The sequence below is a fragment of the Hesperophylax consimilis genome, chromosome 31 (genome assembly GCF_061612785.1).
Source record: "Hesperophylax consimilis isolate HC1 chromosome 31, BYU_Hcon_1.0, whole genome shotgun sequence".
Lineage (NCBI taxonomy): Eukaryota > Metazoa > Arthropoda > Insecta > Trichoptera > Limnephilidae > Hesperophylax > Hesperophylax consimilis.
The window spans coordinates 6,977,366-7,049,454 of NC_142866.1; positions in this window are offsets into that span (position 1 = coordinate 6,977,366).

The window sequence follows — 72,089 nt, forward strand, 5'->3', positions numbered from 1 at the left end:
TAAGATTAGGATTTTCTTTTAACGTTTCTTAAATATTCTGTTTTGTCACTTCTGCGACGTCTATCTCACACTACTTCTTCATCTACATTTATAACAATATTGTATATAGAGACGTATCATTTCTGAAATGGAGGAATTCTCGATGCCTTTTGGCGGGAAATTTCGAGGAATTCTTGCGTCTCCCTCCTTTAAGTCAACAACGCATGGAATCCGAATCCGTTCCTACTTGAACAACAGAAGGCAGCTTGATGTATTTCCAACACGTTGTGTCGCGGAAAACCAACCAATAATATATCAAATTCACTTTGAAAGAAAAGTCCCTTTATTTTACAAACATGTTAACGCTAAAGGGGTGAGATGAGAGATTTGGAAAATTGGATTTGTTATTATTTTTCGCAATTTTCTTATAATTTGTAAAACTTCTAAGTCATTTTTAAGTATTTATAAATCTGTTCGACTGTAAATAATTGAAAAAAAAAATCTATGATAACTGAAGAATACTCTTTTATTATACACATAATAAACGTAAATACATAGAAAATAACCGTTATTTTTTATTAAAATAATTTATTTCGCATGATTGATACACAAAACAAAGTATTTGCAAAAAAGCTATAACTAATATAAAGAAAGTAATATAATATAAAAATAATAAATTATATTTCATTCAGTGTCCAAAGATAAGGCGTACAAAATCCCAAGGGTTGATTCTACGTAAGTACAGATGTTTTTAAAAAATGTTTAAATTAAACTGAATAAAAAAGAGATAACTTCGAAATTCCATTAATGTTTTTTTTGCAAATTTTTTTTCGAAGAAGAACATTTTTTGCATACCAAAAAGTTCAACTTTTCAACCCGAAAACTACCTTAAAACATTGGAATTTCTAAAAAGTTATTTTTTTAATTGTATTCTACTAATCGCACTTTACCCCCGGACACTTAGTATATTATCTTACAAGAAAAATCCCTATTTCGATGCAACACGTTCAACTTTATAAATATTAATTTCAGAAAAAAATTAATAATCACTTTCACCTCTGTTCAGTCTCGAATTTGATTAAAAGTAGTGAATTTCATTTCTGTAAAAAATCATAACTGTATAATCCCTTTAATATTTGATAAATATAATGTATTTGGTACATACTTACATAGATATTACCGCAATGAAATCACACGACGAAGAAATTAGAAAATACGTAAATTATTATTAATGTCTAGTTTCTTTTAAAAAATTGAGTACTTAAAATCTGCTATAAAATTTAATATTATAACAAAGCGCAAGCGGTGCTTTCTTTGCGATATTAAAGTCTAAGGCCATTACTAAACGCTTTATAATTTTTCCCTGTGTTTAATGTAATTTACGCCAACACTTTGACTGGTTTACGATCTTCATCGTAGACACAAGAATTAAAAACAATATTTTACCAAGATTTAAAAAAAAGTAAATTAACCTTTAGAATTCCACTTTAGGCTCGAAAATGTATTTTTGTTCGTGAAGAGAATATTTTTCCATCCGTTTTCATGTAAAACGTTACTCATTTTACGCAATTAAACGTTTTTTATTTTATCGAGAAAATAACCACTTTGTGGTTTTACAATTAAAATAACGAGAAGATGGTTTTTAACCATTATATTATAATTTATACAGCATGTCAACTAGTTTCTTATACATCCTAACCTTCTTTAGGGCAGTTTTATTATAAATAAAATAACAATGAACTTGTTGACGACCTACGAATATATATAGCAAAAACTACAAACCCAGATTGGCGAACAAAATAGTAAACTATTGCCATTAAACCATGGCGTCTCAGGGTAATATTGATGAAAATCTCAAAACATTCTTTAAAAGTCTAAGAGTTGTGGTAAATACAAGTCTATTACGCTTTGTCATTCTAGAATTAAATGTTAAATTATAGGACCGGGATATGCTGTACCTCTGTATGTCGAATGTACATAACCGGAATACATTTCAAAAAGGTAATATAGAGACCATACTGAAAGTACCCATAAGAACGCCTTTGATTCAAATTTTAATAGTTTTGATGCACCAAATGTTAAACAAATATATGTTATATAAAATATACTATTACAACTATTAAAAAATGAAAATTCCTCTAAAATACCGCGTATTTGCGCGTACACGCTAGATCAAATCACAATGACTACAAAATATTACAAGTCATAAAACCACGTTCGGACAAAGAAACTACAATTATTTTACGATAAAACTCCACAACATCCTCTCCTTAAATATATAGTGAATAGAAACGTTTAATGATTACAAACCAAAAATAAAAATCTGGCTGAAATAGAAAACGTTTAAAACGACATTTAAAAAAAGATTAACTTTAGTCCGCCTCAGCACAGGTCACCCGAGTGAAGAGGACTGAGAAATTCCACTTACTATACATACATTCACTGTCATATTATGTATGTGCAATGTTTAAATAGTAACTTTAGTAAAAATAAAAAAGTAACCTAAATACAGAGAGAAAGCACATTAAAGAAAGAGAGAGCAACAAAGTTGTCTATAGAGAGTTCAGGAGAGGGCAGGGGAGAAAGGAACAACTTTAAAATTTGACATTTAGCTAATTATTTTTTAATTTATTTCGTTATTTCTTTGTTCTTGTTGACAGTATTAATAATGAAGCTTTAAACGTTATTTCGTAATATCTGATATGTTCTTTTATTCTGATACTAGCCCGGCGTTACTAGGACTTTACGCAGAATTTTTAAATAAGATGTAGACATTGATTTCTTTTTATTTTGAACGTCAAGAGAATAAAATTTCACCAAGAAGAAAGAAGAGAAAATCTGCCTATTTGTGGAAAAAAGAGATGGCAGTTGGTTTTCGAAAACGCATGCAAACAGTTACCCTTCCTCTTTATTTAAAGGTCATGAGTGCAAAATTTTGGTTTAAAACTATTGCGGATTTGTATATAAAATAATGCCACACCGCGCTACCACACTCTTCTTTTTATATATAAAAAAATAAAGAGGGAGAGACAACACATTAAATGAGGAGAGTAACGTAAAAGCAACACGCGCTATGGTTTCTCTATCTGTACACACAGACTGAGCCTTGGAGACTGAGGTACAGCTAAAACTTACATAAAATAAACAACATACCCTTTCGACCATTAAAAAAGTTTGAATTATTCTTTTCGATACTGAAAACGCATAAATAAATATGAATCCATATCATGATACTGTATACTGAATCATCTGTTTTATCCACTGAGTTGCCAGAAGGAAAAAATGGTTTGGTTTTTGCGAAATTTCGCTTAAACAATATAGTCGTGCAAAATTAAACTAGGCTTAGCCATTTTTACTTTTAATTTTTTTTGTAATACTACTTTATAAACAAACGATGTTAACATTCTTGCAAAAGGTGATCCTCCAAGGTAAATTATTATTAAGAGTACCATTTTGCAATAATGTAATATAACGATGATTAAAAGATTAGCACATATAAGATGTTTTCCGTAGTCTTATTTGAGGTGTGGAAAATTAATACTATGGTCAAAAAACAGTAATGCTATCAATAAACATATTGGTAAATTATTATCATTATAATACTCTCAAGTATTTTTTATATATATGATGATATTTTACTACTAGGTATAAATATTATTAAAATGTTCCTGTTCAGCATTCCAAGAATGTACCTACAGTATAGCATTATACTTGTTCCGACGTGTTTCCGCATTTCCAATAATTGATTTGACGGTAAAACCTAAAAATAGACGTTAAGAGTGACGCGGTGTCACGTGCCTCGTACACCCGGTCCTGGGCCAGAATCCTAAGACTTAAAGTTCTGAGAGAACCGAGAGCTTCATCGACATTCAATGACTTCTCTTTCTGGTATAGGCTTCGTTTATGAGAAAGGTAGAATGGTTACAACGGAACTCTCAGGGGTAAGAATATAGTGCCGTTAGACTGCAGAACCTATTCGTAAAATATTCAACCCACCACGCGACATGTGCTCAGTTTTACGAAGAAATAAAAACTCGTGTTCCGTCTGTCTCATGCATGGATAATCCCACAAAAAGAAAATACGTGTATCTTTCGGGGTCAATAAACAAGAAAGAATATAAATAATGAATTATTAACTTTCATCCCCAAATTATGATGGATACCGGAGGATGAAGTAATAGGATAAAATATATTAACTAAAAATATCCATTTCAAGGATGTATATACGTCGTGTCGCGAGGAAAAAATTTAATTAATATGATAATTCTTACTCATTTATCAAGCGGACAATTATTCGCTTAATAAATTGTCACAATGCGTCCTCATATAACTAAATATAATGTTCACGTTCTTGTACATTTACGATGAAGTCATTTACATAAAGGCTAAAGAATGGAGTATGTAAGTACACACCGACCTTCATCTACAAGCAGTAGGAAGAGGCAATCGTTTGCTGTATTTACAAAGTATCCCACAAATGAGTGTGTGTATATATATATATATATATATAAGGTGTACTGAGTGTGATGAAAAAAAAAATAATATTAGTTTTTTTCAATCTCTAGGACAATATCGGACGTGATATCAAAACGTAAATGAAAAACAGGAATTAGTACTCACAGTTTATAAATTTGATATCGTTTCCCTAAAAGTTGTGGTTTTGGACTTGTAATCTTTATACCTTGCCCAATAGATATTTTAGTAAAGTTATACTAGCTTTAATTTATCAAGAGAACACTTTCACATTTCCGAAAAATGTAGATATTACTTCTTAGATGACTGCCCATTGCCTCCGCATCGATATTATGTCTGTGCAATAAACTTCTTGCACACCTTAGAGGAGTGAAATAATTGGCAAATAAAAGTACAGGAGGTTCATGACATGCATTATTTTTATGTTTTTGTTAATCCGTCTCGAAGGACCACACGAACGGATGGATAGATGATTGTAATTCCAGCAGCGCACTAGTCTGGGGGGCGGAGGGGACACACCAGGTGAACATAACACTAACCAGCCGTACTAATCTGGTCATGACCTGCTGCAACCCATGTATTTTGGTAAGGTCACTGTGCGACTCTGCGCTGTGCATTATTATTTGGGTCCATTCAAATAATAGCAAATGTCGAGTGCTTTGTCATAATAATAATCTAGAACATAATAATTTATAATAATCTACAACACATACAATGTTGGGTGTATGTCAATTGACTTTTCAAGTAATACAAGAAAATGAATTTCTAGCAATATTTCAAAATACACACTTCACACTAAAATAAAAGTCTCTCCCGCTACTTAGTAAACCAATATTTTCACAAGCTGTAGGTAGAAAATACGTTTAAAACGAAAACTATTTTATAAGAATAAATATTTTCTCATTTTGCAAAAATTATACGGAATATATTTCATATAAAAAAATGCCTACATCACTAATCAAAAAGAAACCATTGGTTTAGAAATTTTTTATTTATTAATTTTTTTTATTTAAACATTGAAAAAAAAAATTTTTTTACATAGATAAATATTTTATAAATAAATAAATATTTTTTTAAATGTAGATCCTTTTGGATTATATATTGATATTGATAAAGTTATTTATTTAATTTATATTAAAGTGACACCACAATGTTAAAATAAAAATAAAATAAATTAAATTAAAATACACCACAGTCAAAATCATAAAATGTAATCCATATTATATTATAAAAAAATACATAAAAATAAAATAAATAAATAAAAATGTGAATTTGCAATTATTGAAGAAGATATAATATTCTCGTATACCTAATAGTAATCGTTTAAATTAGAACATTGACAAATCAAAATACTTTTAATGGATTGGGCATAGAACTCTGTAAAATATATTATATCATGTGGCACGTTATTGAATGAGACGGTACTAAAAACAATCGTTTAGTATCATTTTAAAATATTTTTTCAGTTGATGAATCTAAATAAGTCTACTTATTCTAAGACGCCCATCAACCTGAATAAGAATACATTTTTATAAAACTGAAACATATAAGATTTAATTATAAAAAAATATCTACAACCATATTAAGAATATACGTAGTGTTTCCTACCATCCTGTAGGTTGGATCTTACAAGATAAATACAAGATATAACCCTCGGGACCCCTCCTACACAACCTGCTGCCTGTACTTGTACACTACACGAGTTAGCAGTTAATTAAATGGTCAATAAGGGGATTAATCTCGGAAAGGTGTCGAGCAAAACACCATCTAAATTGGATCTAAATTAAGATTTTAGTTCGCCTCAGCAGCACTGCCTTATGGTTAAGTAGGTACTAGGTAAACATGGAAACACGAATATTATTAATGCCATAAATAGAATGATCTGCCGAAATAATTACAATGATTGTGCATTATTTATTCGAAAACTTCATTGGACATCAAAGCTTGAAAAACTGATATAAATTAGCAATTCGATGGTGGAGAAATCATTTTGTAGTGTGATTTTAATAAAACAAAAAACAAACTTTGTTCACACCACCATTTTATAAATTATTGAGAACATGTTTTGTACTAATCTAATTTTAAATCTAGTTAAAATTTTAAAAATAAGAGGGAGGTCAAATGATATTTCTAAAAAAGTCCGGGCATCGCTGGCCGGGGAAAAACAGAGTATTGAGTCAATTTCCGATGTCATAGATGTCTAAAAGTCTAACTTCATTTTAATTTTTTTTATGATTATTATTTTGTATTTATTATATTAATTTTCCGTATTAGATGGAACTCGTGGGATTTGCACCACCATAGATGTCTAAAAGTCTAACTTCATTTTAATTTTTTTTATGATTATTATTTTGTATATATTATATTAATTTTCCGTATTACATGGAACTCGTGGGATTCGCAACACCCTCCCGAAGTGTGGAATAAACAAGTAAACAAAAAAATAATATAACCCATCAAGGTAGAGATAAAATGTAATTTATTATATTAAACGGGTATCACGTAAGCAATTATAATTGTGTGAATTCTGTAATCATAATTTTAAATTATACACTTAAAAAGTAACGTACTTTAATTGTAATTAAATGTCATAAAATTTTAATGTTAATGCGAGAGACAAATACACTTTGAGTTATTTTTTTTCTTAAATAAGTTACCACAGACTTTACCACTCTAAACAATAAACTATCTGCACCATATGTTCTAATATTGTATGAATGGGTTCCATGCTAACTCAACACAGTGACTATTAAACACACGTTTAAAAAGTGATATAAAGTCATTAAAAACGATGAAATTTTTTTTTAACCTAACCTAACCTAAACTACTTAACCCAGGTAATAAAGTTTTTGTTTCATCACTTTCCATGACTTTATATATTTTTTTATAGATGTGATGAATTATCATTTTGATGATTTATCTGGTCACCGTATGAATGTACCCATTCAACAGGTTAAAGGTCGAAAGTTTCCCATCCGTCGGGCAGCTGGTAAATCACCCCAAGAAGGAAGGTTGCCAACTAAATTATAGACATCTCAGCAACTTGAATTCTTTACCAAGGTCAGATGGTTGGCAATGTGTGTTAGATGTAACTTTTATATTATTGTGCATAATAAATCTTATGGTTATCAATATTGAATAATTTCAAAATTCTGCCAACAATTTTTTTTCCAGCAAACGAACCACGAATCGCACACCACAAAGTTCGATATTCTCAAAATCCCGAAATGCGAACCGTCATTTTATAAACAATATGATTTTTTTCATAGACTACATTGAAATTTCATCAGTAAGCAAGACAGACCAAATTATAGCATAATGTATCATAGTAGTTGAAAGTTCATATCGGAATCCCCGCTGTAATATGTACTGGCAGCACTATCAAAATTTATTTTTTCAGAGAGCGTTACAGTGTCTTTCATCAGATTAGATGTGTAATCAGTGGCGGCTCGTGATTTTTGGGTGTACTGGAGATCTAAAATAAAAAAATCCATTATTGATGTTCTTGCCGAAAAAATATTTTCTTAAAAACTTCGGTTTTTTGTACAAGATTTTTTAGAAAATCGATGCAGTGGACAATCTAACTGAAGTTTCCTGAAAATCTTCAAACACAATACCCAATTTTCTAAAAAAAAAAACTGGACTTTCAACATAGCACACAACTTAGCACACTGTCACACTCAAAAATCACGAGCCACTAATGTGTGTAATACACATAAATTACACTAATGGATACTATAACGTTGTCCGAACGATGGCTAAATGAGGAGATAGCAGAACACGTCATAATTTATTGAACTAATGGATACTATAACGTTGTCCGAACGATGGCTAAATGAGGAGATAGCGCAACACGTCATAATTTATTGAACTAATGGATACTATAACGTTGTCCGAACGATGGCTAAATGAGGAGATAGCGCAACACGTCATAATTTATTGAACTAATGGATACTATAACGTTGTCCGAACGATGGCTAAATGAGGAGATAGCAGAACACGTCATAATTTATTGAACTAATGGATACTATAACGTTGTCCGAACGATGGCTAAATGAGGAGATAGCGCAACACGTCATAATTTATTGAACTAATGGATACTATAACGTTGTCCGAACGATGGCTAAATGAGGAGATAGCGCAACACGTCATAATTTATTGAACTAATGGATACTATAACGTTGTCCGAACGATGGCTAAATGAGGAGATAGCAGAACACGTCATAATTTATTGAACTAATGGATACTATAACGTTGTCCGAACGATGGCTAAATGAGGAGATAGCGCAACACGTCATAATTTATTGAACTAATGGATACTATAACGTTGTCCGAACGATGGCTAAATGAGGAGATAGCGCAACACGTCATAATTTATTGAACTAATGGATACTATAACGTTGTCCGAACGATGGCTAAATGAGGAGATAGCAGAACACGTCATAATTTATTGAACTAATGGATACTATAACGTTGTCCGAACGATGGCTAAATGAGGAGATAGCGCAACACGTCATAATTTATTGAACTAATGGATACTATAACGTTGTCCGAACGATGGCTAAATGAGGAGATAGCGCAACACGTCATAATTTATTGAACTAATGGATACTATAACGTTGTCCGAACGATGGCTAAATGAGGAGATAGCAGAACACGTCATAATTTATTGAACTAATGGATACTATAACGTTGTCCGAACGATGGCTAAATGAGGAGATAGCGCAACACGTCATAATTTATTGAACTAATGGATACTATAACGTTGTCCGAACGATGGCTAAATGAGGAGATAGCGCAACACGTCATAATTTATTGAACTAATGGATACTATAACGTTGTCCGAACGATGGCTAAATGAGGAGATAGCAGAACACGTCATAATTTATTGAACTAATGGATACTATAACGTTGTCCGAACGATGGCTAAATGAGGAGATAGCGCAACACGTCATAATTTATTGAACTAATGGATACTATAACGTTGTCCGAACGATGGTTAAATGAGGAGATAGAGCAACACGTCATAATTTATTTATTTATTTTATTATACATTCTCGGCAGGACGCATACTGCCTACTAACACTGTATGCCTGGACATTGGGGTCTAGAGTTATTTTTATAAAATGTAGCTTCATTTATGAAGGAAGAAACCATCTGTTTCCTTAGAACGCCTTAGGAAAGTGGTGAGCAACCTCCAATATAATTTAAAAAATATATTACTACTGTTGGTTTTCCAAAATAAAATAATATAAATAAATAAACCTGTGCCAAAACCAGAAATCATGTAAAATAAGTCAAAAGCTGGGTTAAAAAAATTGGAACTGAGTAATCTTTTCCCATAATTTATAGTTCTGCTATCTTTATATCTATATATCTCTTCTCTATAAATATGATACTAAAATAAAGTTGCTATCCGCTGTCTGTCTGTGCACTTAGTTCATCTAAACTACGCACCGGATTATAATAGGGTTTTCACTGTCATTTAGAGATTTTTCCGAAGGGTTTATATATATAACATATGCGTATTGTATTTATAGAAAGTATAGAAAAGTTGGGCAACACCGGGTATAGGTCAGTTAGTTTAATATCATCTAAAATAATATGCTACAAAAACCTACATAATTAAAAAAATATATAATATAAATAAGCAGAACATAACTAAAATCATTAATTTATCAACAGGAACATTATTTTTCAATTAACGATTACTGTTTTTTTATACATATTCTATAAGACCCACTCATAGGTTTCGCATTTGTGGTATTTTTTTGTTACTGCCTTATATTTAATATTATTATGTATGTACATGTGTGTATAAAACTTTGCCAATAAAATCAACCAATATCTCACTTATACTAGTTAAACCGGCCATCGATGTTATCATGTTGTTAACATGGAAGATTGGGTACTGTACCATCCGCTCAGTTATGTTGGGATAACAACTTAAGCTAATAAACCACCCAATAACTAGTTGTGTAAGCAATGCAAACTAAGATCACTGTTGCTGAAGGGTCAAGTAGTTATGCAACAATTTGATAACCGTTCAAAGTATTTTGTAAGTACCCTCTAGTGAAATCACACTGCTTAATTTCATACTGAATTCATTCACCCTATTTTATATTTAGCCTCAAAGCCATATTTGGAACACCGTTCAAACATATATAACTATTCTTAGTTAATCCAATTTTGAAAATAACATCGTAATTGAAGAATATACGTCAGAGATTGTTGGACAGAGAGCGGAAATATTTATAATTGGAAGAAGGAGAGATAAAACATATAGATAATATGCAATACACCTCCAACCGTTCTCTCAAATTGCCGCTTTTATCATCGTACTGTCATTAGTACGATGATTTTAGTCCCCTTCAACGGAGCACATGTTTTTTGGCGGCTTTTATTGCCTTAAATCTTCAGTTAAACTCCAATTTAACATACTTTTGTTTTGTAAAAAGATATGGAAGAGAACAAAAGTATGTTATCATTATTGATAACATACTGTATATTATATACTTGTATGTTATCATTTTTGATAACATAATAATATATTATTGACATAATATTATGTTATAAAATCCTCTGCAAAGCGCTGTTGCCTGGAAACCAGAACCCCTTTCATCAGCTTATATTGCGAACAAAGCTTGTACCAAAATAAGAGGTAAGGAAAATGACAATTTAAAAGCAGATGTGCAAACGTTCTATCAAATCCACCTGCCAAGTTTAAGGATTTGTAGTTACAACATAGGTATAACTTTGTCACGTAGAAATGGTCGAACCTCACGAAAACATTCGCCATCTGTTGTCATAGTGCCAACCAAATAATCTATCCTAAACCACTTGGTTAGGGATGCCACAAAGAAATTCTGGTGGAATATCTCCACAAGCGCATTATTGACTATCGTGATACAGGGTGAATATGGCTGTTCAGCTATCAAAAATAGTCTTAGGTAATGGTTTCCCTTGAATAACAACACTATTGAAAAGAAATCTTGATAAAAAAAACTCATATTTCTTCAATAACATTTAAAATTCAAGCCTACACGGCAGTTGCGTTGATCTAAAAGAGTGTTTGTTGCCTCGCACAATAGAATTTCTGCTAGTTAAGGAAAGTTAAGTTATTAATGATAAAGCTAGTTTTTCAACTGAAAATATTCACATTTTTTAATAAATGACATTGTCTGGTTCGCCTTAGTGAACCGAGTCTATCGAAGTTTCAATTTACTCATTCCAATCATCATCAGGGTTCCGTTGTTGAAAGGATGTACATTCTAGGTTGATAACCTGTTATTGCACCGATTTTACCCAATTTTAATGTCGCACAAACATTGCTGGTTAAAGATATTAAAATATACTTGTAACAATCATTAAACTAAACATTAAAATTTTTCAAATGTCTACATCTTTACAATAACGTGTAAATCTATTCATCATTTTGGATTATTGCTTGGGATGTGGGGGATTATTGATTTCAATGTTTGAAGCAAAAAAAAATATCTAAGCATAATTAACATTTAAATGGTACCGGGGAAAACAGGCTTTATCACAAAAAACAAAATTCTTCAATTTTAATACATTAATTAATTTTAAAAACATGATGTAAATAAAATGTTGTTACACATAATTTTATGTAGACATTTGTTCAAATTAAACTTGAATAATACTTTTTTAAGTAATAATTATTGAACAAAATATGAAAAATTAAACAAAATAAAGGTTCCACATGTTCAAACCAAGGAAAGTTTACATAAAAATAAGAAATATTTAGACAAAAAAAACGTGTTAAAACAAGGAAGGGTTACATTCTTGGATTTTATAATTTTATGTAGAATTGAATGGATAGCTGAAAATTGTAGAAATGTATCATATATTTGTACCGCGCTCTTTGTGACATTGCATAAAAACGACGCCATACAAATTATTTAAATATTATTATTCTAGAATAATAATATTTAAATAATTTGTATAGCGCTAGCAATACTCTAGCAGCTGCCGCTATAGTACACACTAAAGGATATTATAAATTATGAAACAATATTCTAAAGCTTAAAAGCGAACATTAATTATATATACGGGACGTATAAAACAAAGAATAGGAAATGTTATTATTATAATAAATCTAAAATATACACGGTACCTATGGAAAAAGATATGTAAGCACCGTGTGATGTGAAAATGAGTTTTTAAGTTATATAATGTATATTTGAATAGTCGGCATCGGTTTTTGATAAGTAAGTTCACGACTAGCAATCAGGAGCTTGCAGGTTCAAATCCGTACTGGCTGCGCAAATAAATTTTATGACACCTTGACAATTGAAAGACAGACAGGGAACAATGTCACCACCTAGTTGGGCAGCGTTGTGAGGTGGGTTTTGGTAAGGGCTATGAGAAGGGATTTATCAATGCGGGTCGTGAAGAAGAAGAAAAAACAGATACCGGTAGTTCGCTCGACATACGAGCCGACTTAAATAAATGTGGAACGAGCTACCAGCGTCTGTTTTTCCTAAATTAATAAAAGTCTTTCTACAATACCATGGCTGGCGGATGGCGATATAGCTCTCCTGTCTTTACACCTTACAGACAGGGGTGCTCTTGTGAGGTGTCAAATACAAAATTAAAATGAAAGTGTTGGCGAAGTGAATTTGGAGGATCGAAGCGGTCCCGCTTAAGGATTGGGTGGACGATCGCATTTTCGTCTCTTCGTTATATATATATATATTTATTTTTTATTTTGAGGAAAATTTTACCTAGTAACTCAGCTAGTTTCCCTAGTTTCTCACGATTAGAGTTAACCAGCCAACTATCGGGCTTGGCCTGAGGTAGAAAAGTAGATCAGCAGAAATTTCTCCCAAATGAACAGACAGAAATAACGGCTACCAGTGGTCGAATAGATCCTCCACAGAACTTGTAGATCAACTTTGAAATTTGATGAATTGTTAAAATTTTGTGAAACAACCATGTGTTGTAAATACATTACCTTCACATAGGATTGCAACAAATCAGACTAAACCCCAGTGGACAAAGTAGTAGAAAAAGGTAGAGAGTTGAAAAGGGAATTCTCTTCGTCAATACGGAATAACATAAGTATCGGAATTTTATTTAGTTTAATTTGATTGATGATGACTTTGTTAGTAATTTTTTTTTGGCTTTTCATATCTCAACTGCCATTCTGTGTTTAAGAAATTAAAAATAAAACATTCATTAAATATACTCATTTTCAAAAAAATATTTATAGTATTATATTATTCAAGTTTAACTAGGACAGAGACAAACTTTTTTCCACACAACAAAATGGTTTACGGTAAAACAATAGATGGGTTACACTAAAACAACTACATAGGTTACGGTAGCACAACTGAACGAGTCACAGTAGAAGAACTAGAAGGATACTGTAGCATACGTGGATGGGTTACGGTAGCACAACTGGACGGGTTACGGTAGAACAATATAACAATATGTCAATCGCTACCTATGAACTTGTTCTCAATTGTCTTTTTTGTTTTGTTTTAATGTGATACTACACAAGAGACTCACGTATGCTGTGGAGCCAATTTATAAAATTCTAAGTAGCACTTATTTTTGTCTTAAGTAATTCCGAGCAGTACGCTGCATGCGGTCATTTAAAACAATTCCAATTGATTCACAAGCTATTAGTTACTAGCGCAGACCCGTGAAAAATCACGGAATATTACAATTATAAGATTTAACAAGCCGAAAGTATTTATAAAATATTTTCCTCAGGATCATTGCCCAACAATAAAAAATGACGATTACCTTTCGAACGAACATCGTTAGTAAACTTTAAAAATTACAGTAATTAAGTAATGCTTGTAGGAGTAAAGATTTACGTAGAGTTTTAGGAATACAGTATCTCGTGTCTAGGATGAACGAAGTATGTATGAACAATGAGTGATAAATATAAGTTTAAAGTCATGGTGTTTGAAAGACAGAGTGCAAAAACAGTGCGCAATATAGTTATGAATAATTTTTAAAGTTTTATTTCCAGATAAATGAAAATTACATTTTCACTTATAGAACTATAAATGAAGAATACTTGGAGCAGATTTGTGTATTTGGGAAGTAAGTTTACGAGAGATGGGAAGGCTGACAGAGATATTGAAATAAGGTATTAATTGACCGGTCAGTGGTTGAGTGGGCATAGCGCTTGGGTCTCACCCGAGCGTCGCGTGTTCGATTCCTCGGCTGGCTAAGTCCTCCATCACAACACAAGCAACATTTTCGGCTTTCTGTGGTGGTAGTAGGAGATTTTCAAACATTGTTGGGTTATTCGTAACCTGGGAATGTTTGTCTTTCTTTTAAAAAAAAAAAAAAAAGTAAAAAATTTAAAAAAGGGTAAGTGCAGGTATTCCTCCATTAATGGGGGACTAAACTCGGTTGGTGCTAGCAGTCCACAATGGACTGCTGGTACCTAACCTGAAGTATGGCAGTGAGGCATGAAACGGGCAGAAGAATGATGAAAGTAGACTGAAAGCTTTAAAAATGAGATCCCTGAGGCGTATATGTGGTAAAACCATGTATCATCGTAGAAGAAATGTGGAGATCCGCTAATAGTGCAAGGCTGATGTGAGCGTAATGAGTAAGATTAAGAAAGAGTCACATAGATGGTTGGGGCATGTAGAGCGAATTAAAGATGAAAAAAAGTAAGGAAAATATATGGCACACATGTGAATGATAGAAGAAATCGGGTTCGCCTGAGGAAGATGTGACACAATCAAGTGAATCTGATACTTGAGTCGGGCCATGTCAAGAGTCAGAATAATATAGGGGTATGTATGAGACGATGTATGAATGTTGAAGCTAGGAGTGTGTGCCAAGACCGAGTTGTTTGGCGGTCCGTCCTCTCTGCCTATCCTGCGGGAAACAGCGTGTTAGTTAGTTCAGTTAGGAATATAATTTGAATGTACATATTGTACATTGTGCGTACCTATACTGAAACCTGAAAATGGTCTTAAATTGAACCTCCCTACCATTAAATGAATTTACTAATGTAATTATGTGCTTGTCTCGTTTCAACGAGATAACCTCATACATAATATATTAATTAACAAGCCGTGTTTATTGGCGGTACAAATAATATAAATATGCTTTATTTATTAGAAGGGTTGGCAGTAAGAGTTCTATAAATTGGTTTAGGATTTATCAAATGAGGTTTCGTCGATTTATAGCATTTAGCCCAAGTTTTGAAGAAATATGGTATAGATACTATGTTTAAATGGAAATTATTTACAGTTCACTTGACATTTTTCGTTCTTCTTCAGGAGGAAAAGTAGACGAACTTGCAGAATTTTAGCCAGCTATTTTTTTCCTCTCGTTTTGTTTTGATATTACAGAATACATTAAATTTTAACGTTTCATTAAACATTGGATCCATAGTTCACTGTGCGTTTGTGTTTTTTTTAAACTAGTATTTGTGATGGAGGCTTATGATTTATGTAAGACATAGGGGTTGCGGGTTTGTTGCTTGAAAGTTTCCTTCTTTTAAAAAATGTGATTTTTTTAGTAGCCCCACACATAAAGCTCTGACGAAAATAATTTCCTCATAGCCTACGTCATCTACGAGGGTGTTTTTAACGAAATAAAGGAGAAGTTGTACTGGGAAGGAACATGTATGGTCGGGTTCGTAGGAATTTGGGGTCATTGTGTCATAGCTCAAATTCTTACTCCCACTGCGGTGCAAGGCATTGGGTCGATGGAGTCCTGCTGGAAAGGTCAAAGGGACTCCCTTTACTAGTGTTTCTCGTTCTGGCCTGCCACGCAGTAGGTACGCAAACGAACCCGCCGCCAATATTAAGACAAACCTCACCCCGTGAACCCGGGAAGCCCTGCTAAGTCACCAAACGTAGTGTCCCACTTGGGATGACCTATTAGTCTCCAAAATCGAAAATAATATTGAAATATTATTATAAATTTATTTAATTTAAAATTATAAAATAATATGCAATTTCATTTGGTAGCTCGAGTATCGATTACATAGTGGAGAGATGCGTTCTTCCACGAGAGAGTAAGAGAGTAAAGGTCAAGCTCGAGTATCGATTACATAGTGGATAGATGCGTTCTTCCACGAGAGAGTAAAGGTCAAGCTCGAGTATCGATTACATAGTGGATAGATGCGTTCCTCCACGAGAGATTAAAGGTCGAGCTCTAGTATCGATTACATAGTGGATAGATGCGTTCTTCAACGAGAGAGTAAAGGTCAAGCTCGAGTATCGATTACATAGTGGATAGATGCGTTCTTCCACGAGAGAGTAAGAGAGTAAAGGTCAAGCTCGAGTATCGATTACATAGTGGATAGATGCGTTCTTCCACGAGAGAGTAAAGGTCAAGCTCGAGTATCGATTACATAGTGGATAGATGCGTTCCTCCACGAGAGATTAAAGGTCGAGCTCTAGTATCGATTACATAGTGGATAGATACGTTCTTCAACGAGAGAGTAAAGGTCAAGCTCGAGTATCGATTACATAGTGGATAGATGCGTTCTTCCACGAGAGAGTAAGAGAGTAAAGGTCAAGCTCGAGTATCGATTACATAGTGGATAGATGCGTTCCTCCACGAGAGAGTAGAGGTCGAGCTCGAGTATCGATTACAATTTTTTTTAACGTCTTTTTTGAGTTAAAATTCCGCTAAAGTTATTTCCATATTATATTTTTGTTGGTGCTCTTTAAATTAGATAAGTCTAAGAAAATGATTTCATTCAAATTTCTTTTAATAACTTAAACGCAAGTCAATTGTAAGATATCTAAGAAAAAAATCTGCTATACTATTGGAAGTTTTTCAATTTCACAAAATTAGTTTGCACGATTTGATTACATTTATCATAACATCCTTGTTGGCAATGAATATTCATATTACCGGCCATTTTGGGACTAACGCCCAAAATATGCAGAGTGTTTACTCTCCAGAATAGGTTAACATTCAACCTATTCATGTAATTTAAGCACTAATTTATTACAAAGGTACATAATAAGTACAAGGTTATATTTAAAGGCCTTGCTGTGAACTTTTCGATAGAAAGGTTAAGGATCTCAATAATGTCTTTGTTATTAAAATTTACTTCTCACTGGAGGAACGATTATGTTTTATATTTATTCTGCTTTAACCCAAGTGACCATTTTAGCACATTTAAAGGGTTTTTTTTTAATTTTTACTAATTTATTTCGAGAAATACAGAAAATATGTAACAAGTACCACCGTATACCGTAAAATGAATCTCTCAATAGTGAAAAGTATTTCGTTTCTCATCGACAGTTGTATTTTTTTATAATCGAAAACCCAACAGTTTAATTTTCGTCTAACTAACATAACCAAACCTAACCCAACAGTTCAATTAGAATATGTTTAGTGTAAATATATTCTAGATAAACGAATGCACACATCATATATATATACGCATCTAATTATATTCATTTGTAAATTAACAATTTGATTTAAATAAATATATTAGCTGCAAGAAGATAACAAGATAAATATCGCATGTACCTGTGTTTACATTGGTACATAAATACTGTATTTACCAATACAAATACTTAATGTACCTGGAGACATTAACCCAGATATTTTTTTCAAAATTGTGTCTATATAAAATACATATTCCAATACTTGAAAATATCGATTTAAAAATTACGAAAATAAGGAATTCCAGTCAATTTTTTAAAACTTTTTTTATTATGAATGTTCATCTTCTAACTTAAATACCCGTGTTTATTTTTTTAAATGTCGATTTCGTGGTAACTTAACTAACAGTTTTTCTTTTTTTTAAATGTCGCTTTGTTTGCATTTTTCAAAGTCCGCCAAAACGATCGATAATCGGGATGGGATACGCGTGACGTCATGCGTACATAGGTTTTGTTAACAGTAAGGTTAATCCCATCCGGGTCTGTATGAAAAAAACTCAATTTTAATATTAAACAAGATTTCCGAAAAACATGAATAATTTAATTATATAATAATATGTATAATAATTTGTATAACGTAGTAGTGATGCAGTGAAACTTGACACAAAATTGCCAAATTTCTTAATTCACTAGGCCGGCCAACCCGTGAGGTACCGGTTTAAATGCTGTCTAAACCCGCCGACTAATCACAGGGCATTTGAGGGATGTTGTATAAATAACGATTTATTAATTATACGTGTATACAAAACACAACTTATATATTGAGAATATTTATCTATATGAACATATATTTTTTAAGCCACGTCCTCACTCCACCGTAAAGTCCTCACTCAAATTCTAAATTTAAAAAAACTACCGAATTTATGTGCGAAAAATATGAATTTTAAATAAATATATATTTATACTATCGCCGTGGGGTGGAGCTTCAGATCCGTTGGTTTATAAGAGGTTATCGTACAGCTCAGCATCGGATCAGCGTCTCCTCATCACCGTAGCGGCTAAGCACTTCAAGATGTCGACGCGACTACGGCTGAGCTACGTCTGGGTTACGACGCGGTTACGTCTAGGCAGCTGACAGTTATTAGGGCTTATACCGTTACATGCGTGTCGCCAACATCATCCTCGCGGTGACGGCAAAACATAATCGCGGTGACTGCGAGTTGACCTTGCACCGCATGCCTTTCACTAGCGAGGCGAGGCGATGCTGTTACGGAGGTGATTAGTGTGTGTTGCAGTGTGAAGTTTCACAAAAAGAATACTGAATGGTTTGAGGTGAGGTGTTGTTGAACTAGTGCGAGGGTGGTATGGGTGTCATAACCTTAATGCGCTTAAAACAACGATAAAAACAGTAATAAGAATTATGCTTTAAAAAACTATATCTACAACACAAATTTAAGCTATTGCCAGTTGAAACAGTTTTTAAAATAATTTGTTCACTGAGCAATGTTTGAATTTTGCTTTGAAAAAAGTTTTTGATTTGTAAGTATATTAATTTTCTGCGTATGATACATTAATTTTGGAAATGGAAAAATATAATTAAGTTGAGAACGGTTTTCAGTTCTTCAGTTTTGAAATTGGTAATCTAGTGATTTGAATTATTGAATAATGAATATTTCAAATTCTTCGAATGAGCGATCCGTTGGGTAGTCGAAAGGTTCTTTAATATGATTTTTATTGTTATTCTCCAAGCAACTCTCATTGGGAAAAGATTAATTTTTGTAATTTTTTTCCAATTTAGATTAATATTCCTGTTCTACATAATTCCATATTAAGTCTTACAGACTCGGTAACTTTATTGCATCAATGTGTTCATAATGAAATTTCCCTACACATCCATAAATTACGTTTCCAAAACAATTACTTTCTTAGGAACTTTTGAACTGGAAATAAACAAACTACAGCGAATTCTTTGACTTTTTGCAGATGTTTATCTCACCCTCTCTTTCATTAAATTATGAAGACATTTAGAGGAATACTTATAAGCCAGTCTACCGTTTCCGAGCCATTTAACATGGAAAATTGATTTTTTTTTTCATTTCGCCTCTGAGTTTTCAAATTAATATTTATTGGTATTATATGCGTAGGATTGAATAAATCTTCCTAGAAATCCTTCAATATTGTTTGGTGGAATTTGAGTTAAAATTGCTACAAAAAAGCCGAAATGAATTTTACGAAAAAACATGTTTGTGGTTCAGTACGGCAGATGTTTTCAAAAACTTTTTTTAAGACATCTTTTGTTTTTGTTCAATATTAAATTTTGTTTTCATTGAATACACGTTCTTCCATCATAAGATATATTTATGTTGTTGGTTTCTGATTAACAATTTGAAGAAATACGTGGCAGCATAAAATTAGTCATAAGATATAATGTAAAACCAGTCGGGTATAAGAGTGTACATGCTTGTACTCGGTAATTTAATTCCCCACTTGGAGGTTTTTATTGAATCTCAGAAGCTCTCCGCCAAAAGAAATTTCGTCCCTTTCAGCTTTGAAGTGTATTCTTTAGACTTTTTTCACGTTGATGATGCCATTCTCAAATATATCAATGTTTTTTTGCCTTAATTCACTGAAACTAAAAGTGGTCCGACCAGACACAAGTGAGTGCTCTGAAAAACATTTAACGCTGCAGTCCGAATCGTTAAAAAAATAGCTTTAAAGGTTGGTTTAGCAGAATCATACCCTGGACCACTAATTATACTGAATGAATGCAAATAAGTGGACACTAACCCACTTACTAAAAATCTGAGAAATTTAATGACAACAGCTAATAAACGAAGGTCAAGAGAGTCAAATTTCATCAATCGAAATTAGTAATTTTTCTATAATTTTGAAAGTAAATTTGTCAAAGAATTCGTTGAGTAGTGTCAAAATTCCGCTTTAGGGGGCGGGAAAAGGGGATGAAATTTTTCTTTTTGAAAATTTTGTGTTTAAAATTTCATCAGCCTCAGTATGAAACTGTTGATTTGTTTAAAAAAGGTAATCCACGTCTCAAACACAAAAACATTATTATTTATATTAAGTTATAAATAGATAGAAGAAAGATTCTAAAAATAAACACCGCGACGAAATTTAACAACGAAATCCCTAGTAATGTGAAAACTTTATGGAATATGCGTCATCAATTGAAACACTTAGCACGGGTTGTTTTAGAGAATTTGAACATTTCATCAAATTATGAAAAACTGTGAAAGTTCTATTCAAGTTCTATTATTATTTCAGTCCTGTGAAGCAACTGAAATAATAATAGAACTATGCCAACCTTGTTGATATAACAGAACTTTAATAGGACTTTCACAGAACTTTAAAATTAACTTAAGAAATTTGATTAATTGTTAAAATTTTCTGAAAACACCCGTCCTTATTGTAATTGCCTAAAATGTTTATAGTTGGCCTAGGATAATAAACAATTCATGAAAGTTTCTCTAAAATATGTTATATTAGTATTTACACTAAGTGCTGAATTAATCAGGTACCATTTGTCAGAGGCGGATTTTACTCTTTTGTGTTCTAGAGTACTAATATTACAAAAAGGTATTGTGTTGTTGTAGATGAAAACAATTTTTAATGTTTTTTAGAAAATTGTATTTTTTGTATGAAGATTTTCAGGAAAAACATGCGGTGCATAGACAAACTGAAATTTACCGAAAATATAAATAAAAAAATAGAATTATATTTAACAAAAAAAATGTGACTATGATGATTTTTAAGATTATAAAATATATGTATAATAATACGATTATTATAGTAAATAACAAGCATTTGTCAATTTATTAGGTCTAAATTGCAAAGACCCCTAACGACATTAATAACGTATTATCTTGGCGTATTCAGTCAAGAGGAAGTTCTTGAATAAACTTGGCTGAATGTATTTACTGAAGAAGATATCTCTACTTGTCTACCTATACTCACGTAACAAATTTTAAACCCAAGTATGAACGTTCTTGAAGTAACAAACGTCCTTTAACATTATCATCAATATATTAACACGTCTATTGATTTCAATGATAAATTGATTTATTTACGGATTAAGGCGAAGCTTAGTGCTAAATCACTATTTTGATTAATCCTTATAACGAATTGGTGTACATTATCAATATCGAAAAATATGCTTAAGATAAATTGAAAATTTTCCTATCATTTCGCTTGAGTAGAATACAAATAAAAAAATATTTTACTCAGTAAATAATATAAATGTTAACTCTTAAAAAAATATTAACGCAATACTAACGCGAATTAATCCGCTGCTATACGCAAGCGAGCATGAGAAGAGGAATCTTCATTCCTGTTTTAGCGTTCTATTCAACCGCCAGTACTACCACTCTTTCTGCCACTATCACCGCGTGACGTCAAATAAATATTATCAACTAGTAGTTCTGTGAACAGTACAATTTGCGTCCCAAAAGATATAATTTTTTTTTAACTTGATTAATAAATCTAATCCAAAACTACATTTAAAAATCACATATATAACTTTTTTCTGGCCAATAGGTATCTATCTTAATTTTCATTATCCCGATATGAAAGGCACTATGATCATGAACTATAGCAGGATAAAAACGTTGTATCCAATGAGGCCATCACCCAGATCCGGAACCGGAACGTAACATGCAAATTTACTAACAGATGAAATGCTAAATGGTCGAGTTAAAACAGAAATTTGCTACGCCCAGTCAATAAGGTTTTGATTGCGAGGAAGTTTCTTGTATTGTTGCAGTAGTAGGGACAGTATGAGGTTTCTTCAAGTACAACAAATGAGGTTTCAACAAATACCTCTCTTTCTCGAACATTTCGCAATGCAATCTGAAACTTCGTGAACAACGATTCAACTAGGAAAACTAATTAAGCATTTTGTAAAGCTAAATAGATGCTCCAAACTTAGCAAAAACCGTATTTTTCAGGCATTAGCGAGTTTATATTTTAAAAGATTATTTAAAATAATGTAAAAAAAAGTACCTAGTTCGTAAGCTAAAGTAAAAGTCATCACTTATTAAGAACAATTTACAGTTAGCGAATTCTATATTTAGAACATTTGATTTGTTAAATTAATGAAATTTTGACGAACTTGTAAATCTACTTACTATTAAACAATACTGTCATGAAATCACTATTTGTCTAGATACACAACAAATGATTAGATTATTTTCACTGGCATTTAATACTAAGTTTCGACAGGGTTTTAACATTAAAACATGGGTTATGAAACAATTGTACAAAGTACCTACACAATTTCAAGACTCCATAACTCAAATAATTAATTCGTAATAATGATTAGCTTCCGCTTGGAAAGGCAGCTTACTGTAAAAAACGATACGACACGAACCCATTATTGGCAGAGCTATCCGGCGTTTACCTATCGAAAAATTTACGATTCTGCGGGGCTTAGTCGCCCTACTAAAAGTTACTACAAATTCGAATGATTTCGCTTCAAAGTTCAAATGGGTGCGCACAAAGATCCCGGCCTTGGAACAGAGGCGACTCATTTGTTCGAAGCCATTTGGTTTCGTACATTGAAAATTTTATCTACACTTTATCGATATTCATAGAATTTTCAGATTTTTTACAAAACTTTATCTTTTCGTTTTAGATATTTTCGTGGCGTTTGAATTAACGACATACATAGCGGCGATGTTTCGCAAATTTAAAGTTTAAATTTAGCAAATATTAAGAAAATTTTTAATTGAAATGATTTTATTTTTAAACATTTCTGTTTTGAACCTTGTGATTACGCATACTTAAATACATAATTTATTATTTAGACAATCTTTATCATTTTCAACGTCTCTGTGTTCCTTCCTACCACAAAACAAATATCTTCAAAACTCAGGTTCAGTCCTTCACGTCCTCTCATAAAAAACCCGAGGCCAGTTCATACATGAAGAAAATGTAAAAAAACCTTTTTATCATTAGTTGGATGGTTAATTAATAAAATTACTACTTTCGAATGTAGCCCTAAGGTTATCATTATAAATAATTGAAACAATTCCTGTCGGCGGGATTCATTTTTACTCGCGAAAAAATATACACAATTTATATTGATATTTCAGGTGACTAATCATTGCTGATAATAATTTGTTATCCTTTTGTGCTATGCCTAAAATCTTGTCTTATAAACATTATAATATTGGAAAAGTCAAAATATTTCACCAACAAATGTAGATATAATATGTCTCGACGTCATCTAGTGGTAAATTTAGCACTAACAAAGCCTTTCCTACAAAAATAAAGTTGGTTGTTTACAGGTGAAAAAATATATAATAAGCAGTAATTGTTGATTGAAGTACACATTGAATTATTTTGGCGTGTTATTAGCCGACGTACCTCAATGGTCTAGAGCAAGGCTGCCCAACCCCAGGCCCGCGGGCCACAATGTGGCCCGCGAACGAATTATAAGTGGCCCGCGTGAACCATTTAAAAAAAACCCGCCAATTTGAAAAAGTGTCGCGGGCCCGCGGTAAAACAAACATTGCAGCTTGCGCGCGGTCACCAGTGTTGCCAACGAAGGCGATTTATCGCTATTTAGGCTACCCAGAACGAGAATCAGCGACGAAAAAATCCAACCTGTTGAACTTACTTTTTAAACAAAAATACACCGGTTTTTGACATATGATGTTTTTGGGTGCGCGGAATTTTTTTTCCTCAGCGAAGTTCCGTAACAACCCCCCCCCCCCATGGATTTCAAATATTTTGTGGGGAGCACTCATTTTGAATTTTTGTTGTGGGGAATTATGTTTTATAGAAATTCTCTAACAACCCCCCCCCCATGGAAATAGGAACCGTTAGGTACTCAGTGGCCCGCCAGTGATTCAAAGGCGTCAATTTGGCCCAACTGTTAAAAAGGTTGGGCAGCCTTGGTCTAGAGCAACTGACCGGACATCAGAAGGTGCGTTATTTCAGGCTACTGATCATTATTTATAACTAGGTTACTTTGTTCGAACCACCATATTTTTTTAATCAATGACGACCAGTTTTGGATAACCGTTTCTTTCTCAGGCAAATATATATACTAACATAACATTGCAAAATATTAGGCGAACATAAATTGTTAAGTGTTGAAATGGGTCTTGTCACGCCTCCACCCCCACTTCAACACTTATTAAAAAAAAATTCAATAATGTTTTCACTCACTTTATAAAAACAGTTTATTTCTGAAAATATTCTGCTGTGTATTTATTATTACACGTGTCAGTTGTTTCACCTTTTGAAGGCCTGTCAGCTGTCAAGCGGTCGGACGTAATAACAATTACACAGCAAAATTTGTGTATAAATCAACGGTTCTTATAAATAAAATAATAATGTTATTGAATATATTTAAAAAAAGGGTTATACTAAGTATTGAAGTGGGGGTGGAGGTGTGAAAAGGACCACGTCAATTCTTAATAATATATATTCACCCATTATTTAGTAATTTTATGTTATACATGTATGTTATGTATAATGTATATATACATTAATGTTATGTATACATTTTGATCTAAGAAATAAAAGATTTTGTCAAAACCGGTCAGCTTTAATATAAAAAATAAAGTGGCTTAAACAAAGTAATATCGTTAAGTTTATTTATAATAGAAGTAATTTTAACCAACTGTTCGGAATTACTTTGCCGTCAAGAAATTATCTCATAAAGTTACATTGATCTAAGGTTTGATGGTCTTAAGTTTTGCATGGTTAAAAAAAACGTCGTTGAATAGTACATTTCTCTCACCAAAAAATAAGTCATTGAAGTGAAACCAATTAAAAAAAATCTTTCTGGAGTCACACCCAAGGAATCGACCAGCCATGGTTCAAAAGATCGGTCGAATGCTTGTTTCCAGCAAAGCTATAGCAAAACTCGACAATGGACATGGATAGAATATTACATCTGGAGAAGAAGTTCTCATTATTCCCTTTTATTAATAGTTCCGTTTACGCTTCTTCAAATGAGTTTCCATTTCCTTGGTGGAGATGGTATTAAATTCACTCAACCGATTGCTGCGCTCAGAACTCCATCGCAGGAAAATGATTACCTTAAATAGGTAGATATTGTATCAGTCCATCTCATTTACGTTGCATAAATCATGTTCTATGGGTTCAAAACAGTTCTTCCAATGAAACGTTTTCATCGGGGAATGCGCGTCGGAAAAATGTTTTGTTTTCTTTAAAAGCGGCAAAGGATAAGACGAATTTTCAGTTTACTTTACGATTGATAACTTTTATGAATAAAACAAGATACAATCCTTTAATAACACATCCATAGTAATATAGCACGTAGGTATGAGTATTTAATAAATATATTTTTAACTTTGAATTTACCTATATTAGTTTCGAAAAGGTGAAAGATTAACATTCAGATATGAAACGTTGCTTGAAATGGCTATAACCGTTTTTGACGAACAGATCTGAATAGCAAAGTACTTCCCCAACCTTTCTATTTCCTATGATCTTCAGCCTCACAACGTACCCCAGTTGGGGGAAGCCATAGCCTTGCTGCTCTAGACTGTTTTGAGTAGTTGGAACACTTGTGCGGTATTCACATTTAAAAAAATTACATTTCCTAATACCGCATAAAATAACGCTAGTTTCCACATCAACAAAACAGTATCAACTCACCTGCTTATAAAACCAAATGTTCCATTTCTTAGATAAAATGAGCACTCTCTTTTTGCAGACGTGATGAAATGAGACGTGAATTTAAATTCCATTCTTCAAATATCATTTGTTCTTTTCCTCACGGTGCTAGGATCATCTCATTGAAATTGCTGAACCACACACTGATGAAAAATGAGGTACCTTTACAAATGCCACCTTCAAATAAAAACCAAAAGTAAAAAGACACTGTCTAATCTTACCAGCTAAACACCCAGTTTATTATTAATTTATTTAGCCACCCTATTTTCCCAACTATTCAGGTATTCTCCAGACGAGATACATACGTTTTATTTAATTATTTTAAATACACTTCTATAGTAGTCCCAGTGAGAGAGCTATACTTTTGTGTTTTTCGTTTTCATACAAGACTTGTGAGAAGGAAGAGAACGATTGTCGAAGACGTACGTACGAGCTCTGGCTGAGACTGGTTTACGTTTATTTCCAATGAAATTTTTATTTATGTGGAAAATAATACAAGGCAAAGCCTAGTAAATAAGATATGTTTATCAGTATGAATTATAAAGCACAAAAGAAACCACGTTTTTCGCAAGTGGGTATAATTCAAAGATAATATAAAAAATAAAGATGTGGCATGAAAGCGCACCGACTTGCACGATAAAATGCACGATGAAACTGCACGGATAAAAACGACGGAACCAGTAAATTTATGCATTGAATGCATGAATGATTGGTAGAAACAAAGGCGGGAAGCGCGCTGCTGGGCAAATATGAGATTTGAGGTAGTTCGGTTAAACGATGTAAGCGACACGTTTCGTAATAATATTGCATTATTTAAAAGTCCTATTTTTCTTTATGTACATCTGGAGGTTTAGCACGGACGATCGTTAAAGCCCTGTGTCAATACGATATAGACTAAATTCGTGATCTATGATCAAATAACAATATTCCGTAGCACGGTCAACGATCGACAATAAATTCCGAATAAAAAAACCGCAAAACCTAACACAGCTCCTTAGATATCAGTTAGATTTGGGTGAATCTTAATTTACGCAACTTTTATTAATAATATCGTTGTGAAATTACTGCTTTCTTAATGAACGGAGGCAGAATAACGAAGGTCATAGCATTGAAAGACGTCATTTATGCGATCAAATAAATCCGTTTGAACTTGGACAGATAAAATTCCGATACTTGCTTCGTATATCTCGTATTATGGTAACTCAGTTGTGAATAAAGACCTCATTAACTAATTAATTCCCTTTTTAGTGCCAAAAAGTAAATACGGATTGCCAATGCATACAAAGATTAGTATTTCAATAAAAAATTTCCAATTTATTATTATTTGTACTTAACTGAATGAATTTTGATGTTTGAAACAATAAAATTAATGTACAAGATTTTCCAATAAGAGGTGTTATTTTGATATTCAATCGTAAAATATCAATGGTTCCGTTGCTTGTGTGGCACGTAGCGCCGTCTTCTTGAAAACAAACGTTGTCCAGATCAATACCATCCAATTCCGGCCATAAAAATCATTAATCATCTCTCAATAGCGCAATCCATTCACCGTAACTGTTGCTCCAGCCTCATTTTCGAAAAAGTAAGGTCCAATGACTCCGCCGGACCATAAACTGCACCAAACAGTCACACATTGAAAATAGAGAGGCTTTTCAACAATAATTCTTGGGTTTTTCGAGCCACAGATGCGACGATTTTGCTTGTTGACGAAGCCACCGAGGTGGAAATGAGCCTCATCACTCAAAATGATTTGCACTTGATTCACTCAAGTGAAGTTTGAAAATAATAATTTCAATGCGTTGTTGAAGCATGTATCATTCCATTTTTATTAATGGCGTAATGTAATGTAACGTAATCAAATGTCAAAAAATGACAGCTTCGAAAGTAACATCTACCGAAATAGCAAGGTATTCAAAATAACACCACTTATTGGAAAACCCTGTACATTGGCAGTCCGCATTTACTTTTTGACACTAAAAAGGGAGTTAATTAGTTCACGGGGTCTTTAGTTATGACTAGCAACTTTTGCTGCTCCAAGTTGGAACTGAATCAATTGATCGCGTTTAGATTGTCGATAAATCGTCCATACGATTTATTTCAACTCTAAGGGCTTAGTTAGTTCATTTCCATGAATGAATTATTTATTCATTTATTTATTCATTTATTTATTTAACGCCCAGAGGGCTTTTACATGGTTGGTAGTATAATTTTAATTTGACAAATACTTTCAAACATAAAAAATAAGAATAAAATTACATTTGATAAAAGCTATGTAACAAGTTATACAAACACAAGAAACAAAAACAGAAAATTACAGCTATTTGTTGGTTTACATGATGTGTTTAGGAGTATTGTTGAAATAAATGTTTTAAATGATCCACAAAACTTGCCAAGTTGGTATTGAATATGTCAATTATAAAGTTATTTTGCATAATGAATGACATTATCCAAAAATTCGTGCATATTGACAGCTCATCACACACAGAGGCCTCGCAAATAGCAGCGGCTTTTATCTACCGACTGTCGGAATCATATTTTGACCATGCTCGCGAACATCGGTAACTAACCGTAGATGACGGATTTCATCAATATCGTATTGACAAAGGGGTTTATGGATCGGTATAAAATCATCGAAATTGTAAATTATCGATGTCGCTGTGCTAAACCCTCTGCTGTATCAGTGTTCGTAAGAATTACGCAATACTTACAATATATTACGTAATTACGTATTACGTATTCTTTAATCATCAATCTTTCCAAAATATTTCTAGATTGCCTATTCCCATTCCACTTTAAAGGTTTCCGCGTTCTAAGACAGTGTCGATATTTCTCAGCAAGAGCAAGAATTCTAGGGAAATGGAAGAATAGTATATGAATTTCTACGAACGTATTAAAGTATTATTTGATAACGACTTAAACAAAAGTATGAAGCTTTTTCCTTGAATATTCAAATGTTGCAGTTATCAAGAATGTAAAAAAAATCTTGACTTGTTTGTATGATGTTTGATTTTATGCTATCATAGGTACCTAAAAATATTTTTTTTCATTTTATTTGTATTTTAAATTTTATTTTTTAATTTAATTATTGTATATATGTTATGTAATATGTTGTTAAATAGTAGAAACCACAAAATATCTAGGACATGTCATCGACGGATTAACGGATGATGACAATATTGACAGGCAGAGGCGTGTACTGAGTATAAAATGTAACATGCTCAGTAGAAGATTTCGGTTCTGTAGTTCACGAGTGAAAAGGACGCTCTTCTTAGCTTTTTGAAATACCCTGTACACATGCGAGCTCTGGGCTAATTTCAAGAAAAGAACAATGGAAAGGCTTTGGGTGCAATATAACAACGCTAACCGATTGATGTTTGGACTCCCCAGGCACTGCAGTGCCTCCTCAATGTTTACAGAAGGGCGAGTTCCAGGATTTACAGCTCTGTTAAGAACCAGGATTGCAGGACTGAGGAAAAGGATAAACCATTCCAGAAACATTCTTATCATAGAATCCCGTCTGACTTCAGGATCGAGCATTGAAGACCATTGGAGAAAGATACTTGCTCCCACAATCTTAGATCCGATGGATTCCCGTGCTTCTCTGCTTTAATTTAATTTCATTTTCTATTTAATTTTAAATTTTTTTTATCTCTTTTTATTTATTTTACTTTATGTAAATACTATCTGTACTTATATCCTCTATGGGATGTGTGGGATTGCACTAACCTCCCCACATCCTGGAATAAAGAATTTATTATTATTATACTGAAATTACGCAATCCTCGTACACTTGCTGAATCTCAAACGAAGATTTGAATCAGAAAAAACCCAGGACCTTCGCTTTGCCGGGGCGCCTCTCTACTATTTTTTTGAATAATTCAATGAAGTTATTCAAAAAAATATATAAATCGTAGCTTTTCTGCCGGGTATATTTCGTTTTTTGAGAGTGTTCAAATGATTTGAAATGAAATTTTTATTTTATTTCAATCGTTGTTTTTTCTAAATAATGTAGTCATAAAGGATTCATGAACAGCCTTTTGGTTATCTTAATAAACCTTCTCGCTCACCTTGGAAGTATTTCTCATTTTAAAAAGGTAAGATTGTTAGATACGATCTATCCAATAATTCAAATTTCTGTAATATCCATACTTCTTTCCATCAAAAAAATAGCAGAGTCGGACCTTTTCCCTCGACCGGGTACCATTTTTTGGCCATCAGAGACCTCATATTTTAACGCGAGGTGTATATGATAATATATATTTTATATTCCTATCACCCTCTGCCAATGACCACCCGTAAAAACCAAGTGGATCTGGAATCTGGGCATTTTTATGTCCTTTATCACTTTCCGCGCAGTAAAATATGATTCAGCTATGTTTGAAAGAGTTTTCTTCGTATCAAACAATTTTTCTCAGTCGTAAAAAGTTTTAAAAAGACCAAGATAACGCGGGCGAATTTCTCCATTTTTGAGCAAATAATATTGTTTAACTTGCAAACAATTAATTGATAAAAAAACCTTTTTTTTTAAATATTTTATTTTGGCGGAAACGTATGCCTTCATACGTAAAAATTTCTTATCTCTAAATAATATAAAATAAAGTCACTAGCCTTGTCTACGCAACGGATTGATGGAATTTCAACTATCGTTCAGAAAATTTCTTGTGCAAGGCTTATATATAATACATAAAAATTATTTTTATAGAAAGTACAGAAAAGTCTTTACTTTTTAAGTCGTAAAAAATATTTTCTGGCGCTTAAATTGCTAACGCTAAAACTTATGAGATAGGTCAAAATAATGTACTATGGAATTGTAATACCTTGGACAGGCCCACAAAAAAGTGTGCAATGATATATGTCTTAGCCTATTCAAGGTTGGAAGAAACATTCGTTCCTTGAAATTTATTTAGCAAACTTGGAAATGAATTTGAATTGATTGGTAGTAACCTTTTTTCTCCCTTCTCCACATGCTTCATAACGTCCAGAAGGGGATGTCGTGGTCTGTTAACGAGGAAAAAAACCTCTGAAAACCATATTATTTGAATATTAATTTTAATTATTTTCAGGTTTATTTCATTCAAAAGCAAACGTCGCGTCAAAATCCTGCACGAAAAACCTATTTGATTTTCACAAAACGTACGGAAAAAGTTTTCCGAAAAAATGTTTCCCCAAATAACCTTTTGAGTGTCAAAGCATTATCTTTATATCATAATATAATTCACATTATTTGGAAAGAAGGGTCATGCTTTGTCGCCCGCGCTGACTCAGTTCCTTGCACCCAAATACCATGAAGGAATATTACGTTATGATCCCTTTTTCCTTGTGGACTCGACAAAATATTTTATGAACCCCTCTATTAGGTGCGCGTTAATGATGAAGACGTGGTCTTTCGTGTTTGTAAAATTAATACTTGTCATCGCAAAACACACTTCCTGTTGTTTCCGCGTGACAAAGCGCGACGCAACATATCTTCACTTTGCCAGCTTGGTTTCTTAATTTCTTGATTTCCGTAGATCAATTTCAGGAATGCTTGGCCCTACTCGAACGATCAAACTTAATGCAGAGTAAAAAGCGTGTACAGTCGGTTGTCCTATTTTAACCATAAATGTATTTTTAATGTGAGTACCACAAATAATCCCAATTATCCACAGCCGTGGCATGCAATCATTTAAAAAAAAAGAAAATAACCCAATACAATAAGAAACAAATATTACAAGAAATCGCTAATCGGGGTATATTCGAAACTGTAAGGGGTTGAAAAAGATGGGGGAGAGGAAGATTAAAGAGGAAGACAAAAAATACAATACAATAAAATATTTCAAGAAAAGTCCAAATTAACTACTTTTTATTATTTTCAATGATAAACTAATGTTTTTTCATGCATACCACGAAGGATATCATATTATTTATTTATTTGTAAGAAAAAAACAGCTTTTACATAATATACAAGTTAACTGAAGTCAAGCCACAGAAGTTTCTTATGCTAAAGTTGATTGGAAATGAAGTTTTAATATCTTAAAATTAATTTAGGTTTATAGGAAGGGAGAGGTAGAGGAATATAGGAAAAGGATAGGAGATGCTCTCGATGCATTCCATACTATTATATTAATAATCTATCGTACGCATTATTTCATATCGATCTTTATTTAGGTTATTACTAAAAATGTCAATTTTGTATTATACTGTGCAACATACACGAGGAATTGAGGATTTTTTTTCGAATATTTGTTCTACACGAGGGTAAATGAAATAGATTAGATGTCGGGTTGATCTAGACGGAATATGAAGATTTATTAAATTAGTAATTTTTGATGAGTCAAGACCATTATTTAGAATTTTAAACAATAAGATTTGATCAAAAATTAGACGTCGTGTTTGGAGGGAGTTAAAATTATGAATTTAATGGATTCTGTACAATTTGAGAAGTGTCAGTTTAGTTTATAATTTATGTGTTTTTTTTAAACACGAAAATTTAACGAACTAATAATTATTTCAGCAATAATTTTTAATTCGAAACACCTGTATTTTTAGTGGTCAAATATAATTATTTTTAATGATTTAACAAAAAAGTAACATTATTTACATAAAATATCTAAATTATTTCACCTAATTTTTATACATAAGATGAACCACCATAATAAAGCTGTTCTTGTGTTTATGGGGGAAGTGTTGTTTTGCTCGATGTTTTATATTTATATACCAAAGTATTCAGTTTATATATTCAGTATGCTTTTTAACATGAAAAATAAAATCTTTAATGTTGTTAATAATTCGGATACCATCTGGTAATGAAGTAAATTTTTTTGCTTAAAGATATTTATAGTTTAATAACCCCATTGTTTTTCTTCATTTTGGAGTTGGAAAAATTGAAGATTGTCTGAGTAAGTTATTGATTATGAATGGTGTTGTTTTATTTATAATATTATCTCTATAAATTAGAAATGTTGAATGGTAAAAGAATAATGCATTTAGTTTTCTGAAAAACTAATATTTAAGAGACAGGGTTTTTCTATACATAGCACAAAGGATAAATATTATTTATAAGCATTGATTATTAGCCTGAAACACCGATATATATTGAATAACACACCCGAGAAAAAATATTGAGTAATTTGGTGGATTTTGAATAAACCGACATAGCGCAATTGGTAAAGCACCTGACGGGCATTTAAAAGTTTGCGAGTTCAATCCACGTCAGCGGAATGTATTTTTTCACTACAGTTTTTTCAATGTACATAGGTGTTTCAGGCTAATAATTATTGCTTAAAATTAATAAATTTATTTTTACTAGTTAGTGATATTGTGGGTGATTTTAACGTCAGAAATAAACTCATTTTACTTAATTTAAGGGAGATTTGTACAATATGTACATGCATATACATTAGGGTGTATCGATTTTTAACTTTTTTTTTGTTTTCAAAATTCCAAGTTGAAAAAAAGTTGCTACTAGGTACCACAACTTACAACAAAAAGTTTTGGATTTGTAAAAAAATGTTTAGGTCTCCCGCACAAGGCCTAAAGTTTTAATTTTTTTCAAAAAATATCAATTTTTTTTAAATTTAAAAAAATAAAATCGTAACTTTTGTGTTTATTCCAAGTTAAAAAACAGTATTATTAGGGCATAAAAATAAGTAAGAAACGATTTTTTTAATAAAAAAATGGATTTTAGGTCTCCCGCACAAGCCCTAAAGTTTGTTAGTTTTGATGAAATTTTGTAATTTTGTGTACATATAAAAACCATGTTTTTTTAAAGTTTTAACTACCTATTTATTTATATTCCCTAATATTACTATTTTTTAACTTGGAATAAACACAAAAGTTACGATTTTATTTTTTTAAATCTAAAAAAAAAAAGTTTTTTTTTTGATAAAAATTAAAACTTTGGGCCTTGTGCGGGAGACCTAAACATTTTTTTAAAAATTCAAAACTTTTTGTGGTAAGTTGTGGTACCTAGTAGCAACTTTTTTTCAACTTGGAATTTGAAAACAAAAAAAAAGTTAAAAATCGATACAAACTAATATACATATACAGGGTGTTGAGGAACGTACTCGATTTATTTTAACAGCTATTCCTGACATTTTTAATTTTTGTGTACATTTTTGTTGTAATGTTGTAACTGGTCACTCAGTTGAGTAAAACCCCCCAAATGCTAGCTGTTACAACATTTAGCTAGCTGTTACAACATTTACTGACTTTCTATGTTTTTAGTTGGAAAAAACGTCAAAATGTCACGTGAGACTAAAATTTCATTTACTGAAACACTGGTTAAAATAAGTCAAGTACATCTCTTAATACCCTGTATAATTGACAAGTAAATGTACATATTGCACATATTATATAATTTGTAGAAATACAAAATGATGCAAATAATTAGATAATAACAATTTTAAAACAGAGATAATAAAAAAATAATTATTCAAAGTTGTTCAACAAACACGGCTAAAGCCATTTAAAAAAATAATATTTTTTTGAAGTTTTTCTTTTTGCATTTAAGATGATAGTTAAGATAGAGCAGTCAACCCCTTCCAGTATCTATGGGGAAGGTAAACCTGCTATTGATAATTCAAAGCTTCAAGTCCCGTCTCCGCCGCATTATTTGTCATTGCAATGCAAATTCTTCCATTCAAAGACTGCATAGAATTGCTAATGAGTGTTGCTCCGTAGAAGTTTCAGGAATAAATATAAGTGTGCTCCAACTTTAACTCAGTATATTTGAAGCCATGAAGCCAAGCCATTACGAAATCTGTTTCTTTTTTTCATAAATGCTGAATATTATTTCAACTTTTTACAACTGTCATGAAAATATCACATTATTAAAAAAATTAAATAGTGTCGACGAAATGAACGTATCCAAAAATGAAAAACGTACTCTTTCCGAGAGCATATAAAATCGACTCTTTCAGATTTGAATATTATAAAAAGGACTTTTTTTTGTAAAAATAATAATTATTAAAAAAATTTGCAAACCTTCACCCGGTAAACAATTTTGCGTTTTTCCGTTAAATCGAACTATTTCAAATTCTACTGGGGAGGTTCTATTGTAAATTGTACAAAAAGAAAGCTGGTTTTTTTCTCTGTCTTAATCGGTTTAACCGGTAAATCTAACCATAATTGAAAAGGAGAAAGAACGACTTTTACGATGAAGTATCATTTGGTAAAAGATGTAGCACTATGTGACTCGAGTATTACATGCTGTGGACCCTCAATCAATTGTTTAGTGCAACAGACCAATTTTCGTTTGCAAATTCTAATCTTTTATATATCTCATTGAGTTTATTTATTACCTGCATATTATCATATGTACACAAGTAAAAACATTTGAGAATTGTGTTGTGGTTCGTTACGTTTTTTTACTTAGTAGGGTTGCCCGGGTTCATGGGGTGAGGTTTGTCTGGGTCTTGGTGGTGGATGTGTTTGCCAACCTACTCCGTTGCAGGTCGGATCGGGAGATAATGATGGGGGAGAACTTTGAAATCTCCGACCGCACTCTCTCTCGGGTCTCCGAATGCACTCTTCTCTCATTCCTTTCCCTAAAAATAACCTTCACACAGCATCCCCAAAGACGACAAAGGCCCTGAGGGCATTTTTTTCCTTAGGGCCACCTGCAAAAGCGAATGTAAAAAAATCAGATTTATTGAATAACGGAATTATTTGAATACACATAATAGTTTGAGTTGACATTCAAAAAAAAATATATAATTAAGGAGCCAACAAACAGATAGGTGTAAAACTACCACCAATTGCAATAATCATATCAATTGCAAAAACCCCATTGCAACAGAAAGCTGTGAAAAAGCACAGACCATAAAAAGAAGCAGTGCCATCGCCAACCAAACTCACTGTAATTAATCTTTTTTCAATCAATATTTTAATTTATCACTTTGTACTATCATACTTCTTGAATCATTAAATAATTATTCATACAAAACTTTAGAATAAATCTTCTGTTATTTATTTAAAATGCCCTCTATCGCTGATGTCTTCAGAAAATATGAATAAAAAACACCTGTTATATAGAGAAAATATTGAATCTTAACAAATTCCTTTCGACTGAGAGCCCCTTAATGCCCTGGCAAGTGGTTCCTTGGCTCTGACTTTGCTGCCGTACCCTCTAAGCTGCCGCTGCGTTGCTAACGACCTGGAGGGGCTGAGACCGGTAGGGGTGGGGTAAGAGGCGATTTATTATCCTGCGAAAAACCCCTTTACAGAGTCTACTTTACGCTAAGCTGACCCATAAAGCATGTCTAGTAAAACATGAGTATTTTACAGAAATTTAATTTTGACGATCGGATGAGTTACATACCGGTCAATAGAGAAAATATTTTAGTCATTTGTTAATATTTAAAATAACATAAATAACACAATTTTTAAAACTAAAAAAAATAAATAATTATATTACTTTTCAATTGACTTTTTTTAATTCGTTATTATTCGTCCTAACTGACTCCTGTTTCAAGATGGCCATGTAATTAACATTACTAGATACAATTTCTACATATTGTTACTAGTTAATTATTATTTAATAGAGTTGATATTTACGGATAGAACTCGATTATATTCTTATTTGCATAACTAAACTTATTTGTACATGATCTCAGCAGTAAAGTAAAGCTTGTTTTAAAACACCGAATGCCCAATTTCTACCGATTTATAGCAAGTTTCTCGACAAGTCTTTAAAAATTTAATTTCCGGAAAAAATAAGTTATTTTACATTTGTTACGCCGAAACGTTAATCATATGAAATTTCCTCTCAGTAAGCAATCTCCGAAAATTATGAAAAAATAATATGTTTTATGAATGAAAAAATTCACAGTGTATCTTTAAATGCAACTAAAGCAATTTCGAGAGAGTTTTGCACTATTTCAAACGAGTCGTTCATTTTCGCTTAATTATTATCGTTATTTAATATTAGCGCGCTCCCTCTTACATTCGTATTTTCTTTCAAACCATCTTTGAACGCTTACTACTTTTCATAATTAAAGCTATCTATAATTTATTTATTTATTTATTACACGCCCTAGTGGGATTTTCTTTAAAAAAAATACAATCATTTTGTATCAGAGTAAATACTTAAAAATTAATACAATAAAGAAGAATGTAAATTAATAATAATGTTTAAAACAGAAATTTAAAAAGTTCCATGTAAGCGGTTATAATTATAGTTCCGAAAAATGACGCAGTATTGTAACAATTTAAGTCAAAAGCGTATTTAGTAGAGCTCGACATAGAGCTTGATTTAGATGGCGACGTACCCTCGCGCTAGAAAACTATAATTAATGTACGTTTTCCACTAAGGCTGCAAGATAAATAAGGCAGGTAATTAACTAATACGCTGGGATGAGAGATACAAGACACCATAGACCAGGAGTGACGTGAATGGCTCATTAAGACTAAACATCTTTTCGCCGGCTGGATTCTCCGCAGCAGAAACAGAGAGGGAGGATGACCTTACAAAACTTGGTCTAGATTACTTTGATTTAAAATTTTGTCAGAACAAACTGCATTTAATTCAGCTTCTTGGATGCATAACATCACCAGTCTAGGTGGTGATGTTGATACATATTAATAAAAAACTTGACAATTAGTTTGATGGTTCTAATACTAATATATTTACAACCATCGTTCAGTTAAATTTAATCGGTTTTGTAAAACACATTTGGTTTAATTTTAGCCAGTAAGTTTACTAACAAGTATATTTTTTCATATACATTTACACGACAAAGCGATCGGATTTGATTCAAAGGAAAATGTCAAAGTACGCTGTTAAAAAAAATCTTCTGTAAAAAACTATTCTGCCAAATGGCTTACAGACCTGCCAATGTTTATCACTTTACCCCTTTACCACTTGAACTCATGTTTTTACCCAGTCAAGAGCGATTGACAATGCTTTTCCTCTCTCTCCTTCAGCATTCCCCTTGTGGGCGCCGAGCCATCATTCTGGAATTTTCGAAGAAGGGGATAAAAGGGAAAAAAGGGAACATAATATATTGATAGCACCACGGCGTTTTTTCATCATTGTCTTATCTTCATAACATCTTGGATCTACAGGTTGCTTGACGTAATTCCACCTGTCTTTGTGTCAAGAGTGCCATTTTATTTTTTAACAGTAAGTGTTTTTTCATGTTGTCTATTAGATTCTTAATTAAACGGATTTAATACTTATTAGGTTATAATACGGACATAATATTATTAGGTTTATAACTTACTTAAAAATTTTGCGATGCTTTTTTTACTTAATTTTAATAACTTAGTAATTGGTATGAAATGTGTAGGTACGATGTTGAATTTGTGACCGGATAATTGAAGTATCAACAATGTTTACATTTTATTTGCTGTAACATATTAATCTAATTGGAAGTTATTTACTTCGAAAACAAAATGTATCTGAATTAAGTCACTGCTTCCCTTCTTAGGGTAGTAGAATCCATATCACCCCTGATTATAATTAAATACTAACGTCTAGAATAAACTACTTTAGGTTTTTGCGAAGCTTCTTCCGTATTCCATCTTTCTTACATAAAACATACCGCCGAGCAATTACAAACTAGATAAAGAGATTATTAATTTATCTTATTACATCGGTTCATTGAAAGATTCCCTTATTCCTATTCGACTGACTTGAAGGAAAAAAAATTGAAATTGAAAAATACATGGAAATTATATATGTATTCAAGTTAGTTAACAAAGCCGACGTCACACCAATCTAATTTAATTTCTCTGTGGTATTACACTGGGAACATTTTCTAAATTTATTTGTTATGTGAGACCCCACGAGAATTCTAACTGCCCCCAACCATCTGGAGCCTACGATATCCCCGATTGGGGTATGTTGTTAGGCTAAAGATATTGGGGAAGAAGATGAGAAAGAGGAAGGTAGGAAAGTATCTGGCTACCAAACACGGCCAAAGCCATTTCAAGCAACGTCTCAATTCTGAATGGTGGTCTTAGACCAGGGATATACTGAGAGTATCTTCCACACAAAATATGTATATATCGCTAAAATATTAAACATAATTTTAAAAGAGTAAACTGTGAAATAACACAAAATAATTAAATAAAATTTACTTGAGCACGCCGGGATTTGAACCCGCAACCTTTGGCTTGCTAGTCGTGAGCCTTACCCCTAGACCACGGAGGCCGTCAAAACTATCCAATCCATTCTGGAACAAAGGCCAAATGACTTAAATTTTAGATTATTTTTAAATATCTTTTTATTTTCAATTAAAATTCGGCGGATTTTGAAAGCGTGAAATTAAATCGAGACGTCTTACCGGCTTGCAACGGAGGCCATTCGATGAAAATGACTTTCAAAGTATCAATATAAATTCTTAAGAACTTGGGTTACCTACAGATGGGTTCCATCAGAAGATATTAGTATTCACATTGAGGGGGTTGAAGAGTGCCTTCTTTTAAATTTTCACACATTATTAAAACGAAATTAGGGAATAATAATGGCAAGAATTTTTGTGTCTATGATTGTGTGATAAGCGTATGCGTTGGTTTATAGTTACAGTGCTGTGAATAGTAAATAGATTTTTTTTTTTTTTTTGTATTTATTTTATTTATTAACGCCCTATTGGACTGTTAAAATAGGATTTTATTGAAAACAGCAGTATAACATTTAAAAAATAAAAGAAGATAAAAAAAATTAAAATCATAAATAAATTATGAATATTTAAGCTACTTAGCACGTGCTTTGATTATGATAACTCGTTACTTACTTTTACTAAAAAGTGCTGAATTAAAAATATTAGTCAATTCTATTTATTCATTGTCAAGTCTACGAATTCTCTCCATGGCAGTAATGAACACGAGTAATATGTAACATCTAGTGTGATTCGGAGGTACAATTAATGTCAGTAACTTTAAAGCATCAGGGCAGTCAATTCTTGAATTAAAAATTTTGTACAATAAACTCTCGGTTAATTTCGATAAATTCAAATAAATGATTTCGTTTAAAGGGATTTCAATTTCTAAATAAATAAAGCTTAAAAAAATAATTAGAATTTTTTTCTTTCTTGCTGACTTCTAAACAGCGATCATATAGTAATTTTTATGGTTTTTAGGTTATGAGTTGCGTTTCTGAAAATAAATCCAAGCCTTTGTAATCCTATTTTATACAGTTACAATATGATTCAAGAAGCGTAATTTTGAGCCAAATACAACGCTATTGTCATTATAATTATTCAAATATGTTTATTAAAGCTGCGTTGACAACAAATTATAAATATTTTTTTTCACGGGGGTAGAAGGATTGCTCGTGTTCAGTTTTTTTTAAATATATAATTTTATGCGTTCTATGATATGCTCCTTTAAACTGACTGATCGTTACTAATATAAAACATGCTGGGGAGCTCATAAAGAGATATCTAACGCGCCGATCGCGATCATTAGTTTATTACGGAGGGCGCGATATACGCAGAGTGGAATAAATCACGACGTAGATCGTTAAGAAAATAGCACTCCCTGTATTCTGTTTATAAACATATTTATGCTAATTTTCCGAGATGGAGGAAGCCACGAATGAGGGAATGGTAACCGCACCAAGCCTTGTATGAAAAATACATTTTAACGTGCATGGAAATAGTCGTAGAATTAAAAAAATCGTCTAAGAGGATCACAAAGAACGTAATCACGTACCAGACGCGTTACGAATGTAATTTTGTAGATCCAGCCATGTTATTTTGAACCTCAAAAGGCCTAGATAAAATTACAAGTTCAAAAACTGATTTAATGTTTGCAATAGCAAACGATGTACATTGCTGTACGATTGGCACATTTATGTAATATTACAGAAAGACACACTAACACCACACATTTCCACCAAGATTATAAATTTTATCAGCACAGTATTTATTAATAATCTCAATGTTTCATCAGGTGGTGAAATTTGAATGCGCGCCCTGAGATTTCGAATTCGTAGCCAAGGATCGGAACCATTTATTTTATCAACATATTTGACGTGTTTATAACATACATTAATTACGAATAATAACTTGACGTTCATTCTAAAACTTACTTTCCTCAAAATGACTTGTGTTGCGCTATTCATTGTTGCTCGCCGGTAATACGGTTTTCTACCCAATTTAAATATATATGCGTAAATAACAGATTTCTTAATCCAATAATAATAAGCATGTAACAATTTACATAACTCAATCAAATTATAAAACAATAGTATATATATTTTCGATGTTTGAAACCCTCAAGGCCAGGGTAGTGATATAATTATATGTACCCATGTAGACCTACGCGGAATTTGTTCGGTACGAACAATTCGTGGTATTCCAGTAGATAAAGGCTGTAAATTAAAGTTAATTGTTTCAAATTACGTAACTAAAAGGTTATTCTGTCTATGTGGTGGTAATTTAAATTATTTGTAACATTTCGTTATGATCCACACTTCGATTTCCATCGAAAACTCAAAAGCAGTATTTAAAACCCCTGTACATCCATTAGGTGGTTCTTATGTGAGAATAATATAAACATGTTCGTTATAATCCATACATCGTTTTATATCCAAATATTACGTTGCCATTCATCGTTGTTCGTGCAACGTTTTCAATTTTCGGAATGTTCATGGGTTCGACTTTTCGAATTGTGATGTTCGTAAAATATTCTCAGAAGCGCTGAAGCCGGGAATAATTCGCGGATAAACTTGCGTTATTCAAATAAGTTTTTGTAGAATAACGATGGCGTTCGCATGCCTTGGGACTGTTTGCCTCCTCGGCTGGAAATAAGTGGTCAGAAAGGCATAGCTCTGGGAGAGGGCTAGCCGCTACAGTATAATCATATATATCTATAATCTCGTGGAAGTTGAAAGGCGAGTGGATTCTTTAAGTGATAAATAAAATTAATTATTGTTGCTTAATTGTGAAAGCGGTAGCTTTTTGATTTGAATAACCCACGAGAGTTCCAAAACTGCTCCTAGCTTACCGAAGCCAGTCAGTATATGACAGTATTTTCGTATGTTGAGATCCTGAAGGGTATGGAGGGGGCGGAGAAGTAATTGGTCAGCAAAGTTTCAATTTTTACCATAATTATAAAGCCAACTTATTTCTTCTGCCGATTCTAAAATTTTCCTAACAAAGCATATTATTCATCGTTTCATTGTATTAAACTGCCAGCTAATGTTGACGATAATCGTACCACATTCAGCTGAACCACGAAAAAGAAAAGGGGATTCCATTCCTCTTATAATTCATTATAGCGCTGTAGCGATGCTACGAGAATATTCGCCAGTGCAAAACGCATTGTAGCGTGAACTCTCTAGACGCAATGCGAGCATTCGGCGTTTCTACCTACAAGTCTGAATGTTCTCGACTCACCGGGCGGCTATGTAATGAGGCGCGTCGAGATGTTCTCAGTCAGTCATTAATTAGCAGTTTTTTTTTTTTTTTTTTTTTTTTTTTTTTTTTTATTCTAGATAAAAGAAAATTACATTTTTCACTTATTTAACTAGAAATAACATATATATTACACATAAACATATTACACACTGATATTATTCACTTTCATTGTTTTGTTGATTGAGCATAAAACTGAGCATATTTTTTTTTAAATTTACCCATACTTTTTTCATTTTTAATTTCGTCTGGGAGGCAATTGTATATGTTGCTTCCCTCGTAACCAATGGATTGCTTGCCATAATGAGTATGTATGGTGTTTAAATGTATTTTATCGTGTTGCCGTGTAAAGTGTGTGTGTACTTGGGACGTTTTAATGAGTTCTGTATTTGTATGTATGAGTTTATTATTTATTTTGTAAATAAGAAGACATGTATTATATATTTACGAGTGACCAACCTGCGAGCACCGCGACTGCTTGCTGCATACTGAAGCGGCCGCTATGGCCGGTTCCCCCCGCGTCGCGCCTCACTGTTGCTTCACCGCGCCGCTACAGGATCTACTCACCTACACCCGGCTCTGCACGACTACACATTATCATGGACTCCTCGGGATCACGTCAGCGCCCTGACCCCGGCTATCATTCCTGGGCAGCGCTCCTCGCGCACCTAGGTCTGCGCCTCGGCCCCGCAGCATTGCCGCCGGCCTTCATCTCCCATACATCTGCCGACCAGGTCCACCTCACCTTCGGCTACCTTGTTCACACTGGAGTACCCGGAAGACGCCACGTCTTCACCAGTGCTGTACACATCCACGAGTCCGATCTCCACCAACGCGGTGTCGACTCACTGACGACCGCCTCGACCACTCCATCGCCGTAATCGCCGCCTACACCTGGTGTCATCGTCATCGGTCTAGAGTCATCTCCCAACTGCGCAATTCTACTGACTCAAAATAAACGCCGTGACACAACACAACATTTATCTTTCATTGTCTCACTACCAGATCCCCAAAGTGCTATCAATATAAAATATAAAATTTTAGATCAATAATAAGTTAAGCAGATTTACACGATTCAATGACTTCTTGTAACTAATTCTTTTTTGCAAGCTTCCCGTTTGTCTATGCGAATTTTTCGAAGAACTCTCTTCATAAAGCAATCGGTAATATTGTTTATGATGACTGACATAGAAACATTATGTCCTTTATCAAAATATTTATCCTTCCTCGTATCTTTTCTCCGTTTCTTATCACTTAAACATACCTCGCCGTTAAATCGGTTCTAGGCAACATAAACTATTGAGTAATGTTTACATTAAATTAGATGCCGGTATTGCCATTTAATTGAATATGTATCAATAAGGTAGAAGAATGATATAGAAGTTGAAACTTCCTAAATGTAGGTACCCAAGTAAAAGCCTGAAAATCTTTCAGTATTGGCGAAACCCACAGTTCCACAACCCAACGTATAATATATTGGTTTCTAGAGACGTTACTATATTATCAGTGGTCCCAACCTAAAAAGGGTTACGAGCTATCTACGTGGCTGCAAACTTGATTATAACTTCTTAAATATCTGCTTCTATCCAACACTGAAAACGCAATGTTCTTTATTTGTCCACTGGGTTTTAAAATCCAGTTATTTTAGATCATCTGATGTAAGTAAATTATATTTTCTTCAGATGTTTTAACGAATAGAAGAATAATTTTGAATGTTGTTGATAGTCTGTCTATAAACTGTATACAGTTATTATCAACACAACGTGCAATGCAACAAAGGTTGACACAAATTATCATACTGTGTACTGTGCGCACGAACTGCACACCGAACAGGCATGAACTCTATGGAAATTTGTGGCAACCTTTGCAGCATTTCATGTTGTGTTGCTAATACCTGTAGGCGGCTAAATGTCTTTAAATACGCAATTTTGTTTTTATTTACCAAGAGAGATTACCACAAATACATTATGTGAGTATCAAACGATACTCACATAATGTAGTTGTGTCAATGTTCTAGCATTAGCTCCTTGTTACATAATTATTTTTATTCTGTTATTCTATGTACTTCTCACCTATCAATTTGCTAAGATATCAACTGCTGACTCTGTTCAAATTTCAAGGGTTCCTAACTGTTGAACTTGGTAACCACCTCTAACCTGGAACCCCAATATATATTAAAAACCCTTGACTCTGATTTATGATTTGATAGATTATTTCATTGATGTGACGTATCTATCTATAAAACACACAAAACTTTAGAACCATTAACACGTAAAGTTAAAATGAATGAATTTAACATATGAAGCGAAAGTTGTACTCGTTTTTACTGTTTTTATCTATTTATAATATTTATGTCTTGTTTCGATTTTCTCTTAAATGTAGATTTTATACCGCTCTTTTGATTTATTCCATGTTTACTTAACAATGTAATTTATCATAGTGAAATGAATATAAATATCTGTTTGATTCATAAATGTAATAAAAAATGTATCCGACCACAATATTACTATAATTTATTTGAATGTGATTATTATTTTTCACTGCGATATTATTTTCACCGTTGCGCTTTATTTTTTCTCCCACTCCAAATATTCAACCATTTACAATTCGGAGGTTGAATTTTTGATTGCATAATCCTAGTATTTAGATCTCCTTCGTCGGAGCGGCTGGCGCAAGCAATATTCTCTGCTGAACATGCACAATCATCGGCTTGGATGAAATGCAGCTGAAAAATGGTGACAAATCCAAAACGTATACATTAACGATGGAAAGGAAAAATGAGGTCAAGAAATTTTCTGGAGATCAAAAACGAAATTTGGAAAGCATATATAATAATATATTTCTGTAAAGCTTAAAAGAATCATGGTAAAGACACTTATTCATAAAATTACGTTCTTTCATAAACATTATAGCGAAAAAAATAGGCAAAGATAGTTTAAAAAACTGTTGTCGTTCAGCTTTCAGTTGTTTGGCATGTTTATCGCAATTATTAGTCCTAGTGACAATACACTGCTTAAGAAGATAAATGTGTCCTAAAAAACTAACTCCATGACTCCATTTACGTGACAATGTTGTACAATACGTGGTAAATATTAATACTTGGCAGAACCAAATTTTTTCTTCCTTCAACCATAATCGTCGGTGTCTACGTGGCATTTGTCTGCATTACTTTGTGAAGCATTTATTTAACTAATTTAATTAAAATTGACTCCATGACTCCAATTAAGTGGCAATATTTTTACAAGTTAAATAATACTTGGTAACCAAAATTTTCTTCTTTCAACCATAATCGTCTTTGTTGTGTTTAAAAAATCATATGTCTACGTGGCATTTGACTGCATTTCTTTGTGTGGCACTTATTCAACTAATTTAATTATAATTGACTCCATGACTCCATTTAAGTGCAAATGTTTTTACCAGTTAAATAATATTTGGTAGATTAAAAAAAAATTTTTTTTCTTCTTTGCATAATAATCGTCTGTGTTGTGTCCGAAAATCATACGTCTACGTGGCATTTGACTGCATTACTTTGTGTGGCACTTATTTAACTAATCAGTAAAATAAATTAAAAAAGGAAAAAATGGTAACTATCAAAAAATATAGTAAATTTGTCAGATATAGGAAATGATTGGTAGTAGAATTTAAGTCTTGACTTGAATGTAGGATGTTGGTTTGACGCTGCATCATTCATTTTGCATGAATTTATTTGGCGAATAAATTATTTATGAAGCTTTCCCGCAAGCATGTTTGTTAATGCATTTTTGAACCACGAGTACAGCGGCAAAATTTTTATTGGAAAATCTGATGTCATTCGGTTTGAAATCGTATATAGTGGTGAAAAAAAACCCATCGCACTCTGAATATTCCTTTCATTCCGAAGACTAGTAAATTCCCGTCTAACAATATTTAAATTCCCAATTCTGAAAAACTCCGCCCACTTTTACCTCTCCCCACTTCTTCCACTGTTCAATTGTAATCTATATTTAATTTTTGACTTTAGTATATACTTGCTCCTGATGATGTGAACATTGTTCATGAAAAATGTAGAGGTTATATATATTAAAGTGATGTAAACAAAGTTATTTATGCATTATTCTAATAAATAGTTCAATATGTACTAGTACTTCAATCAACAATTACTGCTTATTATATTTTTTCCACCTGTAAACAACCAACTTTATTTTTGTATAAAAGGCTTTGTTAAAGTTGGTTGTATAGCTCAGTGGTCCAGAGCGTCTGACCGGACCTCAGATAGCGAGGGTTCAATTCCCGTTCGCGGCATTTATTTTTACTCGGGAGATATTTTCAATTTGTGTTGATATTACAGGCGACTAATTATTGGTTATATTAATTTATTATCCTTTATGCTATGCATAAAAACCTTATAAACATTAGTTTATTATTAAAAAAAAACTGAAAAACCTTTGATCACATTCAGTTGGTAGTATTTCTGTGAATAAATAAACCCACGAATGCGTTGTTTCGTGACGAAACATCGGTTTCTAATATTATTCATTCATGGCAGAAGATGTAATAAACGGACTGAAAAAATACAGCCTTATCACTCTAGCCTAGTGGGCGCTTTGGGATTCAATGAAAGACTTAAAATATTCAAGAGACCGCCCATGCATAAAAGCCTTCCCTTAGGTACCTTAAAATTGCTAGAAAAAAGTGGATTTGTAAAATTATTTACAAAAGTAATTTTCTTAACAAGAATTTTCTTTTAAACTCTGCTGTCTAATTTGTCCGCTTTTGGGAACAACTCACATGATCTCATAGAAATCGATGTATATCCCTTTAAGTCTTGGCGAGAGGTATGATCTGAACGGTGTTAGAAAGAAAAAAAAAACACCTAGCTTAATTTTTAGACCAGAGGTTCCCAAACTTTTTTGTGTCGTAGACCCCTTGCCATGTTTTTCTGTTTTTGGTAGACCCCCTACTTACCTGATATTGATTTTTTGTAAATTTCTAACTGTAGTGAAGTTTAGTGTTAAAAACTTAAAGTAAAAACACATGTTCAGTTTTATACGTTTATTAATTGAATTTAAATTAAAACTACTCAAAATAAAATTTTGTATCTGTTATATAAAATAAACGTAACATAAAATAAACTAAGCAATAAGTAAATGTTTTTAGTGGGAAGGATGAACCTGATGCTTTAATAATAAATTATCAACATTTGGCGTCAATTTTGTAAGGTTTAATCATAAGTCTCCTCGGCTAATGATGTTCAGTCTGGTTCTTTTTTTCGTTAGGAGATTGGTAACAGCGCTGAACCCCCTTTCCACTAGGTATGACGATGGAAAGGAAATTAAAAATTTCCTCGCTATATTCCATAATACGGGATAAGTAACGGGTATGTTTTTTTGCAGCCAGAAGTGCTGATATCCGTGCTTAAACTGAACCTTAAGTTCTTCGTCTGTACTTCTTTCAGTCAGTTCCTCTTGTTTTATGACATTCGTTTCTTCTATGTCACCATATGGGTTAATTATCCATCGTGGTATTACCATAGTCAAAACATCCTCAAACCTAGTTTCAAAATCTGAATAGAGGGCATTTAAATGTTGGACGTAGGTTGAAACGTCGTCTTCCTGCCAGTTTGTCTGTGACAAATTGGGGAACTGGGAAAATTCGCCCCGTCCAATATTTTACTTCATTAGTTTAACTCTGGCAAGAAACGCTGATAAGATGGACTTTGTTTTAATCAAATTTAGACTGTCGCCTTGTAACTGCAAATTAACCATATTAAAGTACTTCAGTCTGAAGGAGTAATTGATGAAAGTGTTCGTCATTTTCTTCACACAAATGCGCAAATAACCGCGTATTCAACGCGTTGTTTTGGATTCGGTTTACTGCATCAATGACTAATTGAAGAGATTCATGTAATCTAACACTCAAATTTTTAGCAACTAAATGTTGTCGATGGATGACACAATGTATTGCTAACACCCCTGGCACATTTTGTTTTAAATAGCTTATAAACCCACGATAACGTCCAACCATGGCAGGTCCTCCATCTGTAGCTATTGACATTATATTTGATAAAGGGATTGCTTTTTCAATTAAGTAATCCTTCGAAACATGAAATATTGATTCACCTTTAGTGTCGGTTAAGTGTAAGTAAATAGGTACTATCAGTGTATGTTGAGATCCACTATCGTGGACCCCCAATTTCATTTCATGGACCCCCAATTTTTTTTTTTCGTTGACGTAGACCCCTTGCAGGTTGTCATAGACCCCTGGGGGTCGATATAGACCACTTTGGGAATCACTGTTTAGACGATATTTTTTAGAAGTTTACTACAGAAAAATTTAAAAGTGCACTTTTATCAAAATAAAGGTTCAAACGCAATTTTTTTTAAAATACTTAAAACTTTTTTAAATGTATTTTTCCGTTTTCATAAGTTTAGTAACAAAAACGTAAGATTAGTTATTTTTTTCTTATGTTCTTATTCAAAATTTGAAGATATAAAAAATATATATTTATTTATAGTAATAAGATCCGCTTTAAAAAACAGTTTTTATTTTTTGTATACGTTCAGAAATATCCCACTTATTCGGATTTTATTGTAAACTTGATAAACTCCAACCATCTGTCAAAATGAGGCCTGAGCAGTTAATATAAACATTGAGACGAATTATTGACATGATTTTATTTTTAGATTTAATTTAATCTAATAGTGAACATGACCTACTCACACAACTAACCACTTGATCACATTAATAGGGAACATGTCCTAGTCACACATCTAAACCCTCGAGGACAATAATAGTTAACAAATTTAATCTGATCGTTTAGCGCAGTCGGGGGTCATTAGATGAGCCCCTAAGTGGAAATATTTAATAAATGGTCGCAAAGTGTTTAATCGCTTAATTTTTGGCACGAGTATGCTATGAAAATAGAAAGTTTTGCTCCGTAGAGAATTATCTAATGCAAACCAAATATTATGATATTTTTCGGTACCTACGAATTTTGTCGAAGAGAAAACATCGCACGGTAAAAGTATCAAACATGATTATTAAAAAAATTATAAGAATTTTAGAAAAGTATTTTTTTCTATGATTCAGTCCTAACTGTCTGGGGAGAGTAGGACTATCACATCCTCAATTGGGGTATGTTTTGAGGCAGAAAGAAAGGTGATGGTAAACAGAAACATTGGAGAGTACAGACTAAAAACCTTTTTTCATAAATTCATACATAAAGCAGCTCCATGATAAAAACATTACAAATGTAAGTATTCAATGACGAAAGATGAAAGAATAAGTAAAAACTCTGTAAGGATGTCCCAAAAGTTGGCAAATGGAGGTAGAGCATCACGGCATAATACCTCAAAAATAAATCACTGTAATACTTTTGGCCGTGAAAATTTCACATCAAAGATAAAATAAATTTACTAATAAGTTCTGTTTATGTTTTTTTTTCAAATTTTATAATCATTATAATTTTTGAAACTATTGGCCAGTAAAGATGTAATAACAGAACTTGAATAAAATCTTTACAGAACATTATTTTTAATTGTGATGAGTTTTTCAAATTCTGTAAATCAACTGACCTTAAGCTAATATTGTTCCAACGAGTTTTGCTCCTAGCTCTGACATTGTTTTTCTTCACGTTATTTATTTATATAGGTATCACTTACACACAAAGCATATTTGGTTATATGCTTTTAAACCTTTATAAAAAGACGAGCCATCTGCCTTATTTATTCCTTTGAATTATGTCTAATAAAAGCTTTTGGTTAATGTTCTATAGATTCTTGTATAATTATAACAGAATTTAACACAAAATAAAAAAAAATATTTGACCGCTTTATGAATTTCCACTGAAAATTGTTAAAGAATGTAATATATTTTTTTTATTACTGTAGAAAGCAATCACTTTAGGGTTTGACATATTTAATAAAATAAAATAAAATACTTTTTGTTTTAAAACCACGAGTTTTTAATAATTTTTAGAACCGACCAGTTTCGCTTTACTCAAGCATCTTCAGGGTACAAATTATTACTAGACAAGTAAAAAGACAAGTAAACTTTAGAACAAAAAGTTTTTTTTCCCTTTTAGTTGGATTATTGAACCCGCTCATCTTTATTTCAATAAAACCTTGGTAAAGATAACTACTATATATCTACACATCAGTGGCAGAAAATTTTTCTCTGTTACCTTAGATTGATAAACATAAACACAATGATTTAATAAGAGGTAATTAAAATTATGTTTAAGGGATTTGTATTTGATTTTTAGAAAGTGAAAAAAGCTACCAAATGTTTCCGCTTCAATATGTTGGTGCCTGCAGAGCTAAAACCAAACTTCCCTACGATCGGACAATCATTTAAAAATCTTTACTTATTAGAAATCGTCCCTCTCTTTAAAACTATTTGTGCTTATTGATGCATTATATTAAGATGTGACATAAAGCGAACAAATAGGTTCCTCTTTTTGACCTCCAAGCGACCTGCAACATTCCCAACGCTCTAACTAAAACTACCGCTTCCGGTCTAAGTGTACCGCTTATCGCGTTCTAATGGTGGGACAAGCTTTGACGAGATATTAGTATGCAGAAGCGCCTCTAATTGTAGCTCTACGTTTGTGGGATGCTCTCCGCTCCCGGCAACCCGATACTTTATTACAGATTTTACCATTTTGTGGACATGATAAACTTCGGGATATTTAGTTCTGTCATAAAACACACCTCTTCAAATGTGGGTTAGCGTTTTAAAGCGTTTTTTACATTTTTTTGTCAATGTTATGCTCTTTTATACTTGTCTTTACATTTTAAACAACAACAAAAAAGGGTTTGTGAACTATATTTCTGATTGACCACTCGATCTTAATCTAAGTACAAATCTAAGCTTGAGCCTTTCATTCACTCTCAGTTAGTCTAACTGAAGTCTACGTTCGCTCTTAAGGAATCTATTTTACACGGTTGGAGTGTTCATTTTTTAATGAAAATTATTGAAAATAAATATACTTTAACAAAATTAATGTATTAATGACCGCTTTAGCAAGAGGGTAAGAGAGCAGTTGATACCAATTTCAATCTCCAACGCCGATACTAAAAGGAATAATTTATTTAAAACAGTTTAAAGTTTTTTTTTAAATTATTGAAGACAATGTAAGCGATTCTAAAACGAAAATTTGAATCCGAAAAATCATAAAAAGATACGGTCGCATATAAGACTTGAACTAAGGTCCCTCGCCTTGCCGGGGCACGCTCTACCAAATAAGCTAATGCGACCCTATCTCCTTCGGTCATATTTAACTGTATCGTACTTCGAATAAGAACTACCAAAATTACCGTCATTTTCTTACTGCACATTTTTATTGGCTGCTATCTTTATGTATGATCGCAGGAGTGTCTTGGATCTAGACAGTGTCTTGGATAAATATCCAATTAATATTTTAATGTGCGACATCTATTGACTATTCAACAAGGTTATGATGAAACTTTACTTTTTGGAATAACTTATTGAGTAATAATGAGTAAAACCTAAAATTGTAATATTAAATTATTGAAGACAATATTAGCAATTCTTAAACGAAAATCTGAAACAAAAAAATCATAAAATGGACCTTGGGACTAACCCAGGAACCTCGAACTGCCGGGGCGCCCATTCACAATATTACAATTTGGAGTTTCACTCATTAATTCATTCCAAAAAATAAATTTATGGATTTTTAAACATTAGTATTATTCGGAGCATACAGTAGTAGGATTAGGAGCACCAGGGCGATATCTTATTATAAGCAAATTAAAGCAACTTACAAGAAAAATCATAAAATATTGAACAATGGTCTAATTATCAACCACAATAATTATTTACCACGAACGCCTAGCTGTATCTTCGCTTCTACATACTTATTTTATCTCAAATTTAAAAAATTTTATCCAATTTTTTATTTTTTTCAATTACCTAATCAATTTGCTTGTCATATTACTATTATGTATTGTATTAGTATTATGTATTATGTAATGTTACTGTCATGTAATTGTAATTATGTACATGAATAATAATTTGAAACCTGTTAATTTGACTGTCCTAAAACGGGAAACCTTTATAATTGAACAGTCAAAAGCTTCCTTCTACCTTCCATATAATGTAATGAATTTTTTCAAAACAAATACAAATTAAGAATAATTTAATGTTTTCATCTATTCAATAACCTATCATCTAGCTTGAAGTTAATGCAAGAAAAGTTAGCGTTTTGCTATCTGGCCAAGTTCTTGTGAAAAGAAGTTTTATTTATCTCTTCCGTGGCATCAAACCAAAAAAAATATTTATTCATTACTTGTTTCCCATAAAATTTTCTAATATACATTTATTTCTTTTGTTTCAGGTGAGTATAAAGATTATTCTGCTCCTGCCGGGCACAAGAAGACATACTCGCTGTATGCTCATAAAGCTTGTTTTATCTAATTTGGAAACCGTGCTGTGAAGGTAATCTTGAATTGCAATATAGCTAAGAGTGTTTGCGGGACCCGAAAAAAGGGTTTTACTTGCATGTTGTGATCTTTGTACCAAAGTTAAAAAAAAAATTTTTGAAAACAAGAGAACAGTTTTTTATAGTGAGAACGGACCCTAATCCAATAATAGCAATTAAATAATTATAAAAACGTCCGCAGATATCACACAATTAAAGAGAAAGGTGGGTATATTTAAAAAAAATAGTAGTTACGGAACAGATGGAGAAACGTGAAAATGGAAGTAAACAAGTCTTTATTTTGTTGATAATTATTTTATTATCATTAAAATGTGCACAAAGTAATATAATACAACAATCCAATTTTAGAAAGGGAATAGGAATGGGATAGTGAAAAAATAACACCTCACAGCGTTTTGGCGGCCGGGCGGAAAAAGCTGACGAGTCATGAGGTGTAGCGTCGTTCTGTGCAAGAGCGTCGTCCCGTCTTGCCACACTTGACACGCAAGAGTCAGTTTTACCCCCATAGGCGCGACAAATTATGGTAACAACGACATCGAATTATAGTAGTATGGTATATCGAAGCAATGTTCAAAACAAAAAAATATTAAATAATGAAATTTCAAATAATCGGCAGAATGCCAACCACCAACCGACGGAGAACAGATGTAGGTACGTGACAATAATAATTTAGTTGATTTATGATCTGGTGATTGCAAGAGATTTAATTCGTGGATTTAATTCATTACGCGATAATAATGCCGCAGAATCTCAAAAGTATTCACGTGGTTAGAAATATTTTACACATTTGCGACCAGACATAAAACTACTTTTATTTGATGTGTGCACATGGAGTAAGAACCTGGGTCTTTGTGGATAGAAAAAACAAAATAAAACAAGGAATTCATATTATGTTTCAAACATCGACTAACCAGTTTCCATTTTTACAGAACAAACAGCATTTAAAAACCAGATAATTTGCATTAAAATGCAATATCCCCAAGATCTATTAGGTACCGAGATTTTACAAATGCACGTTTTAGCTTTTGGTAATGTTCACTTAATATGAACATTTTTTAAAACATCTATTTGAATTTCGCTTTCATTCGAACGGGCATTCCTTGATCATACGTTTGGTGGTCTACACCGCACCGCATTCACACACGCCAACTATTAATTGTAGGAGAAAAAGATTTATAGGTATTAAGAACCCATGTTGTCTCTCAGAGCGGTCATTTACAAGACGGTCATTTCTCAGCGAGGTGGTAAAGTAATAAATATAATATCTGAAAGTGTTAAAGTGTAATATATAAGTACACACCTCGTACCGGTACCAGTGGGTACGTACACGAATATCGCGACGCTGCTGTCTAATTGTACGAGGTATGAAAGGGTCGTGTGCCCTACATTCCATTGTCTGCCCGCGATGCCATGCAGTGGAGGGGTGGAGCGTTCCTCGCTACCTTATACTAGAAATATAATAAGCAGAGTATCTAGAATTGTATCGGACGCGATGATGAAAGGTTTTTTGTGGCGCTGTCTAGATGAAAAAGTGGTTAGATTTTGCACATAGGTTGCACACTTATTAAAAAACAGATGGCTTATTTTTTTCTGTTTTTTAACGCACACTAGACTAGATGTCCCTGTGAGATAACAGATAAAAATATATATTTTTATATAACAACTATAAATGCATATTATGGTGTATATTGAACATTGATTTGTAACTTTTTTTTTTGAGATTATAAAATTAACAGAAAAATACACACATAATATGATGAAGGTAAAAAGAAAATAAAAGTACAGTTAGTTGAGGTTTCTCAAATACCGCCTCGCTGGGCTAGTCTGTGTTGATGCAAAATTTTTCGTGTTAGTGCCTAATACTTTTGAACATACCTATACTTGTATCAAGATGTATTCGCTTAATACTGTGGTGACTTCAATAACTACGGATTTGGGTGAATGCACCGGTAAAGGCCCTATTTTTATTTTATCCAAGTTTTTACATTATCTTTGAATTTTTTTTGTGAATCAAATTGTTTTATGTTGTCTGGAAAAATGTTGTAGAGTCTTGTCGCAAAGAATTTAAAGTTTCGTTGACCAAACGTAGGATGCGTTATCGGTATTTGTAGTAAGTTTTTGTTGTTGCTTTGAGTACACCGTGTATTTGAACTTTTTTGTAGTAATTATGTCTATTTGATTTAGGATAGTTTTTGCATATAGCTGCCGAACATCAAACACATTCATAATATTAAAAATTATGATGATGAAATTGGACAACTCAAAAAGTTTGAAAATAGTGAAAATATGGAACAACTTACTATGGGAATCGTTGTACTATTGCATTTTAAACTTCATCTTTTTCTTTCTTATATTGAAGATTGGCGAACATTGCTTTTATCCTTATCCCCTAAACTTTGCAGAACTGCAATTTCAACGTTTTTCCCATGATTTAAATTGAGTGGGATATAAAACTGGGTAGGTACAATCAGTCATAAAAAAATGTGGTTATAAAAAAATAGTTTTAATACGTTTTAAATTATTATATTTTAATTATACCCACCAAAATTGGCGAATGCCTGTATTATTGTGTTAATGATAAAATAATAATAATTGGGATATTACCAAATAAAAATACAAATATTATCTAGATAACAACAACAACAACAAAAAATACTAATATCCATATCTCCGTGTAAAATAAATGTAATAAGTATTAGTTTTAAGTCACAAGTCAAAAGTTTTACTTGTAAGTAAGCAGCAGTAAATTTTAGCTTTAATTCATAAGTAAGTCTCAGTAGTTAGATTTTAGCTGTAAAGTTGCAAGTCAAAAGTAATTAATCTTATCTCTAACCTAATACAGAGTTTTCCAATAAGAGGTGTTATTTTGAATAGCCCGCTATTTCGGTAGATGTTACTTTTGAAGCTGTCATCTTTTGACATATCACGATACACGCTTCAACAACGCATTCAAATTATTAAAATTCACTTGAGTGAATTAAATGCAAGTCATCTTGAGTGATGAGGCCCATTTCCACCTCGGTGGTTTCGTCAACAAGCAAAATTGTCGCATTTGGGGCTCGGAAAACACAAGAGCTATTGTTGAAAAGCCTCTCTATCCTCAACGTGTGACTGTTTGGTACGGTTTATTTTCCGGCGGAGTCATTGGTTCTTACCTTTTCGAAAATGAGGCTGGAGCAACAGTTACGGTGAATGGATAGCGCTATCGAGAGATGATTAATGATTTTTTATGGCCGAAATTTGATGGTATTTATCTGGACAACGTTTACTTTCAACAAAACGGCGCTACGTCCCACACAAGCAACGAAACCATTGATCTTTTACGATTGAATATCAAAATAACACCACTTATTGAAAAACCCTGTATTACATTTAAAGCAAGCGTATCAAAAATACACAACATTTTAACAAAAAATAATAGGTATTTATAACCAAATTTGATAAAAGTTTTGAGGAACTAATTAATTAAAATTTCCAAGTTTAATAATTGAAAATTATTAAACTTTAGTTATTTTAGTTACTAAACATTAATTATTATTATTATTAAGAAAATCAAAGATTTCAACAAGTAGTGAAAGAGAACTTGACGAACAATCTTCCTGAGAATAAAAACAACCAGCACGAGATTGAATATTCGTTTGTAAGCCGTGGTGGTAGAAGCAAACGTGACTCACTACTTTTATTGCTTTCAAATTGAAGAGTGTCTGAAGATGGCACTTTGCGCAAGAGAGTTGCTCTCTGTTGGCGGGGTGATGAAAGTAAGGAATAACAGAGTTTTTCGCCTTCCCGTGGCAAGAATAGGAACATTGCACAAGTGCAATCATTTTGCGGAACTTTGAAGCGAGGTTTTTTAAAATTCATGCTGATATTTAATTCATATATCTTTTTACCTTTGCGGTAATCAATTTTATTCAGACATAAAAAAAACCTATTTTAGCCTAACTTGCGTTACGAAATTGTTATTAAACACGTAAATGTACCTAACACAACATTAATCGTATTTGATTAAAATAATGCCTTCCAAATTGTTGAAATTAGGTAAAGATCTGAACCTGAGTTTGGTTGTGGTTCAGATAGTTTGAGCTTTATGGGACAGATGGTAGTTTATCATTTTTTTTCCTTCAACAGACTGAGGTTAATAACACGCATTGTAACGTATTTGTCGATCTATTCTGGATTTTAACATCTAAAAAAGGAACATCTCAGTCCGTTGGGAGAGAATCTAAAATAAATAAACACAAATAATATTTCAAGAATTGCATGTAAAACCCTTTAAGCAAAATTTTTTGGGAATTTTCGTTTTTAGTGGTTCCATAGAGATTTGTCTTATGATTATAACATGAAAAGTAATTTTTAATGATTTAAGCATTTTTAATATTAAAAATTAAATTAAAAGCGTAATTTATTTAGGGTATTTCGAGAAAACCCAAGATGAAATTGCTCAACCCTCAAAGTTGCCAATAATTAAATAAGTTGAATTGCAATATTTTGAAAAACAAATAATGTTAAACTACAGTGTTTTATCATTGGAGTATTATGCCGTTTTTCGCCGATATGTACACATCATGACACACATTTGCCCTAACGATAAACACTGTAATGCTTTCTGAAACATTGGCTAAAGAAGGAGGTAGCCCGCAACACGGCATAGAAACCTAAAAATAAATCACAATAATACTTTTGGCCGAGAAAATCTCAAATCTTATCTACAAGATTTTGAAATAGTTTTTCAAATTTGCAAATATTCTTTTCTATCTTCAAGCATAAATTTTATTATTTTGGCTTGAAGGGTTTTACCAAACCACAATCGATATATCGTGTCTTATAAATAAATACTTGGCGCATGAAATAGTGGTATATTCTGAAATGAACACTTAAGCCCATTATTACATTGACACCTTAATGTTAGCAGTCGGATAACATAATAGCACTAAAATAGGATTGAACAATAATGAACATTTTAAAAAATGGTCGAGCAATCCGAAACGTCGGGTGTCGACCCAGGAGTCGCGTTTTCAATCTTCTGTCAAGCTTAGTCTTTCATCATTGCTTAAAGAATATTTTCCGCCTATAATAATGGTAGAAGGAATAATTTAAAAATTGTGCAAGTTTTACTAAACTTGGAATGTTTATCGATCTTTAAAATATTTTGTTAGTAAAGATGATAACCTGGACAGTATAGAATTTTTTTCTTGAAAATACCGGTCAAAAATGACTCCAAACTGTTTTGAAAAATTATAAAAACCCAAAGCCGCATATTTAAATACAAAACTGTACATTAAGTAAAAAAAGTTTGTGATTTATTTGTTTTTTTTACACGTACGTGCCATTACGTCCTTTTCCCAGGGTGACAGTCAGAGATGATAAAGTCTTTTATAACGCGGTTCCGACACAATGCTTTTTACTAAAAATAAAGCTTCACATGTTAGGTTACTAATTTTAATTTTATCCTGCTAAATAAGTCAGTTCTACAGTACTATGTAAAAGTTTTAAAAATAAAATTATTTTTATGCTACCTGATGAAATTACTCAAAATTGCTATTCAAAAAAGAGTTAAATAACTATTTTTTCCATTAGCTCCAGAAGTCATCGCAGGGCCTATCTCATATTTGGGAGTGCTATGTGGAAAGTCTTTTTGAGGAGAGGTGGGAGTGAATTTGGGTCTTGAAGAAACCCATGTTTTAGGAGGGAAGAATCACAGAGTCTGGTAAATTGATACACAGCCGAGCTATTGAACTAAAGAACGAATCGTTGGGCATGCGTTTGACGTGTTTCCCGATTATGCACCGGTGCCGAAGGGACCGCTGGTTCGACGCTGGTTCGTCAAAGCATCTTCCATGGTAATACCGGTATAATAAGGACAAAATAACTACCTGACGCCTTTGCTCTAAAGATTGCAATCCGCTTGTTAAGAAAGGCTAGTAGATCAAATGTACCGCCCGTTTCTGAAAGGAGTCGAGGGTTTTTCAGGTATTTTGGGCTCGAGACCAGAGGTGGCTGCCAAATGCAACAGTGCCAATGATTGTACAGGGTCAGCTGTTGTAAACTATCTCTAGTATCTGCGGGCCCTGTACCTTACGCTAAGCTACTGAGAGGCTAACATGACTCCATGCCTGAGCTGGTCACTTAGAGTTACACCAATCATTTTTAACAATTATTTTATAAGCAATAATTATTAGCCTGAAACACTCATCCACATTGAAAAATCTCCTGATAAAAGATACATGACGCCAACGGACCTTTCGATTTCCGGTCGACAGCTCTGACCACTGAGCTAGCTGGCGGTTTATCTCTTATCCGCGAAATAATTCAATATATACTAGTGTTTCATTCAACAATTACTGCTTGTTACATTTTTTCACCTGAAACAACCAACTTTATTTTATATGAGAAAGGCATTGTAAGTGCTAACTCTCTCACTAGATAGCGTCGAGACAAATTGTCTACATTTTTGGTGAAAATACTAGAACTTGACAAATATTAATTATTATTTTTTTGGTAAACTAATGTTTAAGACATAAGCCTTGTTCCAGAGACAGATCACCAGATAATTATAATATCTTAGCTACGTACAGTAGTACTAGCGATGTGATATACTTGACAATAGTTTAGTGAAAATAAAGTATATTTCTGAATGTTCTTCTTTCACCATCAGAAAGCGTTTAGAGAAGGATTCAGAAACGTGAAGCAGATATAAAGGGATTGTTCCAATGATCTCTGGTTTCAGTATCAGGAAGCCAATTTTTCATTTGATTGACAGCAACCCGAGCGTTGATCGATTTTTTTTTTAAATACATGTAATTTACCCACCTCACTAGAGGAGTATGTACTGAGACAGGTAGCAATAATTTTAACAAAAATCTTGTTTTTGTTGCAATTTAAAAAAATGCTTCAAATCATTTGAAATTAAAAAAACACTCAAAAGTACATGCCTGAATAAAAAGTAAAAAATATATATTTTTTAAGTCATTAAAAGCATGCTTTATGGTTATTTCTCATTTTGCTGTGAAGCATAACGAATTGAAAATGGGGTTCTAACTGCTGTGACCAATTTATTTTTAATCAGTGAAAAATAAACGAGTTATTAATGATTTACTCCCCGTTCCCTGCTGAATGTAATTTCACCGAGAGCAAAACTTTCCGTAGAAATAGCTGACCGTTCATTAAATTGTCACACCATATAAGATAAACATATCTGTACTACGAAGTTTTCACATCGAAATAGGTTTTTTGATAGTAAAGGTTTGTGAATAATTAAAATAAAAAATAAAATAATATTAAAAAATATATATATTATTTTCTTTTTCGTGACATCCAGAAAGTTTTATTGATTAACTTACTATTATTGATCTCTGAAAACATGCTCAAATACCTCAAATCTTAAGGCACGGAAATCATTTCAAGGATACAATCAAAGGTATCAATTTTAAGATTAACCAAAACAAGAATGCGATTGACTTTATTGGGCCGTTTTGTCGCGTTCTAACTTGACCTTGAAATCTAAGACTAGACAAACAAACGGAGTATAAGAAGGACACGTATACATAAATAAGGTAAATAATTAATAGCAACTCAAATCAAATGCATCCAAGGACATGATTGGCGATCATAAAGACGGGAGTAGTTGAAGGATCTCACCCCTTTCCCGCCCTGATTTTTTTTATAGTGAATACCTCACAAGAGTCCCAACTGCTCCCGTCTGGAGCCAGTGAGACTATGGCATCCCCAATTGGGGGATGTTGTGAGGCTGAAGGTAAGTGGGGAAGGGAAAGAGGAAGGTGGGGGAGTACCTGGCTATTCAGATCTAGTCACTAAACACGGCTAAAGCCATTTGGAGCAACGTTTCAATTCTGAATGGTGGTCTTACACCAGGGCGATACTGGTAGTATCTTCCACTCTGGAACGTGCCGCAAATATACTATATATTATTTTAATTAATTAATTGTGAAATAACACAAATTAATCAAATAAAATTTATTTGCGCACGCCGGGTTCGAACCCGCGACCTTCGGAATGGCAGTCCAATGCGTTACCACTGGACTATGCCGGCCGTCGATATAGTCGCCTGATATAAGTAACAAATGGTTAATCCTTAAAGGCGCATTAAATCGACTCTAATTTTTTTACTAAACGAATTACATTTATGTAAAAAACTACTCTAGACCCTCAAGTGTCATTGCAAAGCAGGATTTAGTAACTCATATATTTATTAGTATTTATACATAAGTGAACGGTTATGAAATTTCAGCAGAAAACGAATGATAACTACTTCTACTATAATATGCAAAGTCAACAATATTCTATAAATTTAAATAAAAATATGGAGACGAATTAAAGTCGTTTGTATTGGAGCAGGGACAAGAATCTTACAATCCACTTAAGGGAGAGGTTTTGATCATCGAAGACCATTTTGTTTTATTTATTTAGACAACCATTGGGCATTTATTGTACATAGTTTATAAAAAATATTGTAAAGATTATACAAAGTAAAAGTACGGAATAGCAATAACTTCATAACCATATGACATATATAAGCAACTAAATACGTACATGCATTCAATAATTAGTTACGAGTAGTACAAACCTGTTGTACATAGAAAAAATTAAAGTTTTTTTTTTCAGAAACAAAAATAAAATGCAAATTAATTAATTCAACTTGAATTTTGAGCTAAAATTTTATGTACCGAAGAAATTTGTGCTGAACTCGTTCTATTTTGTTAGAGTGAACTTTATACAAAAGGGACCAAATGGGTGAATTATATTCAACTTGACTTCTAACTGAAATGTATAGCATTATCATACAATCCAAGGACTTAAAATCAATTAATGTTCTATCCTTAAAGCCTTATTGGCGTATGTCAAGTTTTCATCGAATATATTAATTAACACCCAAGTCACGAATTTGTGACACGGGTATTAATTAAATATTATAATTTATGTTCGTGTAAGATATTTTAATCTGTTTTGGAAAATCGTTTTACTCGACTTTAATTTTATTCAATATCGGGCGTTCATTGTTAGGACAAATGCAATAATATGAAGACGCCAGTGATTAAGCCTCGTTATCTTTGAATGTCGAGAAAGACACCGATGTTCTTCCAGATAATATAATTTGACATTGTAGCATCAACCTCAAGATTACGCGAATAGATCGATTAATGTGTGTAGGTACCATAATCGAATACTTTGGTAATATGATTGTAACTTTTATTATAATTATTCTTGGTAGGTTATTATAATTTGTACACTTTTTAATTGATGATTATCTTTACTTTAGGATGTTTTCTTGCTTGGTTACTAAATATGTTCTTTGGTGTATTGTTTTAGTTTGTGGAAATTAATAATGTTGAATTAATAACTACAATGGTTTGTTAATTAATTCTTATTGTTAAAGTGCCTCGTTCTTCCCAGGCAACGCAACGGCACCCATACCCGCCTCCCAAAATCAAAGTACATCATGTCCATCAACATCAACCCTTTTAGTCTAGGCATTTTATTAGTAATATAAAGGATAAAACTTTATTTCGACACGTACTTAACAGAAGAAAAGGTTTATTAACTTATGCAGAAATTAATAAATAAAACAGATAATTTTAATGCATTTATGTAGACAGGGTTAAGCCACGCTTACACGTAAAAAACATTTGTCAAATTTTAAATAAAATAATTGTGCATTGCCGAAAAATTAAATGAATGGTTATTTTATATCGATTATTTTAGCATACAATTAAGTTTTTACCAAGTTTGATAGTTTTAAATTATAATAAACAAATGAAGTTTTATTTTACTATAACTCAAATTTCAAACAGTTTTGTTTGTTATTGACAAAACGTACTCCAAATAAGGATTCGAAAAAACATACATTAGCAAAAAATCAGAACTACCCCAGATTTTTTTTAAAACACCCCTTTTCAGCACCTAATTACTGGATTTTTAAGCTTTTTTACTGATAAGTGTGACATGATTTATCCGTATTCTCTTTGATCTCCTTTTATTATCAAGGTTGGACTGCCCTGACACTATAAATTTTCTATCTTTACATATACCTCCAAAATATACTAGACGGAATATTTTATTCTACAACAATAACTTCGCTACGAATTCTGTGTTAGAAAGAATGTGTTACATAGGTTGGGCAATGAACTAAGTGATGTCGCTGACATATTTAATTTAAACTTCAATACATTTAAAGCCAAATTAGTCCACCATTTTTTAAATGTAAATAATGTATGAGAAATCATTTTATTTTATTTCGATTTTCTATTTTTTGTTTTATACTGTTGTTAAAAATGAAATTTGTAATTTTTATGTACTTAAAAGCCCAATAGGGCGTCAATAAATAAATAAATTATGAATAATACGCAAAAAAATACTTCACTGTAATAATTAAATACGAGATGCAATGTGTGCATAAATTATTTTTTAACTAATGCAAAAAGTAATAGTAAGATGAAATATATGCCTAAATTATTTTAAAGTTCGTGCAATACACAAAAATGAAATAGATGTATGATTACCTGTATAAGAATTGCCTCTTCACTCTTAACAACAGTGATATTAGCATTATTTTCAAAAAAATGTCATAGACCACACCTGCAGAGTTCTAATACAGTTGGACCCATCGGTAACAGAGGAGAAACAATTTATTAAGAATACTATGAAAGTTTTTTTTCCTACGTAGGGCTTAATGTACGTGTACATAGGACTTACTTCAAGGCTGTCCCAAATCGCCATTTACTTCAGCGCGTGAATTTAATTTCCGCATAGTGTTTCCCAAAGATATTAGAAGAAATATCTTTGGTGTTTCCCAACATGGCTTTCATTTTATTTCCAAAGCATTCAGTGCATTTTCATCCCTCCTCTGTCAAATACATGCCTTACTCCATATGCAAGGACTGATATTAGATCTTCTTTGTTGACTGCTTCCCTTCATAACGACTTATTTGAAACTGCTGAACTCAGAATTCAGAACTCAGAATTCATTAAACGTATTGCTTGCATTCGTATTTCTTCCAACGGCATTATAAAAGTCTTGCCGTTTCTCGCAAACTTACACCCTCTGTTATTTTAATTTTTTATTTTTCATCGCAGGAATTGCAATTGTGGTTTTTTTTAATGCCTTATGTAATAAAAACAGTGTTTATGTTTATTTAACATATTTATAACTTAATTGTGTTATCTTTTGTCATTGCATGTTGTAAAATGTACTCTCATTTTAGGTCAAAAAGTGGGATAAACGGTTATATCAATGTTCAAATTGAATTTTATGGTTTATTCATAAAAGTGATGTTTTTTTATAAAGTAACTGCCTAATTCTCTAATTGGTAACCATGTATCGAAGAGAAAAACCTTTCAAGATATGCTCGTTTAAATTTCCAGTTTTTGTAGTTGTTTTCTGGGAATTAAAATCAAGATAAAATTTAAAAGATTTTTTTATTGTATTAACAAGGTAAAAAGTGAAGTGACATTATTCTTCCAAATTTTTAAAATAAATTTTATGTGTTGTTTAAATTTAAAAAAAAAATTTCTACGTATATTTGTGGTAAGCTTTTTTCTATTTTTAACATTTTTCAAGTTTGAAATTTAAACAAAATATAATTTCTTAAACATAACAAATATATTTTAAATACAAATGTCTAAAAGATAATCTAGTTTCTAAAATGGTATTATATATTTATATAATATCTTTGCATGAACTATTTTATGTGAATTTTTATTTTACCTTTCAATTTGTACCTTTACCTTTCAATCACATACACGGTCGTTCACCAATTGAATAAAATTGTCACCAAGTTTTTTTAGTAAGTTTGTTAGTTTGTAACATATAGTGATAATGTAATTTTCTTAGTGCGTAAATATAGTTGACTCGTTATTCTGATAATTACCAGAATTATTGTCTTGTTTGAAATGAAAAAGGGTCCAATTGTATTGATTTTCCATCTATCATTTCCGTTTCCATTTTGACGGCCTCCGTGGTCGAGGGTAATTATCTCAACTAGCAAGCTGGATGTCGCTGATTCAAATCACTTTGCGCATGCAAATTTTATTTGATTGATTTATGTATTTCACAATGTACTCATTTGAAATAATAGATAGTATATTTGTGGCACGTTCCAGGGTGGAAAATACTCTCAGTATCGCCCTGGTGTAAGAGCGCCATTCAGAAACTAAACTTTGCTTGAAATGGCTTTGGCCATGTTTGGTGACCAGATCTGAATACCCAGGTACTTCCTCACCTTCCTATTCCCCATCTCCTTCCTCTCCTAACTACCTTCAGCCTCACAACATCCTTTAATCGTGGATGCCATTGTTTCACATTGTTTTGTACGGTTTCACATAAAAATATTTTTTACACCAGGTCGATCTTATATAAAAATGTGTAAGTGTATTAATTTACAATAATATTTTGTCATTAAAAATAAGGATAATATGTACTGCGAGTGTGAGATTTAGATCGATTCGACGAATTCTGTTGATGGAACGGATTACATTTAATCTTAAAGTGATTACCCTTGAATCTAATCAATTACTTTCAGCGTGATAGACGGGACTAGTTTTCCAATAAACGCCAAGCCTCTATTGCTCTATTACTTTGCCCTTCTAATACTTACGAATTATTTCACTTAAAATAATACCTACCACCTACCAGCCCATCTACATAACAACATCTAATATTTTTTACGGTTTGTAAGTCTTTTCATTATTGTTTTTCTTTTCGTGGCTTAATATAGCCAGGAAGCCGATGAATAAACCATTTTAAGTTAAGAGCTTGAAGAATGCATTAAGACATTTCGTATTAAATCACAGCATTTTAAAGGAAATTTTAAGAATTTATAAAATAAGCAAAGTAGCACTTTTTTATTTTATTTAAAAGAGTTTCACTGTTACTTGCTTGGCATAGTCTTCGATGTAAAAGAGGTTTCGCACAATTTAATCATTGCATCACAAATTGATTGATATACACTAATTTGGAGTAGATAAGTATACTGACTGACTGTATACGGACTTTAACCTAGGTATAGTTTAAGCTATGGGAATAATAAACAAAGGAGTGATTATACAAATTGTAGTAAATTAATTTAGGCAACCCGCAGAGAAGAGACTTTAGTCGCGGCGACAGTTGCGTTGCAACTAGAGCGTGAATAAAAATTCATTACGGTATATAAAGATGCGCACACAAGCGACTCGACACTAGGGAAACTTTTATGGAAGTTGTATGAATTTTAGAAAAGTTTCCAACTATCGCCGCAATAAAGGTATCTCGTGTGCGGGCGGCCTTATAATACCGAACCAGTGAGGAACTGATAAAAAATAGAATGAAAACTGTTAAATAGTGAAGTAACTGATAGTAAGCCCTGGAAAAGTTTTTTTCCATTTATATGCTTTAGGTTTGATTTATTATTTTCAACCACAATTTTATATTTTCAAAAGAAATTGAGTAATTCAGGGTGGCATCAATTAGTAGGTTAATGAACTGTCGTGAAGGTACGTAAAACTAGTTGGTATACAAATTGATGATAAACTTCCCTACGATTGCTTTGAAAAAATATTTTAATATCAATTCGTCCTGTTATATATGATTAGATATACTTTTATTTCTAGTCGGCAAAGACTTTCATATAATTTACTTACACGTGCGATAACCGTGCTTACTAACATTGTTTAATCGTTGCAAAATACTGGTTCCTTACTTTGTTAATCGGGTAAATTTGAATATTTAAAAAAAGTATTCCCTATTTTCGTGATGTTACAAACAAAACATTAGAGGCAGAAAAATTGTGAAAATTTATTAGGTTGAAATGTTTTCTTACGTTGTTAAATTTTTTTTTATTTTTGATTATAGTTTTAAAAAGACGTAGGTAGTCATTAGATATCAAAACAAAAATTAGTAAGCATTTCAAATATTTGATAAGTTTTTAATAATTTGATATGAATCCGAAAAACAAAATGACTTTTTAATTTTCATTGTCGTTATTACGTCGATAACATCATAAAGATATTATTAATCTGCGGATTTTCATGAACTCTAGTTTAAAATGCTTAATTAACGTGGATTTTATTCGTCTTGGAAACATGTTAAGTTATCGCCGTTTGTCACGACTGAATGACAAAACTTCCAGTAATTGCGCCTGTTAAGGAACTTTACTATGGGACTTGGCCTATGCATAGCGGAAATAGCTGTATTCAACTATTTACACCGGAGAATTGCACAGTTAGGAGGTACGAACAAATTAAATGTTCCAATATTTTAATTATTGTTATTTATTGTTTTTTTACGTTAGAATTTCGAACCTCACTAGGACAAGTCTGTGTTGAGGTAAATAATTGTACAAAATAATAAAAATAACACAAGGCTTATATTTTGAGAGAACACTATTGTTAAATTAATGTTTCTACGAATTGAGTACCTATATGGTCCCTATTAAGCTAATTCCAGTCAATTAATTACAGTATAATGTAGTAAACATGTAGGGTTTCCATGATGTAAATTGATATTTGATTGCAAAAAAAATCATAATAAACTATTATTTTAAAAAACGACCAGAGAGAAGAAAAAAAAATTAGGTATAAAAGGAAAAGAATGAGGGAAATATACATTAACAACATATTATGCCATTAATTTAAAAGGACATAGATAAAAATATGTTTGTAACTAGTATTTGGTCATTGTTAATATATTTATTTAATTGTGTCTCTATCCTACTGGCTTTCTCTTTGGCATGCTCGGTATGAACCATCTACGGGTCAGAAGAGATATGCATATTGTATCACACTTCTTCAAACTGATTCGTGGATGGTTAGTAAATCCGACTATCATGGAGAGTATTAGTCTCTATGTTTCTGATGGTTATCTCCGTCACCGACAGCATAGACTGTTTTATCTCCCGGCCTGCAGGGCTAACTTGCCAATGGTCATGCCGGTGGGAGAGCAGTCTTTCTGTTGAACAGAATCAATTCGGATATCGACATATTTAGCTGAAGGTGAAGCTGACTTTAAAAGGCAAGCTCTATTGATGCTGGTGTAGTTGATACACCGCTTACTTATTATGTAATACCATTTTACAAATGTACTTAAAAATGAAATAAAATGTAATTTTGTAATGTTTTTAAAGGAATAAACTAATTGAATTGAAAAATTGAATTCAAATTGTCAGAGTAATTATTTTACAGATTTTTTTAACAATTATGAACTGTAGTGATAATATTAAAATTAGACATTTTAAGCTATTATGGAAATTAAATGAGAAATATTGATTTCGGACATTAAATGTGTTTTCACAAGGCCCACAGTTCTGGGGTGCGTATGTATATTGTTTTTGGTACTATACAAAAATCACACACGTAGGTACCTATAATATATACATAATTACTTTATTATAATCTATCACAACCCTTTATGGGGCTGACAGATTACTCTATATGCATCATGGCTTGGCCTATTTCAGCATATCGCTCGCCATACAATCTCATTCGGAATGTATGGCGAGCGTCATGCTGCAATATGCCAAGTCACGTGAATATGGCGCGCTTGTAGCGTGGTCTGTCACAGGCTTTAGGCTGCCTCAGTGCTAGCATCAAATCTAAAATATTAGTTTTGTCATTTTAACCACTGGAATTTTTATAGATAAACATTTAATAAAAGTACAAGATAAAGAGTTTATAAAAAATCATACGCCGTGATTGAAAAGGTTCAAATACTGCTAGAAATTAGTTATCATTATGGCAATAAGGAGTAATTATCAGGAACAAAGCAGTAACAACCGCCTGGGGGTCTGTGACCGAGGGCTCCTTTGAGGTGGTTCAAGCTAAATTCATCAAACAATACATTTAAACATGGTTAATATATTAAATGATTGGTGTACGAAGAAACCATAATACTACAACAGTTAACTTATGTATAATTATGACAAATAAAATATATTTGAGTATGGGGGAGGATTCAGCGTCTATTATGTGATTTATTAATACGAACTTAATTCACTCAAGATGAAAACCTAATACTGATATTTTAAAAAGAATGATTGTACACAATTGTGGTTTGACAAACGTGAATTGAATGCGTTATTTACCCATTATCAACCTGCGACAGGTTTTAAGACAGCTTTTCAAAATCTAAGATGAACGAAGTGACAGTTTTTCCACCATTAAAGGTAACAAAAGGAATTTCAGATTAAAAACAGATTACATAAATCTTAACTGGATTTTGATTTATAAGCGCGTCCAATAAAAAAGATTCGTGTTTCCCTAACCGTGTGTAAGGCATACGTCTTATACTAAGAACGGTTTTCAAATGCCGGAAGTTATGGTTTTTCATGAATATTAAATACTCATCATAATATTAATAAGTGAGCAGTAGTTAATGTACTATAGTAGTCCCAGAGAGAGGTTGTTAGTGACGTTGTAGTATCTTCTGTTTTTTTTTGTTTTCGTACAAGGCATGTGAGAAGGAATAGGACGTGCGTACGAACTCTCTCTGGGACGACTTTACCTCAGTTTTAAACCCCTTTGTATTCAAATTAATTACCGTCTTACGCATTATTAAGAACCATAAAAAAGTATGGTGAGCAAAATATTTAATATATTTTGATATTTAAATATTGAAGACAATATTATTTCATGTTTTCACCGCACATTTTTTTTTTGAAGAATGAAGACAATATTAGTGGTTCTTATTCGAAGTATGATACAGTTAAAAGTGACCGAGGGGAATAGGGTCCCATTAGCTCAGTTGGTAGAGCACTGTCCCGGAAAGACAAGGGTCCTGGGTTCGTGTCCCAGATGTGACCGTTTCCTTTTCTGATTTTTCTGTTTCAGATTTTCGTTTAGAAATCACTAATATTGTCTTCAATATTTAAATATTACAATTTGAGGTTTTACACAATAAAGTTATTCCGAAAAATAAATATTTTGATATTGTAGATTTAGGGAATATTTAAAAATAGGTATGTAATCATGTCGTATCTCCTTTGATGGGATGTGGAACTTTTAAAAAACGAGAGAAGAAATGACACTATAAAAATATTATATTTTTTCTATAGCTTAAAAAAAATCTTTTGATAAGGTGTTAAAACCCTGACAAAGGATAGTAACTCCAAGCAATATACTCAAATAATGTGAATAAATAATTCATATTACAAAATGCATTTATTCATATTATAAGCATAATATTTATTCTTTTGTCAAGCTAAGTAAAATTGGATCATGACATTGGCTGTCGCATTCAGGTTTTTTTATTGTGGAAAGACACAACAGGCTGCTAACATTACTGAAGTAATACAGAACGTGCAGAACCTCTAGTAACGGATGAATCATTTATTGAAAATGACGTAATTTTCCGTAACAATTAAAATAGCTCTTAGAATAGTTTACAAAAGCCATGATTTTTTTTTGTTGGAGCCTTCACATAGAATCAGTATTTTAACAATTTCTTAAATACCCTGTTCAAGATTTTGATTCAGTTTTGGTTCTTGCGCGCGTAATAACGGAAAATTTGAAAGGCCTTTCTAGTGTATTTCGCATCTAGGCGAATACCCTTGGGCGGTTAATGGTTTAAGCCGTCAATTTAGACAAGGGAGTCAAAACTTTCTAATCGCGATGCGGGCGGAGGTGGATCGATCAATGTATAGAGAAAAAAACGTAATTATAATGTATAGCTTATGTCTATTGAAACTACCGATCTTCAGGATATTATGTATCTTTGCAGCACAATGGTTTGAAGGGTTCCACCCTCCTTGCTTACCCCTCGCCAGAGGTGTTGTTTTAGTTTTTTTCCTAGTTTTATATCGTGATGGCTGGGTTCTGATATTATATTTAAAATAAATATTTAATCTACTGCCCTAAAACGGGAAACCTTCCTTGTTGGACAGTCAAAAGAATAAAATGTAATGAATATTATAAAAGAAATATAAATATATCTGTTTCTCAAACTAAGCTGCTAAAAAAACAAGAAATAACCGAGGGTTTGGAACACGTTGGTGTAATTTTTAAAGAAGCAGTTAGTCCAGACTCTCCTCACTGTGGTATAGTTGTTTATGTTCATCACAGTAATTCTAATGACAGAATATTGCAAAAACCAACATTAGGTATTTTCAGCCGAGTGCATTACAGTAATTGAATCTCTCAAATATATAATCAAAAATAATTTTGAATATTGCATTGAAATTGTTCTCTCGGACTCTCTCAGTTCTTTCCAAAAACTTAAATCCAGTCCTCTTCTTTATCCTGTTGATCACTTACATGCTTTATAGAGTACTGGTGGCCTCCATTCGAAGAACTGGTAAAACTATTACTTTTATTTGTATTCTTGGACATGCTTGGCATCTTGGGTGAGGATATTGCGGATTTCGGGGCAAAACAAGGAGTATCAAACCCCATGTTACATTAGTAAACCACATTCCCCGATCTGAAATTCTTTTCTATCTTGATATATGGATCCCGCAATTTTTGGTATAGTAGAGTAATGTAGTCAATCCATGGTAGAATGCTATGCCACAATACAAAGTACGATCTCATCAAAACTATTTCCTAATTTTTTGAAAAAAGAAATTTCCTCACTTATTCGACTGAGAATTGGATATTGTTATCTCTATGGTTTAGTGGTGGGAACTTTAGATTACCTATTTTTGGCTGTCCTTCTTAAGCAAATATGATCTCATCTATCAAGCCAAATCTAAAATTGCCTCCCCTCCATTCAACCTTTCATCTCTTCTATATCTGAACACGACCAATCTTCCATATAACTTTGACTTTTTCCATTTAATGTAAATTCACTTTCCCGTTCTCCATAATTATAAATGATGGCCAAGAACACCCTCGAAGGGTGAAAGCCAGAGAAAA